This window comes from Diadema antillarum, unplaced genomic scaffold (assembly GCF_040938485.1).
Source record: "Diadema antillarum isolate AM-2024a unplaced genomic scaffold, OU_Dant_1.0 seq00000586_RagTag, whole genome shotgun sequence".
In the NCBI taxonomy this organism is placed as follows: Eukaryota; Metazoa; Echinodermata; class Echinoidea; order Diadematoida; family Diadematidae; genus Diadema; species Diadema antillarum.
Window position 1 is genome coordinate 141178 of NW_027271520.1, and position 60948 is coordinate 202125.

The 60948-nt window shown below is 38.8% G+C and overlaps 3 protein-coding genes across 3 annotated transcripts; 2 read left to right on the forward strand and 1 right to left on the reverse strand.

Moving 5' to 3' along the window:
* Positions 1-11465: 11465 nt before the first annotated feature.
* Positions 11466-21599, forward strand: LOC139735603 (uncharacterized). The gene is made up of 7 exons (XM_071646360.1): positions 11466-11597; positions 13752-13950; positions 16437-16647; positions 17892-18010; positions 19496-19650; positions 20234-20470; positions 21501-21599. The coding sequence occupies exons 2-7, from the start codon at positions 13785-13787 to the stop codon at positions 21597-21599; spliced, it is 987 nt and encodes a 328-aa protein (XP_071502461.1). The 5' UTR covers positions 11466-11597; positions 13752-13784.
* Positions 21600-33265: 11666 nt separating this feature from the next.
* On the reverse strand, positions 33266-54054 carry LOC139735604 (signal transducing adapter molecule 1-like). Its single transcript, XM_071646361.1, has 13 exons — positions 53831-54054; positions 51492-51576; positions 48981-49056; positions 47391-47486; positions 45009-45091; positions 44100-44166; positions 41385-41457; positions 38487-38679; positions 36921-37015; positions 35631-35807; positions 34799-35070; positions 34136-34341; positions 33266-33595 (listed from the first exon to the last, which is right to left on the reverse strand). Exons 1-13 carry the CDS (start codon positions 53868-53870, stop codon positions 33316-33318), a joined length of 1743 nt encoding a protein of 580 aa, XP_071502462.1. The 5' UTR covers positions 53871-54054; the 3' UTR covers positions 33266-33315.
* A 410-nt stretch (positions 54055-54464) lies between these two features.
* On the forward strand, positions 54465-60498 carry LOC139735574 (COX assembly mitochondrial protein homolog). The gene is made up of 4 exons (XM_071646331.1): positions 54465-54501; positions 56137-56241; positions 59005-59095; positions 60366-60498. The coding sequence occupies exons 1-4, from the start codon at positions 54465-54467 to the stop codon at positions 60496-60498; spliced, it is 366 nt and encodes a 121-aa protein (XP_071502432.1).
* Positions 60499-60948: the final 450 nt, after the last annotated feature.

The window sequence follows — 60948 nt, forward strand, 5'->3', positions numbered from 1 at the left end:
TACAGCCCAGCATATTGTACACTGTAAACAGGAGCGACCCTCAAAATTGTTTTGGTGTATTCAGCTGTGGGTTGCGTTTCTAAACGATTCTGTTTTTTATTTGTTGTTGCCGTTGTAGTAACAGTTTGAAGCGAAACACTGTTTCACATAATACTCACAGCTTACTGTAAAATGAGGAATGTTCGCGTGCATTTTGATTTTCACAAATTTCATGAGAACCAAGATTCGCAAAATTAAAATGCACACAGAAGTTCTTGTCTACACTATACGCATTGAATGTTATAGGCAACTCGCGAAAATGTCATGCCGCGAAAAAGGCCGTTGACTCCAATTCGCACAAAATTTCATGCCGCGAAAATATCATGTTTCACAGTAAGTCAAAGAGCCAATGTGAATACCGTATAGTTTCTGATGTGGTACATGAATAGCACACACATACAGTATACACACAAAACAAACAAGCAAACATGAATGCTCTACCATATGTTGTATGGTCTAGACATTTTGACAGTACACTTCAATTTGTAAAGCATACACTTTTATTTGAAATGTGCAACATGTGGGAAGTTACGAAGGTAAACTGGCATCATAAATTTGCTAATCACTTCACTGCTACAGGACACTAGTGCAGACAGATCCTTCTGATTCTTCTTCTTCTCTCTCTCTCTCTCTCTCTCTCTCTCAATTTCACGATGAATATAAAATCCATGGAGGACAGCAAAAATCGAACAGCAGGATATGACATTGAGGCAAGACTAAATCAATTAGAAAATGCATTACATTGTCAGCAACAGTTAATTGTTCAAACAGCAGATAATAGCCATTATGTGAAACTGCATTTGGTGGGGGTAGTCAGGGGATGGTTTGACAGAATGGAAAAAAGGTAATGTTTATGTTACAAGTAAAAGTAGTGTCACAGAAAATCATATCTTACACATCAGGAAAAAAAATACACTAGACTGGCAAAATTATGTATCAACTGAGAAAAATTATCAAGATAATTATTGTACAGTTGTATAGAACTCATGGGATGTACTTGTATTTGTCGGAAAAATAAAAGAAGAAGCAGAATCTAAGTATACATGCATTGTGTATGTCTAGTATCAAACCGTACAATACCATGCCAGATTGAAAGCATTCGTGCACTCTTGTGGTATACCTAATGGGCTATTTTTGGACCCAAGTCAGAGGGCAGGGGTTACACATTTTGCAGCAAATGGGATCATTCACCTGACCAGTGCCCTTATGCCACATACAGGTGTCTCTATTAGAGAGAGGGTGCGTTTATCTAAAAAACTTCTGAGGCAGAATCAAGATCCTAAACCCGTTTGAGGCATTTTGGGGGGGTTAAACCAAGGAGGTACTAGGCAAGTACCTCCTTGGTTAAACGCAACCATGTTTTCAAACGCATAATAGAAACATCGATTTGAAATGCCATTCCAAGGGCGTTTTAAAACACATTTGCGACCACGATCGCCTTCCTGGGAGTAGATACCGGTAAATGCAATGCCGTTATGAAACACGTTTATATCTCAAGGTCAAATCCCAGCTTAATTGTGTGTGAATGATGAGGCATGGTTGGTGGAATGCAGCTGACCTTTACTTCCCAGGTCGAACGGCGCAAAGCAGCTGCGCAGTGACAACTCTCCAATCGTGATTGTATGATGGTTTATTGCAGATAAGCGCGGCACCCCGAGGTTCACATTTCAAACCACGTTCGCAAACACCATACCGAATGCATTTTGAAACGTGATTCTCTCTCTCAAGTTACAGTAGATAACTGCAGACAGAATCAACTCTTTGAATTATGACGCAGTTCATGGCGTACATGTCTTGCGCACATTCTGTACGGAATGCATTTGGACCGTTTTGTGTTCAATCATTCTCTGGTATGGTACAGTATAATGCACTTTGAGAGTGCTCGAGCTCTCCTCTGGCATGGGTACAGTACGGTTTGTTTGTTTCATTTCCATCAGAAAAGATGGCTGGATAGCTAAAATTCAGCTGCAATATATCTAGCTGGTCTTTCACGGGGTCCAGCTGGATGTGAGGCGGGACCACTTCAGCGGGTTAAACATTGGGTTAAAGTGAAAACACGGTATGCTCTAGGAGAGCATTCAAATGCCCCTTTAGCCTTTAGGTTGATATGGCATTGCTTATCTAAGATAAATTTGAGGTTTGAAACTTCGAGAGAAATAATGGTTTATTCATGATAATGTCATCAGTTAGAAAATGATGAAACTGCCAATAATATGGCATGTATAGGACCTACATGTAGTTGATATTAGCGGGTTTTGGGGTTTTGGGTTACGCACTGTAAATTTAGAGCAGCATTGCAGAATCCACTATCAACGGCAATTTTGCTAACATTAGGAATTCAGGTCTTCTATTTCCCCTTTGATGGATGTTGTTCCAGAAAATTTCCCTATTAAAGCTAGAAGAAGAAAAAAATCAAATTAGCAATAATCAGTTACTCTGGTATGCTATTGATGTAACATCCAAAGGGAGCAGTATGCTGCATGAATAAAAGCATAAAAATTACACTGTACAATGACAGAGTGCTTCTTGCTCAAATCACAAAAAAAAAAAAAAAAAAAAAAAAAAATGTGGACAGTAATGCATGTCATATTCGTAACATATTCTGTGGTTATCGTGCATTCTCTTCTGTGGTGGAGCAAAAATTAATAAAATCAATCTTGGCCTCAGATATCAATAAGTGGGCAAGACATTACAGCGGAAGAAAGCTACATGTACTGCACTGTTCCCCGTACGTGTTCAAAATCAAAGAGGCAACATTTTGAAGGAATATTCCTGTCTGCTCATTACATGTAAATGATTTATTACATTGAATAAAAGAATCAACCTACTTTCTTTTTCTCTTGTTAATGTTTTATCAAAAGAATCACAAAGAGTCGCACTACCTACAATTGATTTGCATGATTGAAATTTAAAATCACAGAACATAAAAGAGGGAAGTTAACAGAGGAAAAAGATATGAGAAAATGTGAGAAAGAAAGAAAAGTAGAACATAAAGTTCTGCATGAATCACAAGTTCACTCAATTATAACTTTGCTATTGATTTCAAATTCATCTCATAAAAAAGATGATGAGAATAAGGTAGAGTGAAAATGTGGATATAAATAGAAAAATAAACCTGTGTAGAAGGTATGAAAAATGAGATTTTCATTACTTAGTGAGGTGGTGTGTGATATTGTGTGTTGATGTGGCTACAGCGGTATCCAGCTATTACGTCAGTACTCCCCCATGTATTTACATGTAAGTTACAGAACACAGTCTTGTCATATGTGTGACTGTATCCAGCCGCTCAGCCTATGATTACACTGTACACTACAACCATGCGAGTGGCTGAATGGTAAAGACACATGTGTGCATGTATACACTGCCATACAATATTTACCGTAGTTATGAGTATTAAACTCTACCTAGATATAGATCACCTTGACAGCACCCAATTCTTTGACATGGTTGAATGCAGCAACAGCCGAGGCCACAGCTTGAAACTGAAGAAACCAAGAATTCGACTGCGGCTGAGACAAAATGCTTTTGCCGTAAGAAGCATCAACAACTGGAATGCTCTGCCAGAAGAAGCAATCTCAGCTACACGTTGTACCAGCGTTAACCAGTTCAAGATAGGCCAAGTTTACCCATAAATATCAGTCCGGGAATCCCGTTCATGAGGCCTGCTACCCCGTACGAGCACTCCTCCGCCTCACGAGGCCTCCAGAGAGCCTCATGACGCCCCCGGGGAGAGCGACTCATGAAGCTCCCTGTTCACTTTTTATTCATCTCACATCTGACATATAAATTGTCGCGACTTTGCATGGTGATTTCTTGTTACACACACGTCCACTATCCATGATTAAAAGAAGAAAAAATTCTTTCTTTTTTTTTTACAACAATCGAGTTTTAATCAACCAATGCACAGCGACCCATCGAAACACGGGCGCCGGCGGGTTCGCTCGATGCAAGGCTGCCGCACCTAGCGGCCTGATCCGACTATATATTTTCGGTGCTTTTTTCTGCGGCTCTCACCTCTCCGCGCACGAATCAGCCTCGTGAAGCTGAAGTCTGACATCTTTTTTCAGAGCGAGCTTGCGCACGCACCGGAGGATACTGTATCCTCCCAGCGTGCGCAAGCTTGCTCTGAAAATCTCACAGCTTGCGCGCTGTCTGTATGTGCTGGATGCCTGATGTGATGTGACGTCGCGTCGCGGGATGATTCCAGAAAAAGCGCCCAAAGATTAGCCGACGGCGGGATTGACGAAGAAAGTGAACCCGTCATATACCTACAAAGTGATTAGTTTGCTAACAACCTGGAGTACCCACCTACTAGTACTCTAAACTATCAGTGTGGAATAGTAATTTGGAATATATGCACAAGATCAGGTTAGTACTGATTTTATTTTTCTCGTTACGAATTTTTGTAAAAAGATGTCAGACTTCAGCTTCATGAGGCTGATTCCTGCGCGGAGAGGTGAGAGCCGCACAAAAAAGCATCAAAAATATTTAGTCGGATCAGGCCACTGATGAAATTTTCATGCATTTCACGCATTTTGCGCAACCAGAAACTAACACGAAAATAAAAGCAAAGATTTTTGCTTGCCATATGTTGCAGTGGTATTTGATGTCTTGATTTCGCAGAATTAAAAACACGCAAAACTCATCTTACAAAGTACTTGGCCGAGCGCGAAAATATCCACTTTTTACAGTACCAGGTACGACTACTGGTACGAGGTAGAAACCACACATGAAAATGCATTCGTAATCTTATGCACTAACGTTAGATCTAGAACTATTGTCTAGTGAACAATTACAATTGTACACATTATTAGACAGAAAGATCCGTCTGTGCGGAGGAGTCCTTTATTTCTTTTGACATTATCACTCTCCTAGGAGGGGATCCATGAAGCCAGACGCAGTCTCTGTGGAACATATCCTCGACAACCAGATACAGACCAATCTTTTGGTCAAATACAGACTCTTCGTCTCTAACATTGTTAGGCCTAAATATAGAAATAGGCGCCCATGTCTAAATCTTGCTGGCCCATTTCACATAGGCATTTAAGTTGATTAACTCAGGTCCTGAGTCAGGAGGAGTCATAGAAAGTAGTTATTTCCTAGATTCGGATGATATTGTCATTTTGATGGAATGTTTGGCGAAACATTGATGAAAGTGAAAGTGTTTCACTAGAAACCCCCAAGGTAATCATGTAGAAATGCACAACCCTACCGCAGTACCGGTACTCCCTACTTACTAGTCTAAAGTGAGGAGTGAAGTAAGTTTAGAAAATTTTATCTTACAAACCACTACAAAATTCACAGAAATACAGTAAGTTAGGACAGCTCACCCGATGCTATTCCCGAGGGTAAAAGTCTGCTCGTCTGTTGACAATTATTATTCTGTAATTGTAAATTTACACTGCCCTGACTAGTACCGCACCGGTACTCTGTCTCTACTGCACTGCACAGGATCCGGATCAGATCCGGATGTCTTCGAGAAGTGGAAAGTGCTGCCTGATGCCTGCTGCCTGCTGCCTGCTGCCTGCTGCCTGCTGTCCGCTGCTTGCTGCTATGGCGCTATAACAGCATCTTTTGCGACTTGTAGTTGTATAGAACCCGCCTAAAAAGTTCACAGAACTTTTGAAAACTATCATACAGGAGTTCTGAGGCTTGGAAAAATCAAAAGGCGTAACAACTGTAAGTGTAAGTGTTAGACGTTCCTAGTGATCATGCATGAACCACCTCTCTGACTTGACCGTACTCGTAGCTCGTGGATAACGCGAACGTATGCGTACATACTTACGTACAATACGTACACAAACTACGGTACTGAATACAATGTACTAGGAAGCAAAGAGTATCGATACCTTGAGAATCGATCGTTAACAAAGTTTATTCTAGTAACTTGAATCGATTATCAATGCGGACTGAGTGTTCTCCTTCTTCTTCTTCTTCTCCTTCTTTTCTTCTTCTGTTCTTCTTCTTTTTTCTTCTTTTTGTATTCTTGTTTTCTTCTTCTTCATCTTTTTCTAGCTTCTTTTTTTCTTCTTCTTCAGTCAATGTGCTGAATTCAAATCAACACTTACTCTCTCTTCTCATATTCTATTCTTATTCTGCTCTTATAATTATTCTTAGCAAAGGATCTTACAATCTTCTATTGTTTTTTCCTTTGTTATCATTTTCTATTTTTCTACTTCTTTTTCATCCTTCACCTTCTCAAACTTCTCCTTCTAAGGATTGTAAGGAGCAATAACGGTTATATGCAAACATCATTATATAAAAAGATAAAGAACCTGTCAATAACAAACATGACGTTCATTATATCTGTTTATGTTTTTGTTCATGTTTGCTGGTTTGTATGTTGATTTCGTTTTTTTTTTTTTGTTAGCAGGATCATGTTTTAGCACTAAAGCATTGCCGAAGTTATTCTGAATGGTTTTTTTTTCTAACATAAGGGAATTTAGGCCTCCTTGCCCCCCCCCCCCTTTGATTGACATAGGCCTACCATTATATTATGTTCTTTCAAAATGGAATTTCAGAAGAAAGAAATCGGAATATCGATACTGTACTCGGGTAGAAACAAAAAAGAAAGAAAAAAGAATACAGTTACTATACCTTTTTTTGTTTTAAAGAATATTTTATTCTTCATCAATGGAAACATAATATACAGATAAATTGATACAGAAATCTCCGGACCAGTTTTATAGTCCTTTTCATCAATGGATGCAAAACTGATATCAAAACTTAACATTGATTTAGCATGTTTTGATACACTCTGGTACATTTTTTTCACAATCAATATACACAATCCATATACAAACATCTCTTCTTTTCTAATTTTACATTATTAATTCCTCAATCTCTTAACAATTTTTTTCTTTCATTACATAATAAATTCTATTAACTGAATCACTTACCCCAAAAATAATTTCTTTTCAGCTTTCATACAATCCAACCTAACATATCAATATCCATTGATTGAAGTTTTTTGTTAAAAAAAAACAAAACAAAACAACCCCCCTCGCCATCCCCCCACTACTCAATACCCCCGTCCATTCTCCCTCTTACTACCCCACCCCATCCCCCCTCCCTCTTCCAAAACCCCCATCACAACAAAACCTCAAAAGCAACTGAAACCTGTGTGTCCTGACTTACATTATAACACTTAATACGAGTGCGTGGAAAAGGCATTTCCTGGTGGATGTACGGCAGACCATACTCTGTTAAATAAACGCAAAGCAAATTCTCAATTCTTTTTCCAGTTTTCCCACTTTTGTAAATGTATTGACAACGTATTACGTATAACTGCTAATTTTTCTTCTTCTAACCTATCCTGCTCTATAGACCTTTTAATGAAAAATTCCGTTGGGGGTGTCTTATTTTTCCTTCCTAAAAAAAGCAATTTCTTCACCAAAATTATAACATGGTTAACTAACTGAGCTTTTCCTTTATCTGGTAGCTCTATACCAAAAAAGATCTCTTCCCAGCTCAACTGTTGCAAATCAACATATTCAAAGAAAGTACTACATTTTCCCCAAACTTTCCTAGCAAAATCACATGTATAAAATATATGTTTATACGTCTCTTCCTCTTTATGACAAAAAGAACATGAATTATCATTTACGAACTTAAACTGAAATAATTGATAATTTGTGTACACTATTCCATGCAATAATCTATATTGAAAATCCCTCAAAACAGAACTCAAAGTGCTACTTCTTATCCTACTAAATATACATTTTATATCTCTATTAGAAAAATCACAAAAATATAAATTTCTCATTTTTTCTATCACCGAAGAATCATCACTTACTTTCTTCACTAATTCAACATAAATGTCTTTAGAGGTAATCTTTTCCAGAGGAATTTCCTTCCCATTTCTTATAAAAGTCATTTCATCTACATTTGTATTCTTCTCTACCTCTGTGTTCTCTATATTCCTTTTCCAACCAACTGGAAGCGCTTCATATATCTTTTGAATACTCAAAATATTCAAATAATTAAATCCTTTATTATAAAAATATTCAACCGAAAATAATTTACCATTCCTATCCATTATATGTTCCAATCTAAAACATTTTTTCAAAAACAATTTTTCATCAAAACTGCATTTTCCCTCAATGCGAATCATTTTATTATTAAACAAAACTTCCTTCCTTATTTGATTATAATTACCCCTGAAATCCCTTGTTTTCACCCATGTTTTCAACAGATCCCTGTAAAATTCCGGTATAGACAAATTCAAAAGATAAAGAAAATAGTTACAACAAAATATAAATTTACCTCCAATATGTTTAGTAACAAACTGAAAATATTGTTTCCATTTCATTTCTTGTTTACCATAAAATAACCTTTTAACCCACATTACTCTTTGAGCGTCTATCAATGATGAAAAATGCATAAATTTTACTCCCCCGTGTTCATAATCTAATACCAACACAGTTTTTTTAATTTTTGGTTTCCCTTGCCAAATAAATTCCCAAACAACCAAATCCAATTCTTTATATACCCATTCCGGCTCCTCGATCGATCCACGAGGTCAAAGTTCCAATTTACTAGGGACCCTACGAGGTCACAGTGCCGTATATTAAGAGAGTCTGGCCAACTCGGTTTTTGGCTTATGTGTTTTGAAGCCTGTGATTGGTCAAAAGCCGGTCCCGTGATCTACAGGCGCCATGTCGTTACTAAAGTGCGCTCATACGCAGTGCCCATTGTAAACTACCCCTTATTTGGCTTGGTTATTTTATTACGTCTGAGCGTACACGCTAACCCTGTAACGCGTAATACGCGCGGTAACGACATGGCGTCCAAATTAGCAGTTGGCCAGACTCTCTTTATATACGGCACTGCGAGGTCACATGAAACAGCGCCAGCTTTGAACCAGTTTTGGTCATTTTTCATCTTTGCTAATGTGGTTAGGGAAATCCCCAGGAAAAGCGCTAGTGAGCCATGATCTCAGTTACGCGCGTTTATCTCCTACAATGAGACACACGATGATTCTGAATTTAGCAAAGTTTTGTGAGCTGAGCCATTGGTATACACATAATTATTAGTTTTATCACAAAAATTATCAATTTTATATATTGGGCTCTATGATTATCATGACTGACATAATTGGTCCGCGGTTGTCATCATTTCAATTAGATTTAATTCAAAATCATTTCCAGTTTTTTAAAAAAAAAAAGTCCTGACTCTCTGTTTCCCCTTTTGGAACAAAGCAATAATGTCAAAGATACATTATGAAAAGAAAAGAGCATACAACAATAGCGAAACATATATTATTTCATTGACAAAACATAATAAATCACCAAAGAGAACAATTGTGATGTAAGAAAAAATAAATAAAATGGAGGGACCCGCTAGAAACACAATGCTTGTAGTCATGTGGGCCCCTCTCTGGTTGACGTTTCCGTTAATTGAATTATTATATGGAACTGAGGTAGCAAGAAAGGGTCAACTAATGACACGGAATAGTTGAATCCCGCTCCAAAATGGACTTTTCTTTAACTAACTTTCTGTAAGATGAATGTTGCAGTCATATTATAGGGAGGTGGTGGTTCCTCTCTATAGGGGTGATAATGTCTTCTCCAGTATACAATGTTGGCAGGATTTGTACTTTCAAGATAGAGTTGCTGTTTTTGGTTGTTTTTTTTTTCATTGTATTCCGTGATGGATTCTGGACTCTTTTGTTGTATTAGGCGGAGATTCTGCTAATGTTTAGTCATATATGTTTGTTTGTTTGTTTGTTTGTTTGTTTGTTTGTTTGCTTGCTTGCTTGCTTGCTTGCTTGCTTGCTTGACATGTTTAGTGTATTTTGTCGTTGTTGTTGTTGTCGTTGTTGTTAATATTGGGAAGGGTCTAATTGTTTGTCTTCCACTTGATTTGTTTTGTTGCAAACAGAATATTATAAATTGACACTTTAAATAAAAAAAAAGCTATAGGTTCTGTCCACGATTGTTATTATTATGTTTTTGTTTGTCTTTTTTGGGGGAAGGCCTGAGGGGTGGGAGGGGGACTGATGTGATGAAATATAGCCCTACAGGCGAATGATTTCTTTGTTGTTTTTTTTGCATTCTCTTACATTTTTTTGGTGTGTGATATCAAATGTCCATTTAATGATTGTGAATCTGTGGAGTTTGAAAGAGGGAGGGCCGAGAAGAGAGAGGGAGAGAGGGAGAGGGGAGGAGGTGAAGGGGAAATCGTCATCAATTTGTTGCCAGAGCCTTCATGAACATGAAATTGACGGAAGAGAGCCACTTTGTCATTATGATGTTCAGTGACGTCAGACTTCAATCAATGTTCCACATTATATCACGATTGATATAACAAGATAAGACATAATGAGACACAACAAAATATGCTACTAGTTTTACTAGGTTGACTAAAGGTCAGCCTTTTACAGAAATCCAAGAACATTGCTCTTTTTATTATGAATGACAGAGGAATACAGAATGCACGGATGAATCTTTTTTGTTTGTTTTGCTGTCAATCGTGTGAAGAGGGATTTCAATAGCACATGTCGATGTAAAATGTTGAGAGCGCGCCTAAATTACTTTGTTAGATTTAGGCCTATCATAGGCCTACTAAGGTGTAGCCGGGAAAGACATACTCTGTATTATGCAATCAATGAACTAATTCCTTAGATCATTGCTGAAGGACAGACTAGAGGGCAGGAAAACCGAGACTCAAGATATAAATAAGAGAGGCATGAATAGGCAGAAAGATAGAAAGATAGTTAGTTAGATAGATATAGATAGATAGATAGATAGATAGATAGATAGATAGATAGATAGATAGATAGATAGATAGATAGATAGATATAGATAGATAGATAGATAGATAGATAGATAGATGGATAGATAGATACATGTAGATAGATAGATAGATAGACAGATAGATTGATAGATAGATATAGATAGATAGATATATAGATAGATAGATAGATATATAGATAGATAGATAGATAGATAGATAGATAGATAGATAGATAGATTGATTGATTGATTGATTGATTGATTGATTGATTGATTGATTGATTGATTGATTGATTGATTGATTGATTGATTGGTAAAATAGGTATAAGGATGGATAGATGTTTTCCTTTGTGTGATTTGTAGTTGAAATAGTATTAACGTTGTAGCTATGAATTGATTATGCACTGAGCGGGAACCATGCAGCAATTTAAAAAAAAAAAAAAAAAAAATGTACCACCGATGATGTACAGCTTGTGCTGCTGCATCACTGCGTAGCCCGGATCGGACCGGTGAATCGATAGTCCAATACGCAGTAACCCACAGTTTGTTGCAACCGACCGGGAGATCAGACGGTACAGTGCAGTCAGAATACGTTTCATCGGAGCCCAGGGTCCGCAGAGCTTTCAGAAACCGTTGTCCGTACAAAGAGAGATTGAGATTAGTGTCACAGCTTTGTGACTGTATCTGCCAATGAAAAGCTTGCGTATGTAGGAATTTTGAAAAGAATAGCTAGAAAAGCTAGGATAAGTGAATGAAGCGCACGGAGCAGCAGCCTTACCCTACTACAGCCGTCTCTGTGTAGTCCCGTCTACCGAGGTTTATGTAAGTATCAGTACCGCTGAGACGTGAATGGTCACGCAACACACAAGTGCAGTGCAGCATTGACCGAAAGATCGGTCTGTATCTGTCCGTCGGGGAATGTTCCGCGGAGACTGCGTCTGGCTTCACGGATCCCCTCCGTATACAGACCGAAGTCAATGATTGCGGCTCCTGTGTGGAGCAGTCGCGCACAGATCAAACGTTACGATAAACCAAATTTCAGACAGCTTTTTTACATTCAAACAAGTATGACATGACATGACACATTATGCAGCAATATTTGGGATAAATTTCTCACATTTTGCAATCGAAATACTCACATAACCTCGGTTATAATGCAGAAATTTTATCGATATCGCAACATCGCCGTTCGCGAGCAGTAAGTCGCCATTTTGAATCTGTAACAATTGCTAAGCCAATCACATGCGAGGTACTTGTTTTAGTAAAACAGACACGTAGAAACTACCTCGCATGTGATTGGCTAATAGATTCATCGTGTTCATAGTGTATGTTTCTGCAGTTTGAATGTGACGACGCGACAGGCTGTGTTTTACGTTGAAAATTCTCCTAAAATGTTGGATTATTCATTAATCTGGTGAGTGTAACGTATTCTTAAGAAAATAATTTCACCATACAAGCTTAAATTTGCCGACCTAGGGCCGTGAATTAGACGCAATCGAGAAGGGTGAGGTACCTCACCCAATTTTCCATAGAGACAGTGGTTAAGAACATCCACACAGCAATGGGTACTGCAACCTTCCGTCTGTCTACGGAGGACAGCGTTAATGGCAAAATATAAAAGAGTCCTCCGGACAGACGGATCTTTCTGTCTAAGTGCAGCATTGCGATCGCGATGCGGTATGGTACCGTATAAAAGATTTCGAACGAGGTTTTTTTTTATCTTTCATTTTTTTTTTATTTCCATCCTTTCACAAAAACAATAATAATCATCGTACATAATTATAAATACCAAAAACCAAAAACAGACAAAAAAGAGGAAATTCAGCAGGTGCACACAAGCTTGCACTTATTTAAATTTCGCATAGATAACATATTGAATTATGCTATCAATATCTCATACATGTACCACAGAAAAGTAACGGCCAGAATGTCATATCAAGGAGGCATGCAGATTTATCCACTTCCTTTCAAATTTACTTAGTTGTCTATTTTGAAAACCAATTTGCCTCTCAGTCATATATATAATTTTTAACTTTGACCAGAACAGTTTAAATGTTGGCAAAATACCCAAATGTCTACATACATATCTGTTTGGCTATAACTATACAGTGATTCAAACGAACGAGTTGAAATATACTAAATAAATATATCACTTGTATCACTTGTAAATATATCACTTGTAAATATTAAAAATAAATGTGATTAGTTTTTTGTAAATAATTAGAAGTAGTGTAGATTTTTATAATTGAATTCAAGGGTACCGGTACATAATATTTGAATAGATATATTTTTTGGAGCAAATTGCCCACCCGGCAGAGAGCTCCACAAATCTAAAAGAAGAACAACAACGAAATATACTAGAGTCTGTCATGGAGGCGCTCCAGGAAGCACTCTGTTCTACGAGGCCAAACCGATGTAATAGCGTGTCTCATGTTTCACCGAGCTGAGACTCTGAGAGCGGCGAAATAGTAATTCACTGTAGAGTGTAGTATTGTCATGTGTTGTGCTATTGCACGAGCAAAAGACTGAAATTTCAGATTGATTGGTTTTGCCCATACAACAACTCGCTCAGACGCCAGTATGCAGTGGAAACAGCCATTTATTTTCTACATTTATCTATTTATTTTGTGGAAAGTGGATGGGTGACACAGGTGTCAGTAAATCAGTACTTTATACAGTAAAGTTTAGATCTAAAATTACTTTACAGATGGACAAGGTCTAGACCTCTAGCTAGTCAGAGCACAATATCCCATCCTGTTAAATGTGTTTGTTTCAAAAAAGCTCTGTACACTGTGAAAACTACTGATTGATTACTGTATATAGATGCTTGTGGAAGCAAACAATGTCACACCATCATGAACCGAGCATTGTCCCCCCCCCCCCCACAACTCGGTTTCAGTTGCACTTGTAACAATGGATTTACACATCTCTCCACCCCCATCCCACCCCTCCCCCCCCCCCCACCCTTTACGGCAGGAAAGAAGTGAAAGAAGAGACGAAAGATGTAGCATGGGCATCAGGCGTCTGATCTGCTGCGGGAGAAGGAGTCGATCAGCCTACCTATGCGCACTGCTTGTCTTGGCTGTGGTCTACTTCATATTCCAGGGTACATCTCTGAGGGCACTGAACAACAACAACAGTGCGGAGATCAGCAAACATGTATTGGCAAAGAAAGGTGAACATGGGAGCTGGAAATCAGCTTTTAGTCAATGATAAGAAAGGAGATTTTATATTGGCGCAATTAGCTATAGACCTTGACCGAAAGATCGGTCTGTATCTGGTCGTCGGGGAAATGTCCCGTGGAGACTGCAGGCCTCGAATTTCGCCAGTTTTAGGGACAGGCAATTTTTGGTTTTATGGGCACTCTCTCTCAAAATTTTTTAAGGGCAGCAAGGAAAAGTTGCAATAAGCATGGTAATTTTGAGAGAGGCATTGCGGCAAGTAGATAGGGCATTGCGGCAAATTGCCTTTTGCCTCCTGCGTAATTCGAGGCCTGAGACTGCGTCTGGCTTCAAGGATCCCCTCCTTATACAGACCGAAGTCAATGATGCTGGCTCCTGTGGGGATGCGCTGCCAGCGGTCGCCCACAAATCAAACGTTACGATAAACCAAATTTCAGACAGCTTTTTTACATTCAAACATGTTTGACATGACATGACACATTATGCAGCAATATTTGGGGTAACTTTCTCACATTGTGCAATCGAAATACAGTAACTAGGTTATATCGCAAGTCGCCATTTTGAATCCTTTAGCCAATCACATGCGAGGTACGTGTTTTAATAAAAAACATGTAGAAATCTACTTCGCATGTGATTGGCTAACGGATTCATATATGTTGAAGAGCTGTTACGACCACTGGTAGTTGCATCTTTTTTTCATGAAAATTCTACCAAAATGTTGGATATATCATTAATCTGGTGAGTGCAATGCATACTCGTACTTGAAATGTTGATTTTGCTAAACAAGTTTAAATTTGCCGATCTAGGGCTGTGAATTAGATGCAATCTATAAGGGTGAGGTACCTCACCCAATTCTCCATAGAGACAGTGGTTAAGAGCTTCCTCACAGCGATGTATTAGAACCAGCTTCCGTCTGTCTACGGAGGAGGGCGATAACATAAAAAAAAATAAAAGAAGACTCTGGACAGACGGATCTTTCTGTCTACTATAGAACGTAGTCAAGTTATATGAATTCATTATCAAGTGCTGAGTGGATGCACAGTACTGATCCTGACAGTTTTAGGGGGTGTTTGTTTGTTGTTATTGTAATTAAAAGCAAAAGCACAGCTAGAAGCTTCAAAAGGGGTCTAGGGCAATTACCCCCTGGGCAATTACTCCGGACCTTGACCCTAACCCTAATCCTAATCCTGAACCTAATCCTAACCCTAACCCAAACTCTATACCCTAAACCTAACCATAGTCTTTACTCTAACCTTATCACTAACTAGTATTTAGCTGTGGGGTATTTGCCCTTGGAGGGTTATTGCCCTGATACGTTCAAAAGTGGTAGCCCAATGTTTGCAGATATCTAAGGGTGAAATGGCCTAGTTGGGTCAACGATGGGGTGTAAGTTGTGTTATTTGTTTTCTTTTCAGTATTGAGCATTACATCTATGATCTGATTAGATTCATGGTTATGATGATTATTATTCAGTGAAAATGCATCCCTTTCCATGTTATTGATTTTTTATTCTCAAATCAATGTCAAATTATGGGATGAAGTGATTTTGTTGTTGTTTTGTGAAGCATCATTGTTAGATTCAGTGTTGATTTAAAGAGGTTATAATATTGCACTTCATGATCGGAAAGTAATTATAATGGAACGTACATATATTTTACTGGTGCAATTGAGGATATGTCCTGTGTACTCTGTAAAATAAAAGAATATTGAACAAATGTTGGAATATAGTTGATGTGAAATTTGACACTAGCTGCATTTGTTTCAGAAACTAGATTGGTTCCGATTTTTGATGGAGGGTCTTACCATACAGATCACAATCACACATTTATTGACTTCAAAGAGACTGCCGTATAGACACACCAGCAATTGCCATTGTACAAAGCATAGATATACTGCAAAACGAGGAATGTTCGCGTTCATTTTAATTTCGCAAATTTCGCAAGCGCCAAGCTTCGCAAAACTAAAATGCACGCAAAAGTTCTTGTCTACACTATATGCATTGAATGCCAGTGACAATTCACGAAATTTTCATGCCGCAAAAAAGGCCGTCGGCTCCAATTCGCGAAAATTTGATGCCGCGAATATACCGGTATCATGTTTTACAGAAATGACTTCCTAATGCAATAAGAATTTTTGGATACAGCTGATTCATGATAAAATGACTTCTGCTGATTAGATATATGTGAAGCAACGGCACAACTTGAAGGATCTATTTGAACTCTTATTGACTGGGGGGACTTTGTGTGCAGTCTTTCAAGTAGAAGTAGGTGATTAGCAAAAAGGAGAAATCTGAAAATTTGGTGGCAATACTATTTACAAATAAAGTTTTGTTATGTTCGAATCCCTATTGAAAGAAAGAAATACAGTTGTATGCATGTGTGTCTCTTTAAGTACCGGTATTCTACAAAGTGTTTGCTGAGAGAAATATGTGCAGAGATGTCTGTCTAAAATGCCCCCTACCCTGTATTCCTCCTTGCAGCAGGGTCAAAGGTCACTGAGAAAAAGAGTAAACTGCAGGTAATTGGTGTGAGAACCGACGATCTCATCCACTATGCACCTGACAAGGATGGATTGTTCCATTGCATCGATGGGTCGGACAAGATCCCCATGGCCCAAGTAAACGATGAGTACTGCGACTGCCCCAGTGATGGCTCTGATGAGCCAGGAACCGATGCATGCCCTAATTCAAGGTGAGGATCCCTCATGTTTATAATAATAATAAGGTCTTCTTTACCCAGGGTACACCTGGGTCGAGAGGGACATGGTGGGTAAAAACATCTTGTCGAAGGACGTAAGCACTAGGATTCGAACTCGGGTCCTCCGATCGGGAGTCAGGAGTCTTATCCACTATGCCACAGCGCCCCCACTGATGATACTTGCACTACTGCCACCCCCTCCCAATCTCCTTAAATCTCATTTCAAGTGAATTAGGGGCTCTCGACAAGAGATTCAATTCATAGTGGGCTTTAATTGCTGATTTGCATGTCCATTGAGGTTCCATGTCATTTGCTCCTGCGACAGTTGCCCCCATGAAATATCTGCGCGCTAAACCAAACATAAAATCTACCCACAAACATAACCCTGACCTGAATCCTAATCCTCGCATCCAACTAAACCACAAAACCCTATCACTACCCTAACCCTAGCCCTAAATCTTTGGAGAAAATAAGATCGGAGCACCTGTTGGAGGAGCAAATGTTGTGTAAACCTACCATAGTGCTTTCTTTGTTTATTTCCACAAATGTCTAATGATTATATACATCTGTAATGTACTGTCAATGAAACCCCACTGCCCAAACACTTAAGCCTTATGCAAGGATATCTTGTTTGGACCAGCACTAAGTTACATGGGTATATAACAACTGACTGTAACATCATTACTTGGGTAATCTATAAATGCTTTCAATTTTTCTTGCTGATATCAAAAACGTCTTTCATGTGAGCCCTATTTTTTTTTTTTCATGTGCCATTGCTTTTGTCTATTAAAGAGTTATAAAAACCTCTTAATCAGTAAATCTATGATTGATCTTTCAATTAGCAACACATTTTAGAGTATCAAATTTAATGTTTCTTCTAATTTGGCACTTACTTCCAGATGCTGTGCAGATATACTGAATTTTCACGTTCCATCTGAAGTTTCTCTATTTAATGATACGCATTAAAATGTAAAGAGTTTCAATACCAATTTAATTAGAACAGTCTCAATAATAACTTCTGCAGCCAAAATCCCACCAGGTTTAATGGAATAAGACACTCTGCTGTTGTTGAAATTCAGAATTGAATGATTATTGGGTGGTTTATCTTTGGCTATTGATGAGAAAATGATAAAGCTATTTGATCTTGTCTTGCCACAATAAACAGGAGCTGATAATTTTTATTCACTGATTGATCATTTGCCCAATGCCCTTGCACTTTGCCCCCTTTTTTTATCCAGATTTTTCTGTGAGCAGGAGAACCAGTTCCTACCGTCGGGTAAAGTCAACGACGGGATCTGTGACTGTTGTGATGGCAGCGATGAGTGGCAGGCATCTCTCTCCGCAGCAAAGGTTAAAGGTCAGTGAATATCATCCAATCAACAACACAGCGTCATTGGTGTTAGAGTCTATGTAGATGACTTGGTAGCTTGCACATGGAGTGTGATATCTACACCTGCTATTTGTAGTTGTCATATAAAATATGATAATTATACTTCTTTCTTTAGTTCAGGGTTCCATTAGATACAAACAAACAATGATTAGATATGAAATAAAATACATGAGACACTAATGATATTCAGGTAAAAGTATCAACACAGTTACTGCAAATATGGTGTAAGTTTGATGACTTCTGCTACGGGGAATCGCGATCACAATTTTTTTCCCTTTCAAAAGTGTTCTTTTTATTTTGTCCATTTGGGTTTTGGGTTTTGTTTTTTTTAATGCCTCCACCATGAAGTGTCGCAGGAGAAATTATGTTTTCAGATTGTGTGTCCATCCTTAGGTCTGTCCATCAATCTGTCATCAATTTTGTGGACGGTGTAACGTAAGCATTGTTTAAGGTATCCAACTGAAATTTGGCATTTACGATGAGTGGATGAAACTTGTGCCTTCTCATCTTACTAAAATTTCATCATTTCCCTTTATATCTCTACAATGGCTGAAGGTATTTTCATGAAACTTAGTGTTATATGTAGTACCAGATAAATATTCTGTAGAGAATATTTAAGGTCATCAGACATACGCTGGATATATCTGATAGGTGCATGACACAGATCTGACACACATTGGTCTGACTCGACACTTCTCGGACTGACTCGACACTTACCCAATACTGGCTCAACTTGTGACTGGATATGGCGTCTCATGATGAACTCAGCTTTGAGCTTAGTTCCTTCATCAGACAATCTCGCCTCATCGGATCACACCTGACAAATCTGACACTGGCCTGGTTGTCCAATGAGCACAGATCAGATTCATCAGCCTGTGATCCGATACACCTCTGTGTTTGACAAAAAACAAACAAACAAACAAACAAACAAACTTTGCTTCTGATGAGTGACCAATGAGCAAAAAGCTGTGTGGAAGGGATGTATTAAGCCCGCCACACACTATACGACTCATGACTATATGACCTTATGACCATGAGACCAGGTCGTATGACCTGGCAACGCACACTATGACCTGACCTTACAACTAGGCTTACGACTGTTCTGGCTTCAGTACATTTTACCAATGAGTATGGAAGCGCACACATTGCGCATTGCATGCGCTTCCATACTCTTTGCGTAATACTGTATTGTGAATGGCTGAAAGCCCACGACCGGTCGTGGAAATTCAACATGTCAAATCTTTATGACTGGCGCTAAAACTCAGTCGTATGACTGAAACTGGCAAGGCTGGTGACGTCACACTTCCAGTCTTAATGTCGTACGACCGGTCGGATCGTATAGCGTGCGGCAGGCTTTAGACAGAGCCTCAGAGCCTCAGGAGCTCAAAATGAGCTCTTCCATTTGTGAGGAAGGAAACTCCTGTTGTATCTCAACTTTGGGTGATTTGGCAGGCTTTCCCCTGAGTGACGCCATCCAGCACACCCCATGCGTCGACCTCTGCAGCAAGGTGGCCGACCGGCAGCGGGAAGAGAGGAGAGTGAGACAGATTGGGTCCCGAATCAAGCAGCAGTACATCGAGAGGGCCAGGGGTCACAACTTGGACGGGGTAATGATTGCTCTTCAGCAACCGGTAGAGTCTGTTGACGATGTGCTGTGGCTGTTTCATGCGTGAGATGAGTGTGCTTGTGTGTGTTTGTGCGTGTGTGTATGTCTGTGTCTATGTGGGCGCGAGAGCTGTTTGTGTTTGTGTGTGCTGTCTATAATTCAAGATGAAAGTGTGCATGAATGTTTTTGTGTGTTGTGGTGGTGTGTTTTTAACTGTATAATTTGGAATAGCTGTCTGTACTACATTTTTCTTTGTGTGTTGTCTGTGTACAGTGTATTGAACTTGATTTTATGAAGTTAATGAGCAGTCTATAATCATTTTGATTGAATTATCATTATCATTAGTAGTAGTAGTAGTAGCAGTAGAAGGAGTAGTAGTAGTAGCAGCAGCAGCAGCAGTAGTAGTAGTAGTAGTAGTAGTAGTAGCAGTAGAAGTAGTCATATAGGTAGTGGTATTGGAAGTAATAGTAAAAAAAGTAGTATTTTCAATGATTCAGCATAAAAGTGCATGTGTGTATATGTCTTTGTATTAGTATATTCTCACCAAGCACCACCGACTGTGAATGACATTATTTACTCTGCAGACTTATGGCAAGCAGGGAGAGTTCTACCAGCTCAGCCAGGAGTGCTACGACCATGCCGACCATTCTGCCGTCTATAAGATTTGTCCCTTTCAGCGGGTGGAGCAGACGCAGAAGGGCCACATGTTCCGGTTGGGCCAGGGCGGCGGCTGGGACCGGGCCCGCTCCGACGGCAAGCAGGTCCTGGTGATGGAGGGTGGGGATGTCAGGGGCTGCACCGAGGAACCGCGAAGGACGGAGGTTAGTGACGACAATTTTTTTTTGTCTTTAAAGAGGAAATCTACCCCAAAAATAAATAAACTTCAAAAGAAAGGACTGGTCAAGGAATGTTTTCCGAAAGAATGTAAAATTTGTAAAAAAAGAAGTGTCACATCTTCCTTATTTCTTATCCGATTTTTGTCATTTGTGTGTCGTTCTGTAGGGAATAATATTTTTCTCTTTCGTTTTAAGTTTATTTAATCTGGGGGTGGATTTCTTCTTTAAATGGGTATCTTATTGGCCTGAAGACTAGAAGGCGACCTGGTGGCGACTCATCAAGTCTCTACTGGTCGCAGACACATTGCCGCGACATCTCCGGGGGACTAGCTTGGTCTCTGGGGAGTTGCGGACGGACGAGTCAAACTTGTTCAAATTTTTTGGAGACCTTTTCTAGTTTCCAGCTGGTTTCAGAGATATCTCAGTGCTGTCTCCATTGTCTCTGCAACCTTGCAGAGACCCATTGCAACATACTTGCGAAATTTTAGAGACGTCACAGAGACATCTTTGCAACTGAGAAGATGTCTTGGAGAAGTTGCAACTATGTCCTCAGCGGTCCCGGCAACGTCAGCTTAACGATTTGAAGACATCACAGACACATCTTTGCAACTGAGAAGATGTCTTGGAGAAGTCGCAGCAATGTCCTCGGAGTCGGGGCGATGTCGGCTCAACGTTGCCTGCAACTTCCAGTTGATTTAAAGTTGTCACCTGGTTTAGAGGCATCTCAGATGTCGCCCTGGAGTCGTCTTCTTTGTGATAGTGCAAGCCATTTTTTTGTTTTTTTTTGTCTTGCAAGTCGCACGTGTCGTTGCAACATCTCTTTGTACTGAGCAATCAATCTGTTAGGATTATGAGATTGAAAAATCCTGTGCTAAAATCTAAAGTTGTGTAGGTTTTTCATGTTGATCTTGTTTGAAAAAAAAAAGAATGTAAGTACATTCACTGCTGTAGATGTGTTTATTCATTCATATCCCTCTTTTATCTTCTTTTTCTTTTCCTTCTCCCTTTCTCTTAGATTGAATTCTCCTGTGGCCTGACCAACACAGTGGTTTCACTGAAGGAGGAAGAGAAGTGTGTTTACATCGTAGAATTTCTCTCACCGGCCGCCTGCTAGTGTGAACACCTCTCCCCAGCTCTGTGTGCGAAATCTCTGTTGTATTCTGAATTGTGATGACAAATGCTAGCACAAATGATTGGCAGTCGAAGCGTATTGTGGATTATTTGTTGGGCTGCTGGCCAGAAGAGTAGCAATGGGCTTGTTATGCACTGATGTGTGAGCTTCTGTAGAAGAGATATTGCCTTTGACACTTGACACAGCTGCATCGCAGTGTACTTGCGATGACCCCATTGAAGAAGGGACCCTACCAGAAACAACTGCCATTTCCTTTCAGGAGGATGCAAAACAAGACTAATTATGAGTTATTTCTGGCTAGATCGTATTTAAAGGCTTCACCAGTTTTGAACAAACGCGGCATATTCACGCATCTGGCTGTGAGTGAAGAAATTGTTGCATCTGGTGAATGAAACACTTTTTTTCCGTACACGCAGAATTCCATTGATGTTATTGCCCTAGTGCCATTAGATATTTGTCATGTGTCAGTGCGCATGTAAAGGAGACTCCAGCGTATGAAATTATGGTGGAAAAAGAAATTTGGAATCATGGTACAAAGTGTCTACATTGAAGAAGGAAGCCAAAAATGTATTGCCAAGTACCCCATTGGAGGCAGCCAGTGACAACACAGAGATCCCAAATTGCAACTGAAATAAATTCTAAGTAGCCAAAGGTTTGTATGTTGTTCTTGCAATGATAAGTAAATCTGGCCTTCCCACACTTCATAGGTTGAACATAATTTATGCCATCCACCGACAACACAAAGATCTAATGTATAAACTCTAATTAACCAAAGGTATGTTGTTCTTGCAATGATTAGTAAATCTGACCTTTACACACTTCAGTGGCATGAACATCATCATTCATGCCATTTTCTTTTGTTGTTTTATCAGTGGGTATGTCATGTGGACCTAATTCTCCTACATAGAAAACTAACTGTTCCCTTTGCAGTGTGTATGGGACAACTTGATGATGACTGGTCTTGGTTTTCAGACCCACTAATTTCAACCCCTGTGAGGTAGAATGATTGGGGACGAGGTGTTTACTGGCTTTGGCTGTGTTATAGGCTGTATATCAGCAGAAATAGATTTCAAATAAAGGATTATGCTAACTCTTCCTGTTCAGTTGGAAATTTTTATCTTCTTTCTTTTTTTTTTCAAGAAAGAAACAAGTTTGTCTTTAGCCTTATGTTGCTATATATGTATATCTGTTGATATTGAAGTATGATATATTGAGTATATTTCATATTTTTACAGAGTTTACCCCCCTTTGATGAGCTTCAGGGTTGGCAGGAATGAAATGACCTATTTATAGGATATAGTTACCTTACAATAAGGGTGGTGTGAAGAATTTTACATTGTGAGTCTTGATGTAAGACTAGTTGAGAAACTGCATATTGAGAATATGGACATCAATACAGTACTATAATGAATACATGTGTTTACAATATTTTGACAGTTATTATTTTAATCATAGATTAGGTGAAATGTGTTAATATGGCTTTGTCAAGAATGATTGTGACTTCCTTCTAGAGCTAGTGACATATTAATTAATACTTTGGTCTAAATCTGGTATGTTTTTGGACCTTACTGCTTGAGTTGTCTATACATTGTGTATTATGTTTTAATCAATTTGTCAATACCACTCGTGACATTTTAGGTAACAGTGTTGTAGCATTATGATGATGTATTTCAGACCAGATACAGAATGAAACAAGCTTTGCGGAAATGAAAACAGCAGAACATAATACCGTACCTGTAAAAGTGGAAATTTTGGCCGATTTTGTGCAGCCAGAAACTAGCGCGAAAATAAAAGCGCACGGAAATTTTTGCTAGCCATATTTCCCAGTAGTCGATGTCTTGATTCCGCAGAATTAAAAACTCATCTCATCTACCCGAACAAGCACAAAAATATCCACTTAGTTTACAGTATATTATAATATACCCAAGCAGGTAGAGTTGCAAATGCTCGTAGAGCGAATGTCATGCTGTGTATGACTGTTCCTGTCTTCAAACAGTCCACAAGAGTGTAACTCTTCCATTTACTTTTAATACTTAGCAGGTTACCTGCCTCATCACACACCATAAAAGCCACATATTATTTTTGCAGGCGTGGATTTTTTTTTCTTTTATGAGTATCAAATTACGAGCAAGATTCATAGTTTAAAGAAGAGAAACCCCCTGGAAATGTATAGTCTATTTACTCTACATTATTGAGTTGTCCAGCACGTTTTGAAGTATCACTGTCTAGCTAGAATGATTTCACTGTTACATAACATACAGCAAATTTGTGCAACTGCCAGCACAAATCTCTGTATATGGGACCATAAGTGCTAAGGTTTAGCTTGAAAAGATAGTGGTATATGTTTAATGTACATGACTACTATTACCACACAGCATTATAGTGATGAATGGGTAAACTATTCAAATTCTGTTGCTGGATGTTGACATTTTTTTCTGTATTTTGTTACATTTGAATAATTCCTTTTTGACTCCGTGGAAAACAAGTCTTTCTTTGTAATCATAGATAGTGAGGACGAAGAGAAAACTATGACGATATTTTCACGGGTTTTAGAATTCGTGCTTGCCAGAAGTAGCGTAAAAACATGTAAACTAATAATGTACCACATAAATTACAGCATTTTCAGTAGACAATAGGCAAGTCCTTCTTGCAAAGTGATATTGATAAATGGCTGATGTTTGAATACTTGAATCCTTGCTTTATTTTGCCAAAGCTATCATGCTTTCTTTCATTTTTCCATTTCCTTGAGATTTTTCCTGCATAATTTTGGCTTTGAAAGTGACAGTGATTTGCTAGTCAGAACTGATTTGGAAAAAAAAAAAGAAGAAGCAGAAAAAAATAGAGCAAAAGGAGATGGAGATTTAGAATATTTCATGGCACACAAATTTTTCTGCTCTTACAGCAATTAATTTCATGCTGCCATTTCCTGACCTATTTCTCTATGCCAGTCTTGTATTCTAATTGTGTAACCTATAAAGTTACATATTGTAGTACTCTAAAGAGAAAGATTTTTTTTTTAAGAGAAAAAGTGATATGGAATTTGAATGAACTTTTTGTGCCTTTGATAACTACAAGGCAAGTTTCTAGTCCATTCCACTTTCTGTATACTGTAAAGCTAGATATTATTGTGGCATGAAATATTTGTTAATTGTTAATGCCATTCAATGCATATAATGTAGTTTAGAACTTTCCCGTGCATTTCAATTTCACAAATCTTGGCTCTCACAATATTTGCGAATTTAAAAGGCACGCCTACATTTCTGGTTTTACAGTGTAGTAATTGCTGACCCAGATGGCAGCCACTTTCTCAGTCCTGTTTATTGCAATATCTATTATGTACAAAGTCAGTAGCATTTTAGGGTGGTGGTTCGTAGAGGGTTAAAAGTGCTTGCCAAATTTTGAAGCCAGATTGCCTCCCAGTTTTGCTTTGAAACTTGCCCCCGAATGTTGTATTATCCTGAGTATTTGGATTTTGGCGAAGCACTATGGTTTTGTTCAGTGGAAAAACTCTGTTTTGGACGATCAACGAAGACTGTAAGTCCAAAACTCGCCATCAGTTGTACAGTTTCGTAACTTATTCATCATGAACTTTATTGAGTATGATAATAATTTTTAGAACAAACAAACAAATAGCAATTACCAGAAGGACAGCAGAGTTCTGTGTATATGTTATGGCAGCGCTCGACATTATAGTGGCCTGGTGGCCTGGGGTCACTATATATTGATGTAGGGCCACCAAAGGGCCACCAAATTTTTCTTTTGTTTTGGTGGCCTGGGCGGGCAACTAAGATTCAAAATTGATTGTTACTTTTGCTTTTATTTCAATCCACTACGTAGACCTATCTTTCTTGGGACACCAAAAATTTCAGATTTAAAGATCTTAGTGGCCCGAACGGGCCACCAGACAAAGAGGTTAGGTGTCGAGCCCTAGCTATGGTATTTCTGATGCAGGCAGTATTGGATGAGATGATTTCATTTCAGTGAGAGATTACTATGGAAAATTCCATATTCATATCTGGAATATATGATAATGTGGATATTTGCATCCCACATGTTGAGCCAAAGAAATGCTTGATAAACAGTTTTCTGTATTAATATGTGGATTTACCAGAAAAAGGAGTATTCCACAAGTGTTCATACTGTTAAAATACAGCACTGCTTTGGATATTCTCATTACACATGATGAGACAGACACACACAAGCTGGATAAAACTCGAGTAAGTCTTCTAGTGTTTCTGCTACAAGCAGTTGTAATTGTGTGGATTTATCAGGGTAAGAGTGCTCCAAAGAAACTGTCATTATCATAAAAGATATGGTAATGTATTTCTCTTTTTTTATTGCTCTGGTTAAAGACCATCCTGATTGTTCCTTTGTAAAATTTTGATACTGCAATTAAAGACAATAGTCAATTTATCTTCGCAGTCATGACCCAAGTGTGACTCAATTTTGCATGAGTTGTCAAAGTGATTTCTTGCTTGATTGCCCATTTTGATTTCCTTTTTGAAAGGAACATTCTTATTTCTTGGGAAAGTTGAAGCTTCATTCAACCATGTGTGTTTGTTTTTTTAAGCACATGCTTATAATGATGTATGGAAGATGGGCTAAAAGTCCCTTTTTTTTTGGGGGGGGGGGGGAGGGGAGGGCATTATTTTCTCCAGGTCATTCCCATTTCCAGCATTTTAAGGTTGGCAGGTATGTACTAGGTGTTACAAAAACATTTCCCACTTTTGATCTTGAATAGTTCAAAAACTATATATCAGATAACACTGACATTGATATGAGCCATAGCTAAATAGTGTACAGTTTTGTTGGAGGTAATTTGAAAATAAAAGTATAAATCAGATTCATCAAATTCAAGATTTATTCTTAAGTTGGGTTTCAGATTTTGCTCTATTTTCAACCCTCTGTACAAAACTTTAATTTTGCACAGGGGTCAGTTGATGTGTATTGGAGTATGTGGTTAACATCCAGACAATGGTTCTGAACAATGGCGATGGTTTGAATGCTCTGTATTATACATATATATGAGAAATTCCACTATCACAAGTAGTTTTTATTCATCCTGAAAATGTAGTGTATGCAAGCACATGAAAACATGTGCTTTTTTATGTTCATGAATTATTAATAAAGCATTCATGTTCCTTGGAGCAAGAGTCCAGAAGCCTAGTCAGCAGAGCTCTGAGAAGGTGGTATTCGTGGCATTCATGTCTGTTGTTCAGGATCATTGTAAGTACACACTCACATACACATCATTGAAGTTCAATTTTGTACAGAGGGTTCAAATTTGACGAAAATCTGGAACTTAACTTTAAAATTAATCATGGATTTAACGAAACTGATTTATGCTCTCATATTCAAATCACCTCCAACTAAACTGTACACTAGTCAGCTATTACTCGAATCAGTGACAGTGTTATCTCAGGATCAAAAGTGGGAACTGTTTTTTTGTAACACCTAGTACAATGTATACATGCCACATGCACATATCAGACACTCTTCATTAGATTTTAGTTGACCACATCATAGCTCCCTCAGCACCCATGACCAGGAGTTTATTGGGGTGCCATGCTGGACTGGACAGTCGGGGTCCCTCTGCTATTCTTGATTCTCTGTGAGGTGTCGACGAGAATTTGTGAAGTGTAGGGATAGATTCACAGTGTTGTGTTCTGCAGGCATTAGGTGCGAGGAAGTTGCAATGTGCTGGTGAGGTGATGCTGTAAAAATAGCTACCATGAAAACTTCCAAATTAAACCGGGCCACTGGGCTAAGGATATCCTTTTGTTCAGATGCTTTTGCTTTAAAAATGCATGCCAAAGAATTATCTACAGCATGGTTGTGATTTTTTTTTTTTTTTTTGTGAAGAAAAAAACCCAAGAAATAAGTCTATAGCATTGCCAAAATTTATCAATTTCATGCCTGACTTTAGCCTGTTTGTGAATTTTAATGGTATGCATTTGTTTAATGCTTATTGCTTCCAAATCATGGGTTCACTGTGTCGATAATACTTTTGTAAAGCATTGGCCAACATATGCGTGATGGTTGCAACTTGGTGCATGCACAGGGGCCAGCAATATATATCGCTCCATGCTACACTGTACATTGACTGCGCAGTGAAATACATTGTTACAGAGCATTAACAAGGCAAAGGACTGGGCAAATATTACCCTGTTGTAGAGTCGGTAAGAATTTGTTTATGAGATGAAAATAAGTGTGAAGTTGTCCTGAAGGAATACATGTACAAGCAACCCCAGGAGCAGGACACTGTTCTCAAAGAACATGATTTGACAAATCCATTAATAATAATAAATAATAATATGAACACCTGTAATGTGCCAGTATCCATCATGAATAGATGCTCATGGTACAAGAAAGAGAGGCAGAGAGAAAAAAACCAGTGAAAAGGAGGTATGAGAAAAGGAATAAAGGAAATGTTTACAAAAAAGCTTGTCTAAATAACCAGGTTTTAAGTGAACTCTTAAACTCACTTAGAGAGGACAGATTGCGAATGTTTTGTGGGAGTCTATTCCATAGGAATGGGCCAGCATACAGAAATGATCGATCACCCCAAGAATTGTGAGTTTGTGGTACGGCAAGAAGAGATGAGTTTGAAGACCCAAGGCACCTTGAAGGATTGTAAGGGGTAATCGATTAATCATTAACGGAACAGATGACAACTTTCTTGCAAGGAACTCACAGAATGCTCAAACGAAAAGGTATGAAATGCTATCCTCGAAAGATAACATGAAGTGTTCGATTACAAACTGGGCTAAGTGACATTTTTAAACATTTTAAAATTGATCCACTACATAGAGCAAACGGCAAAATAACCTTTGCAACAATACCTCACTTGGTACAATAACAAGGAATATTCCTGAAGTTGTATCAAGAATATCCCATCATTAATTTCTTTCATTTTCTGTGTCTGTTTAGCAGCTTAAATTGTAAATAGCTCGAATTTACAAGAATGGAATTAACTCACTTTGCAATCAAACTATTCATATCTTCTTCTTTTTTAACGGAAAACCTCCCTTTATGTAATTTTGAGCCCAGAAGGGAGGTCTACTGTAGATGCCATATATCTAGCGAGTCTAATCTGCGAATCAAGACTTCTCACCAATTTCTTGAGTGGTTAAAATTTATGATTGTTGAGTACAGTAATAAACGGAGGAATGTGCGTGTGCACCTCGCATTCATGCTGGCATCAGCGTTAATTTTTTTTTTTTTTGCACGTTGTTAACTCTTTATGTGCCATGGTGGAAACCCCCTGTGTGCCACGTTATTCTGAGACATGAAGGTAGTCATGTCTTGAGAAAGAATAATATTCTGTTTTTCCAATTTGTATAACTTCTACAAATTTCTGTTAAGATGGGCATAATAGTAGGCGAAGTTAAAGAGGAATGCCAAGCTTTGTTTCGATATAAATTGTGTGGCGACCCTATTTTCCATTTTTCTTTTGAATGACCAAATGCTACATTACTGTAAAGGCATGACTTTTGCACATAAAACCTTTACAGAAACTCAGAATGTACGAGCAAATCTAGTTGGGAACATTGCTTGATAGTCGATCACCACATAGAATGCAAGCCGTATATGAGCTGAACAAAAGCACAAGAAACGCTTTCATTGTGCCGCGGGATTAGCAGTAATTAGCGGTTTATCGATCGGTGTTGGCGGCTTTGCTTGTTGAGCAGAATATGCGAAGTTGGCACGCCGTCGACCGAGTCGGACGTGCAAATACCATCCAACTTGTGAAATTTGGGAAAAATAAGAAACTCGTGAAATATATGCCGTATACCGTATTCAACTTGTTCCTTAACCCTCCAGTATTCACATGTACAACATCACCTTGGTAATTTCAACACACACAGAACTGTAAGAGGGGTTTTCACACATTATGCACAACATTCATCTAGCACGAAAAATATTTTGATTCCGCGGAAATAGAAGGACGCAAAATTCATCTTACCTGGCCAAACACGAAAAACAACTCATTTGAAAATTTCCACTTTTCTAGTCATCAATTCAAATGAACAAAACACACAAATCAATCGGAACGTCATCTTTTGTGTTTTTTTGGTCAATATTTGTAAGTTTATTTCCATTCATATGAAGTAATTTACAATCCAGTTATAATATGGAGAAGATGTTTCACTTACTGTACGCACTATATCTTTGATTGCCCCTGTGCATTATCCTCTTTTATCAACTATATCTGGCATGTATATACTTATTATACATCAAATTGAATAACTTCGCTAAAGAGAGGTACAAACGACGGTACGTTGGGTGAGAATGATAAGAGCGTTAAGTTGCCACTAAAGCCACAGTGTTCAAGGCAACTTAACGCCCTTATTCTCACTTGACGAGTAGTAGTCGTACAGACTAAATAAAACATAACAAAATGGGACTACCATGTTCTTTGTATGAATTACGTGACGACGGAGCGAAATGTGAAGAAACATTTTCAGACTCGTGGTCTAGAGCCTCATGGCAGAAATTGACAGCTTCCCTCTCTAAATAAATACACAAGAGACACCGCTATATTCATCCATAATGTACAAAATTGTTGTAATTGCTGCTTTGTAATTTACAGATTTTAGTTGTTGTTTTTTTCCTCTCTCTCTCTCTCTTTTGCTATGTACAATACGTCATATATATAGACTATTATTTATCATTGCTTGGCTGTTCTCTGACCCAGCTAGATCTTCCGCTTGATTTTCTTCCTTGAATATCTGATTCAGATTATCATTTGGACCTTGGGTCAGAGTTTGAAAAATTCAAATTTTTGAGAGACTTCGACAAGGAGGGCTGTCAGGAAAACTGGCAGAGCACACCACCACCAAGAGAGTCAGGCTGCCTCTGATGAAGATTAAAATCATGACCCAATTTACACGCTCCATCACGAGTGAATATTTTCTTCATGACCAAATCAATTCTAACTAGGAAGCATCGATATGAATCAACTTCTTTATATTACTATACATGATATAACTCTATACCTCTTGATGTGCTTAAACTGACAGCAAGGAAAGTCCAAAGAGAAAGAAAAGTTAATATTTCTCATACAGGTATTTTTTAAAATAACTTTCATCTCGGAAAAAACTACCGGTACATACTTTCAAAAGCTGTAGACTTTACTTTCCTACCATATGTGATACAACCACGTAAGTCAATAAAAGGACTGGCAATATCGCTGTTTCTCAATTCCATTTTTTTTTTTTTTTTTTTGGGGGGGGGGGGGGGTCATTTTTGTGTTTGTATCTTCCACAAAAAAAAAATAAATATCTGAGTTTGTAATTCATGTTAAAAGTATAAGGAAGAAAGCAAAAGCAAGAATAAAACGATGTCAAGTAATTTGTCACATTCATTTGTAATTCAAACCATTTTTTACGACGATTGAGAATGGGAGTTGTACTGCTGAAACAATGACTCTGAAATTTACTTCTGTTGTGGAGAAATCAAACTTTTCTTCAGCCCAGTCTTTCAGTTATTCAAGTGGCCTTGAAGAATGTATCATACGATATACACAGATTTGAATAAAAGTTAGAAATTTCAGAGACCCAGTTACTGAAAGCATCCTTGCACACCTGTGCAAAAGCAGATTTTCAAACTTTCAAATATGGCAGCCCCCACATACTGAAGTACTCAGCTGTGTTACTTGTTTCAGATATCAAGTATTGTATTGGCACAATCAAAAATTCCCATCAAATCTGTTCTGTTTAGGAGTTGTGCATCCTGCACAATTGATGAATGTGAGTCACATCTACATTTTTCTTTTCCTTTCTTGGAATGCCTTCTGAGTTTCCTTAACGTAGTTAATGAAAGGCTGATCTCAGCAAGGACAAATAATGTCCATGCATTTTCTGCCCGCTACCGACAATTTTGATTGCAATTATGGGCAACAATTACCATTAAAAAGAGTGCAGGAGCCTTATAAAGTTTACTGGCCAGTATCGACCAGCTAATATTAATTTGAATCCACAGAAGATACACAATACAAATTTTATAATGACTGACATTTCACTACTTTTTTTCTATCTACTTGATGGAGAAGACACAATTACTACTGTCAAGCCAAGTTTCTAAAGACTTTCTTTTGATTTCATTGAGTTTCTTACTTTCTGCCAAAAATCAGAGAAGAATTCAATATTATGGATAAAGACACTAATCAGCCATAACATCACTTCGGAAGAAATAAGTGGTCATGAATCAAAAGCAAAAACTGGGCTGCAAACAGAGGAACATTTCACGTATATCACAACTCATGAATAAGTAAAATCAAAATCATATGTTTCTATGAATAAATAATAGTAGCATACTACAGTATGTAAAAATCTGAAATAAGTAGTGACGCAACACATGTGAGGCTGTAAGTCTTACTTGTAATATTTCATACAAACTTACAATCAGAGAGAACAGAAATGAGATAAAACTTGGCGAATTCACACAAAACTTGCTTGAAGCATTAACACATTAGATGAGTACTTATAATTTCATTGGACATTGACACTGATAAACACATTCTTAGGGTAAAGATAAGTCTTGTGAGGGTATATATTCTCTTTATTACACAGTAAAACTGATATAAAAAAAGTATTGTCTATGTCAAACAAAAGTGTATACAGGAAGGGAAGGATACTATTTTCAAGGGAAAGGTTTCTTTTGTGTGTGAATAAACTCTCCAGATGGTTCTGCACAGAGCAGCAAGAAGAAGAAGGAAATATTGTATTTGCTTTACTGATAAGCAGTCAGATCACAAGCAACAAGGCTGACACAAAGCATTACCCGCAATCTGGGCAATATTCTTAGAGTCTAAGAAATCATTATACTCAACTTTGAAGTATGGCTACTACAATGGCAATATTCTCACCAGATCATCTTTTTCTTTTCTTGGTGAATCAGAGCAAGGGTATGAAAGAAAACAAACAAACAAACAAAGGCTTGCCCCCAAAACCCTGGCCATTCTAATAGCTAGGCATTTGCACTGTACACTCTGGTATTCAACGAGACAGATTTGTGCAGAGTTGCAATAACATTTTATCCTCTTCAAAATATGAATCAATTATCTAGAAATATGCAATATGTTGAAAGCAGGGAGGGCAATTGACTTACTTTCATTGTCTTTTTTTTTTTCTTCTTTTTTTTTTTGTGGGCAGGGAGGAGGTAAGAATGAAAGGTAATAAGACTGTCATTCATATCGTTTGGTAATACTTACTGTTTGCCGGGTCATAATGCACACTGTGAATCTGTTTTATTTTGCATTCATTAATCAAAACATTCCGATTGATACCCTTCTTCTTTTTTTCTTTTTCTTTTTTAATCCCATGGGGTGCTATGTCAGGCAGAATGGTATTGGAGCATGGTGCTGGCGTAAGGGTAAAATAATGCATGGAGTCCATCAGCGGGTGCTACTATGTGACTGGCAGAAAGAGCTATTAAGATACACTGTATGTGATCTACACAGAATCTCACTCTTGCTTTAATGCCGTTCTGGCGGCAAAACAACAAGTCTCTGACTTGTGATATGAACAAGATTCTTGCTCTTTTCTTCTTCTTCTTCTTTTTTTTTGTCCAAGAATTGATTGCGGCTTGCACACAGCCCTGACAGACAATTTTTGACACATGATACATCACAGTCCCACCCACCCTCTTCCGTGCTGCTCCTGTCTCCCGTCTCTCCCCCGGTGACAACCGTCAACTATAAAAGCAGCTGCTGCTGGGGGGCCATGCCCTGATGACCCATCATGCCTGCTTGGTCCGGCGGGGGTGCCATGCCGTACCCGTGCTCCGCCCCCGTGGCGGGGACTCCGCCGGGAGGCTGCATGCTACCCATGGGTTGGCTGTAGTTGGTGCTGGTTGGGGCCACTGTGCCCACGGGAACCGAGTTGTACTGGAAGGGGGCGGGGCCGTTCATCGGCTGGCTGGCAACTGGCAAGGAATTCTGGGTAACACCGGAGTACATGGTGGAGGACGCCGGACTGTGAAAAGAATAATTCACTAGATCTCTCACATAAGCTTGAAGAATCTGTGAGAACAATAGCCTGAATTGACTTGTCTAACACTTGAAGAGCAATCACAAATATAATGGGCAAATAAAGGAAAACAATCACTTGGTTGAAATTTCATTGAGAATCTAAAATGCGATTAATACCTAAAATTACAGACATTATGACCAAAAATGTATCCCTTGAACATAGGGCATGCACTTTTTCTTTAAAAGCGTAATTTCATAAACACAAAGAACTGACAAAAAAGAGCAACCTAAAACAGCTGGATCAAATTCAGTCTCCACTGAGCACTTTCCCAACAATTCTAAACAATTTTGTGTTCTGCTGAAAACTCCCGACAAATCTGATTTACAGTAGCTGGCATATTTTGAGATGACATCATGGAACATGATATACAAGGCCTTACTCCTCCTCTCCTTAACACACCTCGTGACCATGAGATGGTGTCCCATAACAATAATTAGGGAAAGCCCCTATTCAAAAATAGGAAACTGGGGAAGCCCCCCTCACCTTGAAGAGTAGATGGTCTGGGGTTGCTGGCCCATGCTGGGCTGGGAGGGAATGGGCTGACTCATGCTCATGGTAGAAACTGGTACAGACTGGGAGGACGGCGGCATGCCCATCCCTTGATTCATCATGGGCTGACCCACTGCTGCTGCCGTTGGCACAGGCCCCGGACCCATGTATTGCTGTGGCGGGGGTGCTCCAGCGTTATACTGAGGGGAGGGGATGCACAAAAAGGCAAGCAGAGTAAGTAAGGGCTTAGCGTCGGGACATACTGAAAGCTTCTAAAACTATGCAAAGGAAGTGGCGATATGAGTGAAAAGCAAAATACATGAACAGATGTGTGTGAATGACATATTTAAATTGAGTGCAACGACACAACAGCTGTAAAATAAGGCGGCAGAGGTGGTTTTTAATCTGCCAGTATGGACGTCTATACACTGGACATCCACAATCATGGATCATATTGTTGTTAGTTTTGACCAACATGGGGACCGTTTCATGAAAGTTGTCAGAGTTTGACAATTATCATATAGTAACAGTCAGTGACCAGAGCATCTCAGCTAATCAAAACTAAGGATTTTAGTGAAATTGTCGGAGACTGACAACTTGTCAGCACTGACTAAATTGATGAAACACCCCCATGGTTTTGACCGACATCTTTCTCACCTGTCCCATCTGTTGGGGGGATACCTGGCCCATGCCAGGCTGCTGGGGAAAGCCCCCTGGGACGGGCACCGGTCCCATTCCACCCGGGAAGGGTCCCTGGCCCGGGATGGAGCCCTTCAGAGTGTAGCCATACACCGGGGCCTCTTTCATCAGGCCGTGGTACATCTGGAAGGCGTCCATCAGCCGCTGGTTCAGCACCGTCAGGTCGGCGTGGTCCCGGTCGATCTGCTCCAGCTCTGTGTCGATAAGCGGGGCCATTCCATTGCACGTTGCTATGGAAACCAGATCGGGCATGACAGCAGTGATGGTGATTAGAATCTCGAAGGATGCATTCACTGTGTAACCTTCCTATTTCTCCTGAAAGGTACTACTATGTACAGCATACTAATTTTCACCTTTCCTGCAATATACATGGTTAGCTATAAATTTTGGTGACAACAGTATTTTCAATGATACCTGCAGTATTTTGGGCAAAAAAGAAGAAGTACAAAATAAAGCCAAAAAGTAATAGGTAGCATCTCTGAGATAACTAATCTCTTTCTACATCTCCACAGGTGAGCAGCACGAGGCAACTCATATCGTATAAGCTGTTATTTTTGCGTAAAGATATTTTCTCAAATGAGGAGGTCACAGACATTTTTGCGAGCTGTTGTTTTCGCAAATTGACACAGAGGATATTGTTTAGTGCACTGTTATCCTAGCACATGGCAACATTTTCGTGTGTTTTTACATTTACGGTCCAACAGCGATTCGTGAAATTAAACCCTTGCAAAAATAACAACTTACAGTAATAGATAACCTAATGGTAAGCAAAAAAATGGCATCAACATACCTTCCAAGACTGGCATGTCTGGGTTGTCTGGTCTCTCCATTGTGGGGTCTGCATTCTGGAGGAGGTCCAGGCACTGGTCTAATGTCTCCGGACTTATCCTGATCTCGGCCGGAGGCTCGATGGTCCGCACCTCCACCTCCTCGTCAAAGGAGACCTTCTTCTCCCGGGCCTTGATTTCTGGATGGATCGATGAAAATTTCACACAAATACAGGGAAAATCCCATTCAAATGAACTCAGTTACAATGAGGTACAGCTTGTAACTATGTGAATTTGGCAGTCTCAACTTTCTGAAAATATTACTCTGTATGTTGGCAAAACTGCACTGTACTAAACTAACATGCACAAAATGTATATAGGCACCATTACCATTTTTAGATAGTCTCTTTTTCATAAGAACGTTGAAGACAAGAAACCAGTTGCAACGAGGTTGTAAATGGGGTTTCCCTGCATATCATCTACAGGGGTCCATTTCATGAAAGTCTTCTGAGAGACTTTTTGCTCATACGACACACTTATGAGGGGCTTCATGAAATGGATTTTACTTCTCTACATAGCTACACATGAGCAACTTTGGCCATTCCGAGATTTACTAAAGACTTTTCTGTGATGACTTGGTGAAACGGACCCCTGACGACCAACAGTCACATATCAGAGTCGGTGAGATTCCAAAGAGTGATCATAGATAAATACATTACAGTATGTCTCATGCTTCTCAACAGGAGAATGCTTTCCAAAATAGAGACTGGGTGCTTTTATATTCTCTTGCCAAGGCACAAAGGGAGATTTTTTAGTTTTTAGTTTTTTTTTTGTTTAAGAGCCTCCTGCAGAACCTGGGAGACTTGACACCCCTCTTTAGTACCTACATCACACATTTCATGAGAATGCACTCTGCTGAATACTAAACCCTACATAAATTTCACTGATCCTTGCTACAAATTCGATGACCTGCCTCCTTTCAAAGTGTCTACAACATACGCCTTACAAGAAAATAAAACTCAAAGAGATCTGCACTTCAATACTGCTCAATATCGCCGCAATCAAATGTCTACTCTGTTCTTGGAAAAGGAATGAACTGTCATTCATCAAGAGAAGAATGAGACAGGGTTAACGTTGGCACCCCTTCATGAAAGTTTTGATGGCCATTTTTTTTAAATTGCAATAATTGCTGTTGCTATGGCAGTGACCATGAATCATCCAATCAGATTTGAGTATTTCATACATCACCATGGCAACTGCTATCATAGCAAGTGGCAATCATATCAAACTCCTTTAGGAATACTAGGACTCACCTGGTTCGGTTTCTGCTGTTAAATCGGCTGTGACAAAATTTGATGGGAAGAGTCCGACTCCCCGAAAGTTCTCTCCCTTCCACCAGTTGGCATCCCTGCATCAAAGAGGAAATATCATAAAAGTAAAGAATGGTCACAAGTGCGATATCTTGTTCCATTGCACGAGTAAAGATCATACACTATTTGTTTTATACAACATCTCGGATATCAACAGATTGGTCCACGCAAGATTCTTCAATTTGGCACAGAAATAGCAACCATTTTTTCCTGAAAGGCGAGTGAGTAGCACACGATCACGACTCACAGTCAGTCTAGTCATACGTGTACATGTACGTACGCAAAACCGATCGGTTGAAGTTGTTTACAGTAAAATGAGTGACACAATGTGCACTCATAACTGTTGAGTGCACTTGGCAATGGTTTGTTTATTGTGACATCAGAGCCATGCATAGGAACAAACACTCCAAGTAAATCATGAGTCTAACACAGGATTCAATGGAAATTGGTGACATCAGCCGTGTGATATCCATCTTTGCTCAAACAAAATTGCAAGGCTGACAGCGACAGCATGCAATGGAACTTTGAACTGCGTGTCACGTGATGAGCAATTGACCAATTGGATAGCTACATTCTTTTTAGGTGTTGCATAACAGACGTAGGCATCTTGTGTAGACACTCATCCAACAATGGATTTTCCTCCAACTGATCAGAGTTTTCATTTTGAAGGTGAAGATTTGTGCTCTGTAATGTTGCATTGCACAGCATTGCGTTCACTTCTTGAGATTCAATTTCACAAAACAGTGACAAAATTATGAATGATGCATGCCCAAGGCCTAGCTATCTTTCCGACATTGATACCACAGGAAATCATATTTTAGAATATCAACATTCAACAACAATGACCTAACAAGCAGAGAGGTTTGCGATATGCCATTTTAAGAAGTCCTGAAAAGGAATGTGTGGAGAGATGAGATGAGGAAAGTGAGAAGTCAAGTGCAGAGGAGGGAGAGTGGAGTCTCCACGTGTTGTGAATCAGTGTGATGCAAAGGTGAAATGACCATATGGATGGTTGCTTCAGGACCATTCGTTACAGTGCACTACAATGCGCATCAGTTACAGATCAATGTTTGACACAACTTTTTCTTGTTTATACACTCATTCTGCATTCAGAAGACTGACAGGCAACAGAGAGTTAGGGCTACATCCAGGAGAAGCTGTACGACTATACTCCTTCATTTTTCCACTGCATTGTACAGCAATATATTTTCACGTCATAATTTTTTTTTTCTTTGCGAATTGCCACTGGCATTCATTGCCTATAATGTAGACAAGAACTTTTGTGTACATTTTAATTTCAAGAATTTTGACTCTTGCAAATTTCAGGAAATTAAAATGCACATGAACATTTCTGGTTTTACAGCAAGCCATTAGCATGCTGCAAGAATGCACCATGTCATATACACAAAGTCCATAGGGGTGCAATTCGTACGGTATGATAAGAGATACAGCCCTGCATTGCTGGGATAAGGGTTGTTGTAGGGAAAGGGATAATTATAGTGTACCCACCTGTCGTCTAGAACGCTAATGATTTCACCCGCCTTGAACGTCAGCTCGTGAGCCGGCGTCGGGGTGGCGTACAAGCTGTTGGTGGTGGGGTAGAGGCTGGTGGACTGCTGGAAGCTGGAACCACCCCCGCCGCTAACCCCTCCACCACCGCTTCCCCCAGGGCTCTGGCTGCTCTCCAGTGACAGGGCAATAGCTGGAGGGAAGGGATGGTTGAACACCAATAAAACAAACAAACAGACAAGAATGATATCCTGGTAATGAACCAACCAACAAACATACAAACTCTATGTAGATTCTAATAATCATAATGATCAATATGTAATTATCATAATATTCTAATACGTTACAACTGCTGATGAGAATGTGTCAATCTTCAGCCAGCTCCTCTTCCGCCCCCCCCCCCCCCCCCCCCCCCCCCCCCCCCCCCCCCGGCAAAACCCTGATATAAGTACATGAAGAAGTAAAGGCAGACTGTGAAAGACGTAAGGAGTAATAATCTAAAATAGGACTGCTCAGTTCATGGCATAGGTTCATCACCTTGACCAAATTGAATACTGTAAAGTGGATATTATCATGTGACTAATTTTTCTTTTTGCTCGGCTGGGTAAGAAGAGATATTGACAACTGGAACATGTGGCAAGCAAAAATATTTGCATGCTTTTATTTTTGCACTAGTTTCTATTTGCACAAAATGCACGAAAATTTCAACACCACGAAAATTTCCCTTCCGAAAATTGCTAACGGCATAATCTACCACTTGCAGATGAAACAAAAACCCAGCATTAGTGCTTTAAAATAGTTCTAAAATGTGAGTTAGGGATAGAAACAACCACTGTAAAAATTTGAATCTGTACAATTGATGTTAAGTATTGTTTATATTTTAGGCTTTATTGTGGAAATTTTATATGGTACAATGTTTTGTGATACAACAGACCTAAACATATGCATCAAATGTGATATCTCGAAGTTTTTTTTTAAATCACTGCTCCCAAAGGTAAACAGGACCTTTAAGCAAGAGAGGAAACAAATGCAACAACTTCACTTGACAACAAATCATATTTTTACACATTCATCCTGCCTACATCACGGTCCTTCACAATCTTCATCCCATTGAGAAACTATAACCCATCCCTGCAGCTCCCCACATCATCGCATGCATTTTACGTATTTTAAATATGTTATTAGTTCACATAATTATGATCCTTGTGCAATACATTGCTTTGAATTCACGTGCCATCATATGATTTCTTCCGATTTGACTCTGCAACAAAAATCAACGTTTCCCATCTACACTTCCTTTTTATCTGGCAAATTATGGTATGAAATACTAATTGTTTTTTACATGTATAGTAAGCATGTTTTAAAAAACTGACACTATATTTCATTTGTATATGTTCGGATAAGTATCTGCTTTTAATATTTCGCATGCTATATTGTTCTTTTATGTTATTGTTCAAAGTTCATTTTAATAATTATCACTGGATGTTAGTGTTGATTAACATATTACCATATTTTACATACTGTAACTTGATATGGGGCACCTGTGCCAAATTTTTTTCAGATAAATTAGTGGTTTTACAGAAAAGAGTCATTCGCATTATTACTCACTCCCATCCAAGAACTCCAAGTGCACCTTTATTTCAAAAGCTTAATATACTCACGCTTGAACAACTCTATAAATTGCAAACTGGATCTTTTATGTATATGTTCTATCATGATCTTTTACCACCTGTATTTAATCAAATCTTTTTGTATAATGCATCATTTCATAATTATGATACTAGATTCTCTCAAAATATTCATTTACCGTTATTGAAATGTGCTGTCTCTCGTAAAACTATAAAATATACCGGACCCAAATTGTGGAATGAAATGCCTTTAGAAATACGACAATCACCTACCCTAAAGTCTTTCAAACGTAGATATAGGGATTATTTATTAAAAGCCTGATAAATGTATAGAATGAATAATTCAAGTGGTAGGTTTGGCAGTGTGTGTGGGATGCTCGTTCTTTGATGATGATGTTTTATGCAATATATATATATATATATGTAGTTTTACTTTTATATTATTGGAAATAAATGTTTCAATCTCATTCTGATGAGCTCCCCATCACTGCTAGCCATCCACTTGAAATTACTACACTCTACATTGTCTTTTTGAATTTTGTACTTGTTTATTGTTATTTGTATATTGTGATAACTGATAACTTTGTTTGATTGGGAGAGCTACCTCGAAAGGCCAATGGCCTATGTAGCCTCCTCCCCACTCATTACTTTGTTATTTATATGTCTTTTATGTAATAATGTGCACTTTTTTTTGTATATTTTATATTTCCTATGCGTCTCATGTTTGTCATTTGCCAACATGTGATTCTTTTATTGAGATGTGGAAATAAATGAACTGAATTAGTATTGATTATTTTTCTATAAAAATCAAAGGAATTATACCATTGATGCTTATAATATATTTCGAACGCTGATTGACTAATTGAATGATTTTTTTTTTTTATTGTGTACTTGGCCTCTGTTTAAGTTATCCAATCTGATATTTCACATCTTTTGAGTCAACGTACGTTTCAACCAACATTTCTTTTTTTGATGCCTCACTTACCCGATATCCATTATTTTTTATTTGTTGTCTTTGTGAATGTATTTTGTATGTATGTACGCATGTATGTTTTTTATTTTTAGTCGCTTTTATGTTGTATATTATATCATTATTTATGTTTATTATACAGTTACAATAGGGTGCACCTTACCCGACAAGCGTTTGCTTCTTATAGGTGTCACCCAAATGAATCCTTGTAATATTTACCTTGTTTTATATCCGAAATAAATGTGAATTGAATTGAATTGAATTGAATTTAAGTCTGGTCTTTTCCCACCGCCGACTTACCTTTTGCGATGTCATCCTCCTCCTGCTGTGAGGATACAACATTGGGATCGCTGCTAATCTGAGGGGAGGATTTCTGCAGGTGACAAGGCAGTGAGGAAGGCGATGATGAGATCATGGCAAAGACAGGACAAAGGACTGATATAACATCGACAATAATTACTGTTAACCCTTTGTGGGCTTTTGAGTGGAGTTTGGCACAGAAAACCCTATAGCATTACACACAGTCTGAATTCTTTGGCACAGTAAGGGTTAATCAATTTTGGTGTGTCTTTGACCCTAACTTACCTGGGGGTAAGTTTCCGCGACCATTTTGGCGCGCAAAATTTTTTGATCGCGCCGCTCGCTGACTTTTTACTTTCAAGTTTCTCGCAACTTTTGAGACCAAGTTTGTCGCGCCACGGCCCTTAAAAAAATTCTCGTCAACCCCAAAATTGCTCAAAAACGTGATTTTGTGTACAAAGTCAATACAAATTGTGTTTTTTCAATTAATTCATTTAAAGATTCATATTTTTAATTTAAGCTTTTATAAGCCAATTACAGACGAAAATGAGGTTTTTTGCATATATTTGCATAATTAATCAATTCAAAATAGAAAATGCAAATTTTTGGAAAATTTAACTGAACAGTTTTAGAGATTACATCCGGCTTTATGTTCATGCAAAATTTTGCGGCGATCACGCGATCAATGGCCGAGATCTGAAGGGGGAGCCATAATGCCCCCCCCCCCCCCCAGGAATTCAAGCTCGCTAAATAGCCCAGGTAAGTTAGGGTTAAAGGGACATATAGTTTTGATCAAGACCTGACATCAGGTTAATAACATTTTTTTGTAGAGAAAATGAGAAACCTCTTATGAAATATGAAAGAGCATGTAATTTCATGAAAGATTCATAATTTATTTGAAGAAAATTGGTCTTGAAATGGCTAAGATAATCGAAAAAGCAATCCTAATAAAATTGACAGGCCACGACTTTTATTAGGATCTCTTTGTTTTACCCTGTTTTTTTAACCCTAATCAGGCTGGGGGGGGGGCGGAATCCGCCCCCCTCGACGTTTCGCGCAATATCTTCGCAGCGTGATAAGCTCCCGCCGCGATGTTTCATGACTTTTTTCTTTCAAGTATCGCGCAACTTTTGAGACCAAAATTGTGGAGCCCGCCCGTACCGTTTTGACGCGACGCCCGTTCGAAAAAAATTTGTCAACCCAAAAATTGCTCCAAAACGTGATTTTGTGTACAAATCCAATGCAAATTGTGTTTTTTCAAGTAATTCACATAAAAATTCATATCTTGACTTAGAATGGACGAAATTAATTTATTTTAGCATGATAAAGCTTCGAAAAATGTCTGTGACAAATTTTGGCCAAAAAACAAACAAAAACAAAAGGTACAAAAACAGAGAAATACATAAGAAATTAAAAAACAATCAAATACATAAGAAATTAATTTCGATACAGATTTTTTTCAATCCTATGTCTCAGGAGAATGATACAAGAAACATTTTAGAAAAGAAATTAGCTTAATTAAAGCATTAATAAGTGATTTAGAGCCCAAAACTGATTTTATGCATAAATTACAATAATTAATTAATATAAAATATAAGAAAATTTTTTCGGAGAAAGCAACCATACATTTTGATAGTATATGTGGCGGGCGTCGCGTGTGCCGATTTTCGGCGCGATCTGAAAGGGGGGGGGCGGAATCCCCCCCCCCCCCCCCCCCCCCTCCAGATATAGCATAGCCAAAAAAGCCCGGCCTGATTAGGGTTAAATATCTCAGTCATTTCAAAACCGATTTTCATCAAATAAACTTTTGATTCCCCTTAGAATTGTATACATGCTCTTTAACATTTCAAAGAGTGGTTTCTAAATATCGCGCAAAACGTTACAAGCTGAATCCTCACCTCAACCAGTACTGTACAGTCCCTTTAAGGGAGCATAGAGGCATGGTAGATCACTGGCAGTCTCCCAAAGTCTTAATGGAGACGATTCCCAAAATATAAACAAGGGATTTGGCCTTTGTGAAATAAAACTGCACTGAGGCCATTATGCATTTGTTGAGCATATTTTCTAGTGTAGTGCATTCAAGATCATGCACTATCTATATAATACTGTAAAAGTGGAAATTTTCGCGGTGTTGAAATTTTTGTGCATTTCGCGCAACCAGAAACTAGCGCGAAAATAAAAGCATGTGAACATTTTTGCCTGCCATATGTTCCTGCACGTGAAGTCTTGATTCCGCGGAATTAAAAACATGCGAAACTCTTCTTACCCGGCCAAGCGCGAAAAATTAGTCACGTGAAAATATCCACTTTTACAGTAGCAAATAGGTCAAGGACAATATGCATTGTGACTGGTTAGATTGCATAACATGATCATGTGAAAATTTCTGTAAAGGGCACAGCCGTGCCCTGTACTGTTGATTTTGGCACAGGGAATCCTGTGTCAATAAATAGGAAATCAGCAGTACATCTACCAGGTAGTAGGGCCTAGACCAACGGAAAATGCTGGTAGATTGAGTGGTCTAATAACAAATACAGCATGTTCTACTGGTGCACAAGTACTGGACCATAGAACTCCAAATCTGTCATTCCATAATCCAGTATAGTGCGTGATAATGCATGGACTGATTGTATGTTATAACATAGGGTATACATATATGGTTTTCATATAAACACATCGATGGAAGGAATAAGATGGAATTCCTCGATATATACTCACTGGAGCGTCATCTGCTGTGAAGCCATATCCTTCTGTCTTGAGACTATTATACAGCTGTATGATTAAACTGCGGCAAAAGGGAAATCAAAAGTCAAGCTTATCGTTACATGAAGATAAGACTCTCTCACAGAACACACAAAGCTAGGACATGTACAAATATGTATATGACTGTGCATCACACAGCTCACGAAAGTTTGAATAATTCAGTGGTCAATATTCCAGTAAAAGTACTACATTCGCTGCACATTTTGCAGTGCTTTACTGCATAAATTTTGCAAGTAAACCAATGCTTGCAAAATCAACAACTTGCATACTGTATAGCAAGTTTATCTATACTGCATAATCAATACGATTACAGATCCCAAATTCCACCTATCCCCACACTATTATGCCACAAGGTTCAGTCAAACACCAGTTAGTGTTTGGCTACTGTAAAGCATAATCATGTGATAAGGAAGCATCCATTATTTACAGCCACATGTAGAAAAGCTGGCTTTGTTCTCCCACAAGACAAATTGTCTACATTAGCCCGTTTCAGACTAGCCCTAAGTATGTTCAGGCAGACCAAGTGCATATATGGGAAACGTATGTTATGACAAAATCAGCTTGTCCCCAACGGATTTGGGATCTTACAGTAAAATCAGGGTTCGAAATTGGCGATGGTCCGCTGGCCATTGGCCACCCAAAATCATGTCGGACTAGCTAAAAATCATAAAATTCTGAAGTAACTAGTCCGTCTGGCTAGCCAAAATATTGCTTCAGTGTCAAAATTGATTCTAAGTAGTCCGCCTGGCTAGTTCAAAAAAAAGTTAAGTGCGACCCCTGATACAGTATGTAGCACAACCATGATGGAAGGGAAGCTGTATTGTTTGTATCACAGGCTAACAATGTAGGAGTGTTTTCCCTTACCTGCACTGTGGGTCACCTTTCATCTCTTTCTCTGCCCAGTCTTTCAGCAGCAACCTCATCTTCTCTGACACCTTGGGATGACCCTACGATTACAATAGTCAAGGAGAGTTGAATTAGGTCAGTGACAACAAAATGACCATCACAAGGTCTGTGGTCAGTTTCAGACAATCAAAGCGTTGAACTGATTTACAGAATGTGATCATTAAAGGACAAGTTCACCTTCATAGACATGTGGGTTGAGTGAATGCAGCAATATTAGTAGAACACATCAGTGAAAGTTTGAGCAAAATCGGACAATCCGTTAAAAAGTTATGAATTTTTGAAGTTTCTGCTCAGTCATGGCTGGATGAAAAGACTACTATAGCTTGTGATGTCACATGAGTACAACGATATAAAGAAAGAATAAAGAAAATTCAACATATTTCCATTTTTCTCGCATAACAAAAGAACACTGGACTTCTCTCTTTCAGAAGGCAAGGGGAATAATATTACCCTTGACATACTGTACGTCAGTAGCAAGTCGAAGAAATGTGCACTTTATTCAAAAAGTAAAGTTTTGTGAAATTCTCTTTTTATTTTCCTTATATAGTTGTACACATGTGACATCATACACTGTAGTAGTCTTCTCTTCCAGCAGTGACTGCGCAGATACTTCAAAAATTCATAACTTTTGAACAGATTGTCCGATTTTCCTCAAACTCTCATTGATGTGTTCTACTGATATTGCTGCATTCACTCAACCCACATGTCTATGAAGGTGGACTTGTCCTTTAAAGAAAGCAACAATGGGGATTAAGCATTTGCCTTTGGAGCAAATCCCCTGCAGCCAAGGGACTTGAACCACAGGCCTCCTGCTTGACGGTCCATGGTCTTCTCCACAGAACTTTAACAGCTCCTTGATGACAACATACATACCTATAAAAGATCACTTTATCAAGGCAAGAAACCTGGCACTATGTATGTCTTATGATAGTACATAATCAGCCAGTCACACGACAATTGTAGGCATGGAACCTCTATGAAATGACTGTATTTGACCATGATTACCATGACTTGTCAGGTGAAATCTTAACATTTGTTTCTCTCAGTTAATGGCATGTAATATCAGTCCTCCTATGTTTCCCCAGGGGAAGGGGTCAACTTCTTTACACGACCAAATCTGTTCAACAAACAAATGTGATCATGCATAACCCTCAAAACTGCAGTACTGTTCATTCGGATTACATGCAGGTAAGGTTTGTTATGTACTACTAATGAATAAATCATAGTGAAAAATTATATTGATCAAAATGTGCTGAATTTGTCCTCCAATAGTGACCTCTACATCATAGAAGTCTTGTTGGACACAGTATCATATTTGTGCTTACGTTGTATGTTGGACACAGTATTGTTACTGTGGATTTTTTTTGTTTATTCCTCTACATCTATAATAAACTTTGGGACAAGAAGATCTAAGCATTGACCTGAATTATCAATCTCCTATGCGCAAACAATTCTTTCCCCAAAACAAAGAAAACATTATCAACTAAAAGCCATAACAACACTATCTGTAGAATGGACAATGACATTGATTTCTCTAGATTTTGTAAAATGGCAGAAGGTTTCCTTAAGCATGACAAGAGCTCAGATAAAGGTCACTAATCAATGAATGATTTAAAGTTCAGTGCTTAGTGCTGGTGTTGCTGTTATCCCCTAAACTACCGTGTTAAATCCAGCTCAAACACCAATGGTCTGATTACCAATCATTTGTATTGATCCCATCTCCCTGGGTTATCTGTACATCACTGCAGAGCCCATGAGACCTCAGTGGAATTGCACAACAATGTGCAGGCATAGCTCCAAAAAGAGAGTTCACTTTTGGTTCATGTCAAGCAAGACACAATTTGAGGATAAATGCTTTGTTTTAGACAAACGATTAGTGGGAGGAATTAAAATGTCACAAAATTCTGAACCTTTAAAAAAAAACCAATCTTGACCTTGCTATTAAACTGGCACAGATCTACAATATAAATGACCACGATGATTGTACACATGTAAGTTCCATGGTCATTGGCTTCATTAGCACACTCAGGCTATGCACATTTTTCGTGTGTGGCGTTTCAAATGTAAAGCCATTTTATTGCACTAACACCAAACTTGAAATGACAATGCCGATACAATGTGTAATCCCCGAGGCATGGTGTTAGCCAATGGGGGTACAGCACACAAACTGCCAGGACAAACGGTGCAGCTTTAGTGCCTATGCCAAAGATGACATCCAACAGTGGGCCCAACACTACACCTGTACATTGTAGCAACAGGAAATATGTTATACTAGTATTGAGATAGCACTAACGCTAACACTAGAACCAAATTTGAAATCATCCAGTGCGTCTGACTCACCTTGCTGATAATATTCCTGGCATCTGCACAGAAGTCTCTTGAACTCACTTCTTGGTGGAATGGTTTGCCACAATTACTAACACATGCACCCATGAGCTGAAACAAAGGTGAAATGGTCAGAATAAGCATAAATACACAGCTGCAACATGAGTGAAGTGGGAATAACTGAGGGCTACATTAACATAAACATTTTATGAGTCTGGCTTTTTTTTAATTTTTTTTTTTCTTTCCTCCAAAGGTAAAGAGTAAATCACATGCAGTACATGATGAGCATAAGCACTGAACTTTCTTGATTTACATTGGTACCAACACTCTGTGGAGAATCACTCACTCCTTGTTCAATACTAGCGGCTGGTCCATTAAAGTTTAACGCACGAGCATTCATTGAAATCAAAGTGTCCACAGTGTTTCGTTTATTGATACAAGTGTATTGGGGCTTTAAGTTTGCAGTTTCATAGAGCATGGCCACTTGTGAAGGACACCGTATAAACAAAACCTTCAATCAGATTACACTTGTTAAAGGGATGGTACAGTATTGGTGGAGATGAGAATTGGGCTTTTAACTTTTTGCAAGATACCAAGAAAACACTTATGAAATAGTACAGAGCATACCATTTTAAGAGGAATTCAAAGTTTATTTGATGAAAATTGGGTTTGGAATGACTGAAACATCCAAAAAACAAAGTAAAACAAAGCGATCTTAATAAAATCTGGGTCCCACACTTTATTAGAATCGCTCTGTTTTGGATATCGCAGCCATTTCAAAACCAATCTTCATCAAATAAACATTGAATTCCTCATGGAATTACATGCTCTTTTATATTTCATAAGAGGATTCTCATTATCTCACCAAAAAATGTTAGAAATATGAAATTAGGTCTCAACCGAAACTATACGATCCCTTTAAAGGTAATTTTTACAGTTCTAAGAAGGGCTCAAAATTCATCTTCCACCATTTGGAACTTGATTGCAATGTATCCAAAGGATCTGCCGACGAACTTGTCTGACAGACGTGATTTGTCAGGATACTGAGTTGTTTAGAAGTATTTTGAGAACAAATGTGTGAAATCATTTCAATACCGGTAGTAGTTTTATCTTAAAGCATACTCCCTTTTCAGGAGTGGGTACATGTATGTACAATAATTGTAGAAAGTTATGTGATGATCTGTCGTGCCCTAGCAAATCATACTTCCCAACGGGTGCATGCGATTCAATCTCCCGCAAAAGATCCATAGGTGCAGCTGTGGTTTGTAATCGATTATAAAATATATTATCAACAACCAAGATCAAATATGCTCTGAGAATGAAATACTGAGGGCATACCTTTTCGGCTGATATTTCAGATTTTCATCGTTACCCAACTGAAATTGTTTTATAACAGCATTATTTCACACATGTACAATAACACTTTTGAGCAAAAATTGACAGTGTTTTACCTTTAAAAACACTAAATCTGAAAAAAAAAAGTCTGATGGGACATTTGGCTTTCTGATGGACAACTGACATCACATCCTAGAGGGTGGAATACTCAATATACACATACCATTGTACATTACATTGCATGATACGTTCAAAAGCACGCACACTCACCACTAAACTCTGCAACTGCACATGTGGAACTGGAGTTTTCAGCCTTCGCATGATGGACTTGAACGCATCTTTAGGTCTGTTAAAGAGGAAAAAAAAAAACTTTCAGCAAAACAGAGTCTGCTTCATGGCAGTACAGAGATAAGTACAAGAGGAGGTAAAAAAATACACATTCTGTCTTTAAAGACCCCATAGCACCGGCATTAATTGAGAGGGAAGATGATGATTCGGGTATATTCAAGAATTCCCCTTTATGTATTATGTACAGCGTTATCACTTGTCACTACCGGTATGTATTATTCATGTACATGCATAGCCATTTGAAGAATCTTGAATGGAGTCGACCATTACGACCATCCCATGACAAAAGAAAGCAACTCTGAATTCTATCCAAATCATTTTTTTTTTTTTTTAATTTGGGGTATTTTTGTATACTCTAAGTCTATACATGATAAAGAAATTGAGATCACACAACCCCTAATTTCCAAAATATAGACATTACATATCAAAAGGAAGCAACACTACATATTTCCACATAAAACAATGACATTTTTCTTCATTTACTAAGAAACTCATTCCACAGAGTTGCTTCCTTTTTTCATGGGACAGCAGATTACCAATAAGCGTGTGCTTTGATGTGTCACACATTCTGCAAATGAAATGAATTCTGCGGCAGCGAATAAAGACAAATTCAATCAGACCACATCCATATATCCCAAGGCTACCGGGTCTAAACAAAATTGTAGAATTTCAGACATATAGCACTGAGTTCCTGAACAAAATGATTGACTTCTGAACAATAATCTAATGCTAGCGATTGTACACAATTACTTTGCTACTTTTGAGGAAACAAAGACTTAATACATGTACCAGCAATGGTGCTTACTGGTATTCGAATGGTTAACTATTTGCAAATATCTGAAAGAATATGAGAACCAGGATGAACATACAATTTGAAATAACCCAAAATTACTTTCTATCTGCACTGTGACAGAAATCAAGGATTTTTAAAATCTATTCATTTTCTTATATTTTCCATACTCTGAGAAAATGAGACACTTTAAAAGCCTTCAGATACATTTGAATTCAGAATGGTGGTTGAATCTACTGGCAGCACTTCAAGATCCACTTTAGTATGATCATATCAGAAGTTTCTATTTACGATTGATTAAGTTGCATGTATCTTGCATTACAGCTTCTGCAACATGTCTGCACATTCAGAAATATCAAACATTTGTGACACGTTCAAAATTACAAAAAATGTCTTCGAAATGTGTGAATCTTTCCTTCTTGTAGTCATTTTGTCTTGATTTGTTTTGTTGCACTGCTTTCATTACTGGACAATATCAGCAGAATAAGCTTAACTACTACTCCTTGGATCCATTTCATGAAAGTCTTATGAGAGACTTTTAGCTCCTAGGACATACTTACATGTATGAGAGACTTCAGGAAAGGGATTTTACTTCTCTTTAAAAGTCTCTCATATGTAGCTACATATGAGCGGCTTTGGCCATTCTGAGATTTATGTATTTAGATATTTTTGTGATAACTTCATGAAACGGAGCCCTGTACTCATAAACTAATAAACAGCTCCAGCTACATTATTGTAAATAATAATCACAAGGCGATCGATAACTTGAAATTTGAACATGTTGCTGTGGCATGTTCAAACCCCCTGTGGACCATCCTGATATTAGGATTATCTATGGGACACCATGTTCCTTGCATCTTGCATCCAATACATTGTATGTTTAGCCTTGTAGCCCTCTAGGGAAATGCTTTTGTTGTTCATGATATAGCAAGACGCCAATATTAGCATGACAGCGACAGAGATACGCACTGTGATAAATACTTATCACCATGAGCAATATTTTTTGAGCAAAAATCAATAAAAATGTAACGGACAGCAACTGAATTTTCAAAGACCATTCAGTCAGAAGTCTTTTTTAATTGTGAAATTTTTGAGTTCTGATGGCAACCTCCTTGTCCCTTCTTTTCATTCTGATCAGTCTGTGATCTGTAAGAAAATTGTTGGTACCGGTATCTCTTGCAGTCCATTGTTACTTGTCAGTCATTCCTGCACTTCTTACTTGTGTCAAAAATCTGTCAATTTCTACAGTTTACAACTCACAAGTGTACAGAGCAAAGTGACCGATCAATCATAATAATTCCACAGTATGAAACTGCTGACGCCCTAACTCTGATAGAATTAAATTTCACGGTACTACAAAACATATTCCTCCCACTACCTCTAATAGGCAATTGGGCAAGAGTACTATTTACAAGCCAGCGTCTAACAACTTGCCTGAACCGTGTGCTTTACATGCCCCTTGCAAACAGGTGAGAAGGTTTGTATCACTTTACATTCCACATTCCGCACACTGCAAAAAGTGTGAAGAGATTGACAAAATACCAGCTATTTCAGTAAAAAATAAAAAACAAAACAAACAAAAAACAGACATTTCGACCAGCACATGCAGTGCCATTAATAAGCACTAGCATGGACACACTCACGCATTTGAGTTGGCCTTTACTCTGTCGCAGATGTCTAGGATGAGACCCCAGTCTTCTGTTGTGTTTGACTCACTTGTGACTTTATCTGAGGAGAGAGAAGTTTAGAAATGATCGATTGCATATAAAAAACAAAAAAGTAACAACTCACTGAGAAGCACAGTGCAGCTCACATTGTACCAAGCACAGGCAAAGCTCATTATAATATTAAGTGGCTGGAGGTTTCATCTAGCAATTGGCCATCTATATGAAAAAATTGAGAAAAAGAAAAAACAAGGATTACTATGCACTTAATTTGGCAACAGTTTGGCCAAGTACAAAACAGCAGCTAGGATATTTGAACAGACCTTAGTTCTTAAAGGGAAAGTATAGTATTGGTGGATATTAGGACTGGGTATTTAACTTCTTGCAAAATACCAAGAAACCACTTATGAAGTAATACAGAGCATCAAAGAGGAATTCAACGTTTATAACACATCTGTATGATGAAAATCGGTTTTGGAGTGGCTGAGACATTCAAAAACATAGTAAAACAAAGCTACCTTAATAAAAGGTGGGTCCTACCTTTTATTAGGATTGCTCTGTTTTGGACATCTCAGTCATTTCAAAACCAATTTTCATCAACTAAATGTTGAATCCCTCTAGCAATTACATATTCTTTCATATTTCATAAGAGGTTTCTCATTTATTTTCTAAGCAAACAATGTTACAAACCTTACGTTACGTCTCAACCAAAACTATACAATCCCTTTAAAATAGGTAGATAGACCGCCATCGTACCAGTCCCACAGTACCATTCCATTTCCTGTACAGTCCCCAAGCATTGGACTGGATACTTGCATTATCTGCCAGTTTTTCCCTCAAATTCTTCTTCTTCTTCTTCTTAATCTTAATCTGTCTCCTTCACTCTTAAAATCACAGCATTAGGCCGATAGTATTATGGCAAAGTCGTGAAATAGGCCCCACTGCTGTGAGCATGCATCTGTGCATTAGCAAGCAAGGTTAGGTTAGGTTTAGGGTTAGGGACTAGGGATGTAGGGTTAAGGTTTGGGTTGTACTATGATTGAATTAGTTGAGGGAAATTAGGATTAAATAGGAAGTCTTCGTGACAATAAAAGGAAGAAAGAAAAAGGAAAGATATGAGGACGAAAGATGCTCTGGTGCGTCAATCGGCCCCGCCGCTGCGTCAATCATGCGTAAACAGCATTTGGTGGGGCCGCATTCACAAGTATACCGTGGAAGACAGCCCCATCGCTGTGCTTATGTACCGTCAAACACCACACAGTGGGGCTGAATTCACGACTATAACACTTGGTAACAGGATAGCTGCTGTAGTATTAGGCCTAGTAATTAATTACATGTTAAATCTGGATCTGGATCTGGATGAATACGCTGAAAAACTCTGGATAGCGTATCACTCAGCACTGTGGTGTGATGTGCATTGCAGCTAATCACAACGGAGGTGACGCTGGAGCGCTTCTTTAAATGTGTCAAATTTATGAATCTGCTTTATATTACTCGGCAGATTATTCCAATCCTTCGCTGTTCTATGGAAGAAGGAGTTGGCGAGAGTAGTTGAAGAACCGTGTGAAGTAGAATAATTATCAGGATGATATCTTTGGGTTGTCATACCTCTCAGAGCTCGAGCAGGGCTGATATAATCCTCGAGCTTTAAATCAATGTTACCGTGCTTTATTTTATGAAATGTTGATAGCCTTAAAAGCTTGCGTCGTTCTGGGAGTGGATGAAGTTTGAGATCCATTAGGGAAGACATGCTCCCATACTTCTTTCTTCACATTGGTGCCAAAACATTTTCTTACTGTGACAATTGCTCCAGTCTTTATTTTCTCAATCTAAGGACTTTAACGTTATAGGGTTAGCAATGCCAACGGTTGGGGTTGGTTAGGGCTGCGATAGGCTTTTTTACGTTTTGTTTGATGCGAGGATAAGGATAAGGATTAGGATTAGGGTTGAGTTTGTGGGTAGAAATAAGAATTTACATTTGGCTCAGCGTGTATTATGGGAGCGATTGCTGCACATGCAGGATACAGGAGCAAAATGCCATTGAACCCTGATTCAACCTCAGCTCAGTCTCAGGACATCACAGCACAGTCTCCAGACACACACAGTAGCCAAAGTGAAGTCATATCCTTTGTTAACACAGCCACATTTAGACATTCAAGCATGACAAAATGATCTATACCAGAATCATTTGTTTCTTGTTATTCACACCAGATTTATATTTCTAAACATATTTGCAAATACATTGGTGCTGGCGTAGAAACTACAGGGTAAATTAACTTTAATTTTACTGACAGTCGAGTCGTCAACAGTCAACTTACCAACATCATTATCGAACGGTGTTCCACCAAACAGCGGCATTTTGACGAGCTAAATGAATAATCTGCGACACATAAATGCGAACTCGATGAAGTTTTGAATTACACAGAACCAGGTGATGTTAGATTTCACAATTAGAAAGCTTTGTGATTGGCAATTCGGTAGGTGATGAGTCACTTTCAGCATACAATTCGCATAGGCCTTGCTTGCCTGTGTACTGTACACAAGCTGGTACAGGTAACCCTATGCATAGCAGTGATAATGACTGGTACCGTAAGTGAAGTGATGGGCGAAAATAGAATCTGTGCGCATGTGCAGAGATACGAGGGGCCGTGTGTACAGCAAAGTTGTGTGTGGTGTGTGTACGGTGAATGTACGGTGAGTTGATGGGGGATGGACTTGCGGAAAATGACGTAATGTTCCAGGCTCTTCACCTATTCCAATATACCTAGAATTCTTAATTTTATAATTTTTATGTAATTAGGTTATTTTATAAAGAGAAAAATTCAATTGACAGCTTAAATTTGCTATTAGCATATTAATTATGGCGAGGCAGTTGATAATCTCGATGGGCTGACTTTGGTCGTTTGCAAAGGAGTCTGGATCCACAGTCAGCAGCAATCGACCTCAGTAAACATGGCAGCGGAGCAGCAGAAAGGGCGGCGTGGATTCGGTAATTATACTCGTTTCGCCTTACTTTGATTGCCAGAAATAATCATACATACCCGTGATTAATTACAGATCAGTAGTAGTTGCGTAGTTAACCGGCATCTCATTTCATGTTGCAAGATTCAGGACAGATTGTAACTGACGTTGTTATGTAACTAGAGTCTAGACTCTGCGAGCTGTTCTGCGAAGTGCTAGCTGCTCTTCCAGCGTGAGCTGCGGCGTCGCGTCCGGATAGTTGCGGTTAAAAACGCAGCTGGTTCCCGTTGTACGCCCCCTGCCCTGCTGCTGCATAAGCAAGTCTTGGTTGGAGTTGGAGTAGATCTAGCCCTAGAACATATAGTGGACGTACGTATAGTAGACCCCAGGCCCAGCTAGAGTAAACAACCCAGTATGCGGCAAGGTGCCTATTTCCGGCAGGGGCACTTTCATCCATCAATAAAACAGCTATTTGAGCTGTGCTTTTTATTTTTTAGTCCCACTTTTGATTTAAGAACACAAGCTGTAGCTGGTACAGGCTACCACCCTACAGGTAGCTGGACAGGAGTCACTCGCATCTATGATCGCAAGTGTATGGACTGTGTCTGTGCCTGTGGGAAGTGACACCTGACCTGATTAAGTAAGTTAGGCCTTTTCATCATCATCAATGAATGAAACGGCCCTTGCCGCAAATAGGCACCCTGTGCAAAGCCTGCTGCAAATAGGGTGTTTTACTCTCATTAAAATTTACCATGCCGTGTTACTGTAATACTGTATTAACATAGCGTAGGTGTCTAAATATACTCGCAAAGAGATGTCTTGCATCGCGACTCAAACAATCACCATCCATCTAAGAATTGTGTGGTTCGACAGTCTTTTGGCTTGATGTCGGAACCAGGCAATGGAAATCCAAGAATTTTAGGGTTATCTGATTATTTTCTGGCTTTAGTTTTATGCACATGACCTCGGCTCAAATCAGAGTCAGAATAGCATGCAGTTGGTATTAATCTGTTGAAGAAGGACTGATTTTCCTTTTACACAAATTCCCACTCATCCCATCACAAGAATACTCGGGACTAGATCTAGTCTTCAATGGATTAATGAGTTAGTGAGTTTACTCAAATTCATGAAATTTTTCCGTCAAGATGTTTTTATTACATTATGTACGGCTGATTGACAAATTGCCCTACATCAACGTAGATCAGCACTGAAGTGATCAGTGTTTTACTTAGCCATGATAAAAGAAATCATGGGTGTACAATGTACATACTCAAGCTACAATTTTATTATTTAAAAAAAAAATGATACTTTTGTTGTCTTCTAACCCCATCACAAATTTTGACTGAATGTAGCATGAATCATTCCTAATTTAGGGGCAGGAGATGCAAAGTCTTTCTGGAGGCCCCAGGATTGAGGTCATTGTGGCAGTTGTTGGGGATGCCCCAGCTAAGAAAAATAAGCCTCTCCTCATTTCCTTGATGTACTCTGATGATATATATTTGTGATCTGTTGCATTACATGTATCATTGAGTAATAGAATGTTAACTAGATTTCTCATCACTATGTAACAAAACACATCTATAGCCCTAGTCGTAGTGGTTGTTTTGAGCAGATGTCTGAACATACTTTGTTTATCATCTAATATTTTTGCCTCCTTTCCTAGCGTGGCAAGAGGATGATGACTACCTCCGGAAGGTGGAGTATGAGGTGCTCATTCCCAAGAAGATGAGAGAGAAGGCCAAGGTCAGATGTGCAGAGCAAGTCAACGGTGAGTGAATAAGACCTTTTCACTCTCATTTTGCCCACAGCTTTCTCAGCACTCCTTGTCTGCCCCCATTATTGTTTTCCTCCCGATGTTGCACACGTGAGTGTGTGATTCTGCTTCCACGGTTGGAAGAAGGCTGATATGCAAAGGTAACTGTCATAGGTTTTAAGTTTGCTCTGAATTTTGACTTATTTTGTGAAAACACAGAGCATATGGGCATGAATATCAGTGAAATATAAGTGAGATAGAGGAGTATTATTGATAAAACAGCACTCTAAGAAGGTCATGTTGCTGAATGAGATGGAAACTTAATTTTTAAGTTAGGTAAGTGTCATGAAACTTTCGTCAATTTCATGGGTCTTGGAATCTAAGTAAGATTTGAACTTACCAAGAAATTACACTACTCTATTGTAAAGACACTGTGATGTTGTAACTATTGTATTTTGTCAAAATTCAGCAAAAGTAGAAATGTAATTGTCAATTAGAGGACAGGACACATATTAAGCTTACTCATAACACCCAGTATGGAAGTATGATAATTCATGCAGGTAACACAGCTGCTCTGCAATGTTACAGTGTAGTCTTCATCAAGCCACAGATAGGACAATAATTGCAGATTAAAGACAACGTTGAAGAAATCTAACATTGCAAGATAAAGGGCAGCATGGATGAGGCCTTCTCTAGCAGAAGGGATGTTGTATCAATATTATAGGGATATCTAGATCCTGTAGCCATTTATTTTTGGCCTCAGATACTTAGGTTTCTTGGGTAAGTTCTTAAGTTTCCGTTCAGAGAAAAGTTGAGTCTGCAGTAGAAGGAATGAAATAAAAGTAAAAAGAAAAAAAAGTTGCATATCAGTAAAAAAAAATTGAGACAGGTACTATACAAGTAAAACAAGTTTTGATCATCAGATCTATGATAATGACATGTTTTATGTTTCCAATAGAAATTTTCAAATGGGCAACTTGATAAGATTGTCAGAATAGTCCCCCTTTGTGATACAATCCAAATTTACAGTATTCATTGATTATATATCTGTAAGTGAGAAGAAATGCTGTATCCCTGGATGATGTTCATCTAGCTTTAGCCATGAAGTTTAAACAGTTTCTTGAGTGAAGAAAAACAGAGCATACAAAGAGACCTGAGATGACATATTTACAGCTTGAATGAAAAGTGCTCATTGGCTTTAAAATTTCTCAGTCCCATGACAGACATGATTTTGCAACGTAATTGGTATTTTTTACAATCTTTTGTCATGTATTGATACCTTTGTTGATGCCACTTTAACTATCAAATTTGGATTTTTTTTTCTGTAAAAATAACTATAATAATAGAATAAAGTAAAATGAAATAAAAATGTTTGAAAGTAGTTTACCATAAAGTTCCGTGTATAAGACGCACCCGTGTATAAGACGCACCCCTACTTTCAGACCTAAAATTTAAAAAAAAAAAAAAAATTCCACGCAAATATTGCGTGTGTCAAACATATTATTTCAGCTCAAAATTTCCCTAGAATGCAGCATGTATTTGCTCTATTTTTCGTTTCCTTTTATACTTTCTTTTAACGGTATTCATCGGACATTGGCAAAATATGGAAGACGCAAAATGCAAGACTTGTCTCGGTACTCACTTGCTATTGTTTCGCATTTCAATCGTGGTATCATATCGTACTTATGAGTGTACAGTACGATCTTTGCTATCATACATAGCAGAGGGTGTCTCGCATAGTGACGCATGTCAGACTGGAAGGTTCATTACGAAAAATAAGAAAAACACCAACAAATGTAGCAGAGGGATGGTACGGCGAGACGTACGGCGCGTACGGTAATTACACTCACTGTTGTTTTGCCCGGAGGGATTACCAGTAACATGTGTGTCTCTTGTACCATGCTTGTATGCACAGTGCTAGCCTTTTGCAAAAGGCAGCTCGCTATAATTTCAGCACACGCACAGAGAGAGCAATGGACTTGCACACACAGCGTGCAACGGGCAAGCGCGCTCCGATCCGATCGCTGTGTGCACGCGAGTCCTTTGCAAGAGCCTCTCTGCACCTGCTGCCTTTGCAAAAGGCTTGCTAGCTAGCTAGCCAGCTGCAGTGTAGCTATGCTATCCTGGCCTCGAAGAGCAAACGAACGCCATGGATATATGCATGCATGCTTCACACATCGTTCATATTACGGCGACATAGTGTCGATCCTACTCCGTATTTTACAGCTTTTGTCTATGGCCATATTGATACTAGTATACATTGATAAGTTTTACGGTATCGGTAATTTAGTAATGATACCTGTTCATCGCGTATTTCAGCTACTAGGTTGGCTGTTGGTAGCTTGGTAGACTGATACATCGGTAGCAGTGCTGTACACTTACAGGTGTTGTCTATGGCCAGATTGATACATCGTTACTGCACAAGGCCGATATAAGTTTATCCCGTATTTGCAGCTTTTATGTGTGTCCAGATTGAAAGATCGCTCATTTATCCATAAGTTTTAGTGATTGCTTACCTTCCAAACGTCGATGGGCATACATGGCCCCAAGTTGACCTTATAAAACTGGGTGTACATGACAGATTTTTTTCTGTGATTCGACTGTACCCGTGTATAGGACGCACCCCCGATTTTAAATGTTTTCCGACGAAAAAATAGTGCGTCTTATACACGGAACTTTACGGTATACTGAAAGGTGTGAGATAATGTGCACATGAAACTCAAACGACTATTTTGGCATGAAATCTTAATTAATTTGCAATCTATTTCAATTCCACAGCTTTCACAGAGTGCTGTAAACTCAATGGACTTGGTATGGTGGTGAAGTGTAGGGAAGAAAATAATGCAATGAAGCAGTGTATCACCAAACAGTGAGTATCACGAGGCCATCCTGTGTGTTGCTTTATCTTTGTTTTTGTTGTTTCCCTTGCTTGTTTGGCTGTTAGGTTTTTCTGTGTGACTTTTTGTTTTGTTTTGTTTTTGTTCAGGAGATGAGATGAGAGAACGGAATGAAGATGAGAGAACGGAATGAAGATGGACCAGAATGCATGGCAAATATTTCCCTTTGTTTGAGTGTGGTATTAACCCGTTGAGGACGAATCCCGAGTATACTCGGGCAAGCGTCTATGGGAAATACGTGTTGTAGCAAAATCAAACCGTCCTCAACGGGTTAATCTCCATTCAAGTGCCATGTGGTGACAGCGTCCAAAAACAGGAAGCCAAGATTGATTGCGATGCACAATATTAGCATGTATCTAGAATGTAATATACCGGTGACATAATGATAATCATTTACTGAAGAACATAAGTTACGTTCAGACGACAAGCCCTAACCTCGAGGTTAAGCTCTTGCCCCCTAACTTTGACGTGTGTCCGCACGACGAAGCTTAACCTCAAGGTTAGGAAACCTCGAGGTTAAACGCCTGCCCCTTTGAGTGCGTTGATATTTGTGTCCACACGGTGCTTAACTACGAGTGGGGACCCCTTGCGGCTCGTGGTTAGAGCGCTAACCATAAGATATCTCGTGGCTCTTAACATCAAGCTAACCTCAAGGTTAGCTAACTACGAGTGCGTCTACACAGTCCCTAACTACAAGCTTAACCTCGAGGTTAAGACTTGTTGTCTGAACGTAACTATAGACAGCTGACTTGATGTACTCTTCTACATTTGTGGAATGATTGCATAGAGCTTTATGGTTATGATTACAGTGGTATTTGTCATGTGAATAAGGAGATAGTTTGATGCAGATTCAGATACTGTTAACTTGATAAACCAGGTTTAGATGCTGTTGATCCTGCACAAAGCTGCTAAACCAGAGCAAGGCACAGTTACTTGGCTGAGTCAAAGCTCCCAAATGGACAAGATGTGCCCTGCATTGAGTGTTCTAGGATGTTGTTTGTCTGTTTGTTCTATATTCTTTGCACATGTTGAATGTCACATCATACAACAATGATTGATTTGACTTGTCCACTCCACGTTCAAAGACAATAATTGTGAGACAACACATACCACATCTTTACCCATGGAAATGCAAATGTACAGGTCATGATTGTTCATGTGCATGTGTCCAGATCTTTTGATTTGGGAGATTAACAATTTTTTTTTTGACTCGTTCATCCCTGTCTCATTGTGTTGATACAGTTACCAGGACCAGGAATTCTTCGACATGTGCAAGAAGGAGTACCTCCAGGAGAGGTCGGAGTTCCGCAAGACCGGAGTCAGGATGAAAGACAAGCCCAAGGCGGCCGTGCAGGGGGAGGTGGGGCAGTCGTGAGGGGAAGCCAACGTGATTTACATCCTGGGTTTCAGCTTTGATGACATCCAGCAGAAGCCGTGTCCTCTCAAATTCTCTGAACAATCATTCTCTTAAAAGAGTTTGGCAAAGTAGCCACGGAGGAATATTCCTTTTATTGACAAAAAAAAGAGCATAAACAAAAGTAGGTACATGTATACATTCTGAATCGTCATAAGGGAAAATGAGGAGAGAGCTAGTACTACTGCAAATATTTAGCAGTAGTTCACTGCATGTGACAGAAGGTGATATATTCTGATTTTGTGTGAATAATTCTTGTTGAGGGCAGCTATAATTCCAACTTTCATCTTTACAGTGTCAGGATCCAGCCAGACATGTCCCTTGACTCTCTGTGTACCACGGTGTAAACCCCCTGTGTGCTACATACATTATTCTGACACCACAACGCCTTTAATAGCGCTATTGGAAGGC

Coding starts and splice junctions, on each gene's coding strand:
- LOC139735603 (XM_071646360.1), top strand. CDS start 13,785: ATGGGCATCAGGCGTCTGATCTGCTGCGGGAGAAGGAGTCGATCAGCC. Junction 18,011..19,495: donor CTCCGCAGCAAAGGTTAAAG/GTCAGTGAATAT, acceptor GTGATTTGGCAG/GCTTTCCCCTGAGTGACGCC. Junction 19,651..20,233: donor GGGGTCACAACTTGGACGGG/GTAATGATTGCT, acceptor TTTACTCTGCAG/ACTTATGGCAAGCAGGGAGA.
- LOC139735604 (XM_071646361.1), bottom strand. CDS start 53,870: ATGCCGCTGTTTGGTGGAACACCGTTCGATAATGATGTTG. Junction 51,577..53,830: donor ACCGTTCGATAATGATGTTG/GTAAGTTGACTG, acceptor CTCTCTCCTCAG/ATAAAGTCACAAGTGAGTCA. Junction 47,487..48,980: donor TGCAGTTGCAGAGTTTAGTG/GTGAGTGTGCGT, acceptor CCTTTGTTTCAG/CTCATGGGTGCATGTGTTAG.
- LOC139735574 (XM_071646331.1), top strand. CDS start 54,465: ATGGCAGCGGAGCAGCAGAAAGGGCGGCGTGGATTCG. Junction 56,242..59,004: donor ATGTGCAGAGCAAGTCAACG/GTGAGTGAATAA, acceptor TCAATTCCACAG/CTTTCACAGAGTGCTGTAAA. Junction 59,096..60,365: donor AAGCAGTGTATCACCAAACA/GTGAGTATCACG, acceptor GTGTTGATACAG/TTACCAGGACCAGGAATTCT.